The sequence below is a fragment of the Macaca thibetana genome, chromosome 5 (genome assembly GCF_024542745.1).
Source record: "Macaca thibetana thibetana isolate TM-01 chromosome 5, ASM2454274v1, whole genome shotgun sequence".
NCBI lineage: Eukaryota > Metazoa > Chordata > Mammalia > Primates > Cercopithecidae > Macaca > Macaca thibetana.
Genome location: NC_065582.1, coordinates 161,904,727 through 161,976,815, shown reverse-complemented (window position 1 = coordinate 161,976,815; position 72,089 = coordinate 161,904,727). Strand labels below are relative to the sequence as shown.

The window sequence follows — 72,089 nt, the reverse complement described above, 5'->3', positions numbered from 1 at the left end:
CTCTTCTATTGATTCCAGCTCTTTAGATAATAACTTAACTCTTTTAACCAATTGCCAATCAGAAAATCTTGGAATCCACCTGTGACCTGTAACCCTCCCATTCAAGTTGTCCTACCTCTTCAGACCAAACCAACATATACCTCACATGTATTGACTGATGTCTTATGTCTCCCTCACACACATAAAAAGCAGGCTGTAACCCAACCACCTTGGGCACATGTTCTCAGCACCTCTTGGGACTGTGCCTCAGGCCTTGGTCACTCATATTTGGCTCAGAATAAACCTCTTTTAAAATGTTATGGAGTCTGACTCTTTGTCTCCACATGCTGATGGTCCCATGGGTGTACACATATGTCAAAACTTATCAAATTGTACACTTTAAGTATATGGAGTTTACTATGTATCAATTGTACCTCAAAAAAGTGAGTTAAAAAAAGTCTTGAGAAAAAGAAGTCCCCTTTTGTTTGCACTTGGAGCTGTGAGTAAGCATGTCTGAGGCTACTGGCAGCTATCTCGACATTGTGCGGAGAAAACATGCTTGAGAGTGAGGCCAACCCAGAGGAAAACAAGAACTGAAAAAGGCCAGAGGAAGACCTGATTCCAGCCATCCATTGGTACTGGATCCAGCTGTGCCTACAATTGTCACTGGAATTTTTGCTCATTGAGACAATACACCTGTGTGTGTATATGATTAACCCAGTTTGAACTGAGTTTTGTTTGTTACAACTGAGGAGTTCTGTGCAGCATCATCCACAGTCCACCAGGCAGGCTGAAGGTGCTTCTTAATCAGCAAGTGCTTCACGGAGGGATTGGGTTTGGAGTTATGGAAGTGAATAGAGCTGCCTGCCTTAAGGCAAGTAGGCCTTGCTCTGTCCCCCTTGCAGTCCCCGAGCCCGGGAAGCCTGAGAGGGAGCCCTTCAGTGTTTGTGCACTCGGCTGTTTCGCAAGAGTCACGGTCAACTGCGCCTCTGCTTCGGAGGAGTATTTTTAGTGGCAAATAAAGTGGTGTGCAAATAAACAAATGCCTGGAACAAATCCTGCAAAGGAGAGCGCCTGTGTGCGGCCCACTGTCTAACTAGGTCAGCCTCGGGCACAACTCCTTTTGACAGTTTGCTCCCCAGGGTGGAAGGTGACCCGCAGGTGCCGGCTGCTTTTCCCACCAATCAGCCATCTGTGGTTTGAGACTCACAGGCCTAGGAGAGATTCGGGAGGCATCAGCTCTGCACCCCGCACTCCCACATGAATTTGCCCCCGCCCCGAGCCAGAACCCTAGAGGGGTGAAATCCCTGAATTCTGCAGGGGAAACTCACACTTCTTTGCTTTTTCGGCAATTCCAGGAGATGTCGTTTTTCAAGTGGCAAATGTGTGGCTCTAGAGGACAGAGTAACCACCTTGCAGCCAAGCAGCCCTGATGTGAACTCCCAGCTTTGCTGCAGCTCCCGGAAGCCACCAGACCTTTCTGCATCATTCTGGGTGACTCTGTCATGAAGATTTCACAATGTAATTCCCTAGCACATACGAATTTCTCAACTAATGTGACTTTCTTTTCTTCTTCTCACTAGACTTTGAGCTTCTCAAAGGGAAGCCATGTCCTATCCATCTCTACATCCTCCACACCAGTCTGCATTCAGTAAGTGCTCAATAAATGTCTGCTTAATCACATCTTCCCATTCAACTGCATGGCCTTGGGTGATCCAATTCTGTGGCGCTCAGGGTCTCCCTGATTCTGAAGATCTCCATTTCAGCCACCCCATCCTGGTGCTTTTTCTGGACTGGGAAAGAGGTGAGCAGGAAAGAGTAGAACCAGGAGAGGGAGGGAAAGAGGGGTTGAAAGAGGGGTTGGGGGAAGGAAGGGGAGGGAAGGGAAATGCTATAGTTTGAATGTGTCCCCTCCAAAATTCAGATGTTGCCAATGTGATAGTATGAAGAGGTAGGGCCTGTAAAAAGGTGATGAGGCCGTGAGGGCTCCCTCCTTGTTCATGGGATTAAGGCTCTTATGAAATAGGCTTTGTGCAGCATTGCACTACCTTGCTCTCTTGCCTTATGCCCTGTGAGGTTGCAGCAAGAAGCCCCTGATGAGATGACAGCACCTTGCTCTTGGACTTTCCAGCCTCCATAGCTATGAGAAATAAATTTCTGTTCTTTATGAATTACCCACTCTCAGGTATTCTATGATAACTATTCTGTTAAAGCAGCACAAAATAGACTAAAGCAGGAAGGGAAAGGGGGAAGATAAAACAGAAGATAGGAGAGAAGGGGAAAAGAAGGGAGGCGAGACAAAAGGAGAAGGGGGAAGGAGAGGGAGGGGAGGGGAGGAAAAGGCAGAAAAGAGGAAGGGAACTTGAGGGGAGGGGAGAGAATATAAGAGGGGAGGGGAGGAGAAGGAAGGGGGAGGAGAGGGGATAGGAGAGGGAGGGGAGGGGAGGAGAAGGAAGTGGGGAGGAGACAGGAGAGGGAAAGGAAGGAAAAGTAGGACAGGGAAGGGGAGGAGAGAAAAGATACAAGGAGAGGAGAGGGGAGGAGAAGGGAGGAGAGGGGAGGGGAGGAGAAGGGAGGAGAGGGAAGGGGAGGAGAAAGGAAGAAAATGTCCTGGGGAAGGAGCTCATTGATGGGGCTTGGGTCCATGCCCATTCCTGAACCAGTCACCGCGCACCATCACTAAGTCCCGCGTCCACCCCTGCAACCATGAAAGCAACACAGTGTCAAGGGTGGTCCCCCAAAGAAAGGGGAAGTAATGGGTCCCAGGCAAGCAGAAACCACAGATGTCTTCCCTGCTGATCCTGCATGTCTGTCTTTGAATTTTGTAATTAGAAATGAGTTTTTTTCTGATCATGTCCATCATTTAGGTCCTGAGAAGGGCAGAGTCTGTGTTCCAGTGTGGTCCATGCATACAAGGAAGTGAAAAGAAGAGAAAAGGAGGGTAGAGGAGGACAGGGGACAGGAAAAAGAAGGAGAAGGGAGAGGGAAAAGGGGGGAAGGGAGGGAAGGAGAGGGAGGGGGAAGGGAGGGAAGTGGAGAAGAGAGGAAAGATCTGGTGGCAATCATTTGAGCCCCGTGTTTAGCTGTGCCTACTTTAGATTTTTCAGTTATTTGAGCCAAATAATTACCTTTTTCCTTAAATGAGTTTAATTATTTTTTAAGAGTACTTGGAGCTCGAAGGGATCTTTACTAATCTATCTGGGCCCTGTAGAGTAATTCCAGGGCCCATTTGTCAAGGAAAGCAACATGGGGCACAGGCAGAGTCCCCCACTTGAGGCTGTCTGCAGGTATCCTCCTTGCTTGGGCACTGTGTGGCCCTGGAACCAGACCTGTGTCAGGGTGAAGGGCTAGAGAAGGCAGAAGTGGGTGTAGAGGTATCACCAGGACATTTATCCAAAGTGTGTCATCAGGCCGGGTGCGGTGGCTCATGTCTGTAATCCCAGTACTTTGGGAGGCTAAGGCTGGCGAATCGCCTGAGGTCAGGAGATCGAGACCAGCCTGGCCAACATGATGACACCCCGTCTCTACCAAAAATACAAAAATTAGCTGGGCATGGTGGTGCATGCCTGTAGTCCCAGCTACTCAGGAGGCTGAGGCAGGAGAATCGCTTGAACCCAGGAGGCAGAGGCTGCAGTGAGCCGAGATTGCGCCACTGCACTCCAGCCATCTGGGCAACAGAGCGAGACTGACTCCCTCTCAAAAAAACAAAAAACAAAAAGTGTGCCATCACCTGGCCTGCACTGGTATGGTGTCGTTTCTGAAGGATGTTCCCAGAAGTGTTGTCAGGTGAGTGCAATGGACACCGGCTCTGGAGCCAAGCGGGGATTTGGAAGTTATGTGTGATTGTGGAGAACATCTGGCTGCTAGAGGAGTGCGCACGGACCACACCAGAACACAGGCTCTGTGCTTCCCGAGACACCTGTCCAGGCTTGATTAAAGGATGGACCTGATCAGGAAACAAACAAACCAACCTCATTTCTAATTACAAAATCCAAAGACAGGCATGCAGGATCGGCAGGGAAGACACCTGTGGTTTCTGCCTGCCCGGAGTCCATTATTTCCCCTTTCTTTGGGGGACCACCCTTGACACTGTGTTGCTTTCATGGTTGCAGGGGTGGACACGGGATTTAGTGATGATGCGCAGTGACTGGTTCAAGGATGGGCATGGACCCAAGCCCCATCAATGAGCTCCTTTCCCAGGACATTTGCTGGAGCTTTGGGAAAGAGGTATTCTTTTTCCATTGAGGACGCCAAGCTGGCAGGTTGGAGCTCCTCTTAGCCATCTTGCGTGGAGACCCTGCCTAAGATCTACCAAGCACAGACAAAAGCAGAGCCGTGAGTCAGGACACATCCATTTCTCCCTGGATCCAGCCATTCCTGAAACCACGTGCACTCATTTTACAAACCAACATTTCACTCCCCCACACCTCTGTTACTATGGTTAAGCCAGTTTGAATCAAGTCTCTGTCATTTGTGGCCAAACAAATCCTGACTAATGTTATCTGTGAATCAACAAGCCTGTCTAGCTAATGCCAGATGTTGAAGAAGATAAAAAAGATGATGTTGTGGACCCAAATGAAATACCTAAGGCGTGGTAGAAGGCACCCAGCACTGGAGTCCGGCTCTAGTCTCAGCCCTGCTACCCCTAAGGAGGATAAAATAGCTTAACCTCCCCTAAGGCATTACCAATACAGGGATGATGATACCACATAGGTCTGCCTCTTAGGAATATTGACCAGATGATAATGTGCATGTGAAAGCATTTTGAAATTCAAAAGCTCAATGCGAACATAGTAACAAGATATTCTATAAATCTGTGTTACCTGGCTGGGCACAATGGCTCTTGCCTATAATCCCAGCAGGTTATTAGGTTGAGGTGGGAGGATTGCTTGAGGTCAGGAGTTCAATTCCAGCCTGGGCAACATAACCACAATCCCATCTCTACACAAAGTAAAAAATTAACTGGGTTTGGTGGTGCACACCTGTAGTCCCAGCTACTTAGGAAGCCGAGGCAGGAGGATTGCTTGAGCCCAAGACTTTGGGGCTGCACTGACCTATGATTGCACCATTGACTCCAGCCTCGGTGACTGGGCAAGACCCTGTCTCAAAAATAAATAAATACATACATACATACATAAATCTGTGCTGTTCAACACAGTAGCCACTAACTACCTGCTGTTACTGAGCATGTAAAATGTGGCTAGTCTGAGCTGAAATGTGCTGTAAGTGTAAAACACACAGCAGCTTTCACAGACTTGGTATCTTTTTAATAACTTAAGTATCATATTAATACCTTTTATTTTTTTTCATGTTGAAAGGATATTTGTGATCTACTGAGTTAAATAAAGTACATTGTTACAATTAATCTCACCTGTTTCTTTCCCCTCGTTTAATGTAGCACTGGGAAATTGTAAGTTGCATGTGGTGGCTTGCATATGTGGCTCACATTCTATTTCTGTTGGCACCACTAGTCTAAATTGTGAGGGATGGTTCGTTGTTGGCGTGGGAGGTCAGTGAGTTCTGGAGTAGTCAGAAAAATCAGAAAAACCTCAGATGAAGCGACAAGGATGGGGGTAGGATGACATTTGGAACCCATTCTCCTGTGGTTGTTGTCTCTAATTTTCCCTGTGAATAAAATGAACTGTCTTCCCTTTCCCCATCATTCCTCCCACCGTTCACACCCACCACCCACCAGACAATGAAATGGTTTTAGCATCCTGTGCGCTTTTCACAGCTGAAATGCTGGCAATTTTGCCACTGATTCAGATCTGCTTGGACTCGCTGGTTTCCTTTGGTAAAATGCCCCATATCCAGAAGGGAAGTCCACTGGCTTCTCTGACTTGGGCGTGTCTTTAGGATTTCTCAATAGGATGACTTCTGTGACTGGTTGTCCAACACTCATGGCTCCTTTCTGCAGGCGGTGCGCTTTGTTCTTAGCCTGAATTACCCCTAAAAGGAGACCCTGAGAAGGACTGCGTGCAAATGGTTTGGGGGGAGAGGAATTGCAGGGAACACTTTGAGGGAGTAGGGAAGTGAGACAGGGAACAAATGGAAGCCAATAAAGGGTGAATTAATGAGGCCACCATGGGGGACATGGATTCAGTGTCTTGGGAAATACCTTGAGAAACACTGTGGAGCATATCTCCTTATTGTCCCTGGATAAGGAACCTGGGATATTTATTAACTAACTTTTATTCCTTAGTATTGAGGGTCAGTCTTGGGGTGTTAACTTTCTGGTATTTCCAGCTTGGGTGTACACCACCAGGAACAGAGAATGCCCTCAGACAGAAAGATACGGGCAAACTTTGAAGCATACAGGAAATCTCTGCAAGTGATCTTCAGGATAGGCTGCGGGGAAATGGTCAGACAGTGTCTGCTGTACCTTAGAAGAAAGACAGAAGACATAGAGAGAAGCGGGGTCCTTGGCGATAGTCTTGATCTACTGGACCAAGCCTTACCGGAAACCTATGTCTAGATTTGTCATTTACCTGCACCTATAAATTCCATATGCTATTTAAACTGGTTTGAGTTTTCTGTTATTCGCAATGTAATGATTCCTAACTCAGTCTTTTCCTAACCTGGTTCCTACAATTGAGTAGATCCCCTGTGGTTTCAAAATCAGGAAACAGGGCTGATGGGTAAGTCATGTCATCATTTCCTTCCTGAAACCAGAGTGCAAGGGAAAGAAAAGGAGGAGTTGCATGGATGGTAGCCAAGTTCTCATTGTGACCCAGGGACCATTACCGTAGAAGGAACCTGCCCAGGGAACTTGCTCAGCTCTCTCTAAACACAGTCAGCTCCATGTTCCCAACTGAATGTCACATCAATTGCATTGATGTTAATTCTGGTAAACTGAATTCATCCGAGAATCTTGTTGTGGAAGCAAAATGGGCTTAAAAGGCTTCTTTGATGCACAAGGAATTCTCACAAGCAATAAATTAAAAATGATCAAGGAGTTATTTTATATAATCTGTACATAATATAAAGTAATTGTGTCCATAAATAACGAGGAAGTTAAACAGGAAAAGAAAGGCTTTTTTCCTGACGTTCACATCGCTTCACAAGGTTTCGTGGATTCAGAAGGACATCTGGACCCCAGGAAAATTCCAATGTAGCATTTGAGACTCCCTACGGCCCCCCTGTCTAGTAGGCAATCGCGGATTCACCATTGGGTCAGTTGGTCTGTTTTGCTTTTGCAGGTAAATGGGGTGGTGGGAAGAGATACATTTCCATTCCTGATGTGGCCACAAGAGGGAGCTCCCAATGGTCGGCTGTACCTGAAAGTCCTGTCCGTGAAAACTGACAAAGAAAACTTGATTTAAAAGGCGTCTCCTGATAAACCTCAGCATCTCCTTGCTAACATACTAAGAGCAATCACTGAACACGTTTTGTCTGTTCAATGCGTCCTCGCGGGATCTGAGTAGCATTGTCCTATTAAATCTCAGTCGTCTGATTTTCAGCATCAATTTATCTTGGGAGCTGCTCCTGCATTTTATAAGGTGAATTCTGGAGCAACGAGATTAAAGATTCAGAAAGTGAGTAAAGTTAACACTGAGCCCTTGGGCCTGGTAAATTGACAACTGAGCCAGAATAAGTATTTACCATTGTAAAGCTCTCATCCTCGTGGCACAATTGTTTCTGAAGAATGCTACCAGCACTTCCCTGCCCTGTGTTTGTCTGGCTTTTTCCATTCATATTTGAATCAATTCTCTCTCTCTCTCTTTTTTTATTATTATTATCATTTTCCAGGGACTTTGGATCATTATAAGATTGCGGGTAATGACAGACTGTAATTAAGCCTAAAACAGATTTTTCTTTTAGGAGACAGAAGAATCCACTCTAGCTGAGACTCCAGATTGCCTGGGCTGTAATTTACGGTGCTGTCACAAAGGGGTCCTTTTTCCGCATGGTGCTCTGCGGTGATGAGCCAGAAGCTGAAGCTGAGGAGTGTGTGACTCTCCTGCACACTCTCTGGAATGAGCAGAATGGACGCTTAAATGGCTAAGTATAGCTTGAAACTGATTACAGGCCAGATCCCGCTATTGTGCATCATCAGCTGTCATTGTTGAGACTGAAATTGCACTGGGATGTTTCTCTTTGTCACCAGCTCCAAGCTCGTTTCTAGGACAGGAGTGAAACCGTATGGTGAGCCTCAGGCCCAGGCACAGGGAGAATTGTTCTTCTGGTGTGTCGCCCAAGGAAGGGCTTGGCAGGTCTTTGGCAGTGGAAGATGGGCTCGCTTCAGTCTTGATACCTATAACCTTGGTATTGCTAGGGCTTCCAGATGTATGGATAGTAACCTCTAATCTCTAGCAAAGAAGGCTGAGGTTGTGGCTCTTCCTCAGTTGCTGCGTGAACTTCAGCAAGCAGCTTAACTTCTCTGACCTTAGTTTTCTTATCTGTACAACAGAACTAATTATAGTTACTTTCTGATACGGTTTGGCTGTGTCCCCACTCAGATCTCATCTTGAATTGTAGCTCCTACGATTCCCACGCGTTGTGGGAGGGACCTGGTGGGAGGTAATTGAATCATGGGAGCAGGTCTTTCCTGTGCTGTTCTCATGATAGTGAACAGGTCTCACAAGATCTAATGGTTTTATAAAGGGAAGTTTCCCTGTGCAAGTTCTCTTGTCTGCTGCCATATGAGACGTGACTTTCACCTCCCACCATGATTGTGAGGCCTCCTCAGCCACATGGAACTGTGAGTCCATTAAACCTCTTTTTTTGTAAATTGACCAGTCTTGGGTATGTCGTTGTCAGCAGCATAAAATCAGACTAATACACTCTCCTATTCTCAAGGTAGATTTGCAGAGCAATGAAATGAGATATATGAAGACCCTGAGATATATATCTATATATATAGATATATATATATACACTCACACACACACACACACTCAGGCACTGCACACACACATGTACAAACAATATGCATAGAAGACATAGAAAGTACCGATATGTATTATTATGGGGTATGTGTGTATGTGTGTGTGTGTGTGTGTAGTTTCTTGGTAAAAGCATTGGGGTGAGATTATGGAGGGTTTGTATGCTAGAAGATGAAGTCTGGACTTGACTGCATAGTAATTATAATAATAGTAAACTTGCATTCAGTGCTTATCATGAGCCAGGCACTGTTCTAAGCTCTTTGCATGTATGAAAGCAGTGGTTTTCAATAGAAGCATTATCAACATTTGGGCAGGACAATTCTTCATTGTCAATGGGACTGTCCTAAGCCTTGTGTGATTACCAAAGATCTCTCAGGACCCTCATCATCGCTGCTGACAAAAGACAGCCCAACTCCGCTGCGCTTTTAAAAACACCCAGCTGAGAACCAATTGCCTAAGTATAGATATGTACTCTCCAATATGGAAGCTACTGGCCACAGGTGGCTATGAATGGCTTGCAATGAAGTTAGTCTGAATTGGAGTGTGCTGGAAGTGGAAAAAACAAACATTGGATTTTGAAGATTTGGTATTAAAAAATCGTATTAATATTTTAAAAGATTGATTACATGATGAGATGTTAATAGTTTGGATAGATTATAGTAAATGAGATATTTAAATTCATTTCACCTGATTCTTGTTGCTTTTTTTTTTTTCCTTTTGAGACAGAGTCTCACTCTGCCACCCAGGCTGAAGTGCAATGGTGTGATCTCGGCTCACTGTAACCTCCACCTCCCAGGTTCAAGCGATTCTTCTGCCTCAGCCTCCCAAGTAGCTGGGACTACAGGCACCCGCCATCATGCCCAGCTAATTTTTGTATTTTTGTAGGGATGGGGTTTCACCATGTTGGCCAGGCTGGTCGTGAACTCCTGACCTCAGGTGATCCACCTGCCTCGGCCTCCAAAGTGCAGGGATTACAGGCGTGAACCACTGCGCCCTGCCTCTTGTTGCTTTTTTGATGTGGCTACTAGAGAATGTTAAAGGACAGCCGGAGCTTGCATTTGTGGTTTGTGTTCTATTTTTATTAGGCAGTGCTGGAATGGACAGTGGGATGCTGGCGAGGGCTTTTGAGCCAAAATGGTGTCAGAGTGGCTGTGGGGGACACTGCTCAGCCAGCCCACCAATATTCATTTCTGTTTCTTCTATACTAGCAAAATCCTGATTATATTTGTGATGGCCTTGTGTTCAAATACGCTTCTCCTTAGATCCCATGTAACCTAGTTTTTGTCAAAAAGCATAAATGGAAGTCAACTGGGTGGGCCATCTGGGGAAGCTGTTGTTAACATGACAAAAAGAAGACTTGGCTGACATGTGCCTTTTGCCCTTTGCCCTCCCCTCCTTTTGCTGCCTGGAATGCAGACACAATGCCTGAAGGTAGAGCAGCCTCTTTGGGACCAAGAGGTTGACAGTCACATTATAGGAATGGTGAAAGGAGGGAGGAGACTAGTTCCGTAAGCAGCGTCACAGGCCCAGCACTGCCCACCCAGGACTCTTCATTATGTGAGCAGAATAAACACCTTGTTTGGTTAGGCCACAGTAGTCGGGTTTCTGTCACAAGAGTTGAAAATGAGCCTCACTGATCATTATGGTTTCATTTGTTTCATTCTGAAGTCAATGCACTGGATGTTTTTGCTTTTCAGTCTGTCTCAAGCATTTGAGCACCTTTGCTAAGTTTGGGGAAATTCTGACATTAAGAGTTGGGACTGCACTTGGCAGAACTCAGAAACCACCAATGGGCAAGTCCCTCATGGCATGAGGCTCTGCCAGTCAGTGTTTGATTCCGAGAAACTGGAGAAGAGGATCTACTGTTTAGCCCCAATAGCCTTTTAATAAACTCCTTGTCTGCTTAGCCAGCCCAAGCCAGCATCAATCGCCTGCAACCTAGAGCACTGATGGCTGCAGCTGGGAGTTAGTTAAGGTTCTGCTCCTCAATAGTCTCTTATTAAAATCCTATTCCCCAGGAAAAGACACAGGAATCCTTAACTTCTCAGCAGGAAACACTGCTCTGCGATCAGGCACTTCCTTACATTGCAAGGGCATTGTAATCTGTGCCATTGTCAAAATGCAAGACAACGCTTATTATCCCAACTCTCCTCTGTCTCTGGAGGCTGCTCAGTGCCGGGCTTACAAAGTGTATTGACAATCACTTTTTGAATTCAAGCTGCTTGCGAGGAATCTGGGTAGACCACACCTGGGTAGGGAAATGTAATGAGTGAGGAGTTGCTGGAATACCAGTCATCTGCCTATGGATGGAGTGTACTTCCCAGCACACCCCTCTGCTTCAGCCCGAGAATGTTTATGTAGAAGTGAGACTACCCAGATTCAAATCATGGCACCAACACTTACGTTTACAATATAACATACGTTTACAATATAACATAACTGCTGTGTGTGATCTTAGGGAGGTCACTTAACATCTCTGAGCTTTGGTTTCCTCCTCTCCAAGGTTAGTTTCAAGAGTCTGTGAACTGTGCAGACACTTAGGGTCTCCTCCACTTGGAAAGGTTCCCTACTTAGTTTCATGCTTTGCTGTTGCCATCTTAAAATGTGTGATAATTTTTAACAAGGGACCCTGCATTTTCATTTTGTCCTGGGACATGTAAGTTATGTAGCCAGTCTTGCTTCTCTGTAAATTGAGAATACTATTTACCACAAATATTTGCAGTGAGAAGTAAATGAGAAAATGTCTTTTATGTGCTTTGCCAAGTGTCTGGAACAAGTATGTCCTCAGTGAATGATGGCTGTTCCCTGTCAGCACAGCTAATTTTCTCACAGCATCCTCCCTGGCAGGCTAAGTTCCCTGCACCCCTCTTACTAACCTCTGTGTACTCAGGGCCCATGTGAGGACAAGTTGGACACCCGCTGCAGCATCAAAAGTGGGAGACCTTAAGGAGCCAGGAATTCCCAGAAGTGAGATTTTGTTTCAGTTCTTTCCAAATATAAAGGCACTTGAACTTCCCCTGTGACTTTGATGCTGCAGTTGGAATTTCCTAGAGGATTCTAAGATGAGAAATCCATGTGATTAGCCAGAAATGCCACAGGCTCGTAGCAGAAGCTCCCAGACGCTTCCTTCTAAAGCACTGACACTTGTCTGCACTGTGAGGTTTGGGGATTAGACAGACCTTTCCTGAATACTCCTTAAAATCTTCTGGGCCCCATCTCTTATTCCAGCCACTACTGCAGTGACCAGTTCCAGGCTGACTTTGACCAGCTTTGTGCAGGTGCAACTGGACATATTTACTGGGATTCACCACGCACCTCTGTCCTCCTGTCTTGGGTGAACATGCATCCTGATGCTGTCATATGGGGCACCCCTAGAGCCTGCCTAACCCAGAAGAGGGGGAGAGTAAATGCCTGCAAGGCCACCCCTGGCCAATGGGGGATGAACGCTGATGGATAAATGCTTCCCTTTTCATCCCCTTGCCATGCAGCTCTGAAATACATCAAATACAGCCACTGAGAAGGTCCCAGTGGGATGCACAGGCAGCAGCCCCTGTAGCACAGGCCAACTTGTTCCTCTTCCTGGTTCTCACTCCAGCTCCCCTGGATCCTCCTCTCCAATAGTCAACCCCATGCAACAAAGCCTTTGCGTAAGGCCCTGCTTTCCAGGGATCCCAGGCTAAGATGATCCGCTAATCTTCTGAAATGAAATACATTTACAATATAACATAACCTACCTCCACACAATGTAATGCCATAACTGAATTTTGATAGAGAAATAAAAAGGAAATAATCTTAAAAATAATTAAAATGTCCCAGCAGAACGCTACCAGAAAACCAAGGGAGCAAAGACACTGAGCCCCTTGCATGGAATCCCTATGAAAGTGACTTCGTGGCAGGAACCCTGGAAGGAGGGTCAGAGGACCTGGTTGGAGTAACCAGCTCTACCATTACCCTCCTGTATCATTTGAGTCCTTTTTTTCTGGGCATCCATTTTCTCAAGGGTGGTGTGGCATTGAACTGTATGCTAAGGACCTTTCCAGATTGATTTCCATATGATTTTCTGATCTTCTGACCTTTGCAGGACACTTGTTATCTTGTTCTGGCCTCCCTCCAGCTGTTAGCCCAGCCATCAACAGCTGAAATACTAAAGTTTTATTGAGGATCCATACCTGCCAGGCAATGAAAAAAGAGGCAGAATTGTCCATTGTAGAGTTTACATTTTGGGAGCTGGTGGGGGTGGGGAACAGACAGTAAGCAAACAAGCAACTAAACATATAGTATGCCAGAGAGTGGTAAGAGCAATGGAGAAAAATAAACAAGTAAGGGGTCAGGGAATATGGGTGGTAAGAAGCAGGAGAGGCTGCTCAATAAATTCCCTATGATGCTCATCCCATAGAGTTATCAATATGAGGAGTGATGTCTCATTTGGAATGCCTGCTGTTCTGGTTACTATTGCTGCATAAAGAATGACCCCCAAATTGCAGTGGCTTAAAACCATAGTTATTTCATTAGCTCCCATTGTTTCTATTGGCCAGGAATTTGGGAAGAGCTTGGGCAGGTTGGCTTCAAGTCTCTCAGGCACTGTGGTCAGACCGTAGCTGGAGCAGTAGAGGCTGCCCAGGAATCTCCCTCTCTCTTCATTTAGTCTCAGGGCCCCTCCTTGAGGTCTCTGTATGGGCTAGCTTGGGCTTCCTCACATCATGGAGGCCTCAGGACAGTAAGACCACTGACATGGGTAGCACAGAACTCCAGGCAAGTGCTCCAGGAAACCAAACTGAGGCTGCAACATCTTTTGTGGTAGACACACCCCAGAGAGGCCCCCATGATTTCTCCCCCTTAGTATCTGCACTCTATATAACTGCCTCACCTTGAGGTTGGCAGGAACTGTGACTTGATTCTAACCAATCATATATGGCAAGGGAATGGGATGTCACACTTGTAATTATGTTATGTGATATGGCAGTGGTGTCAGGGGATCTCAGGGGTAATTAAGGCCCCTAATCAGTTGAATGTGAGTTAATCAAAAGGGAGATAATCCTGAATGGGCCTGAGCTAATCGTATGGCTTTCAAAAAGAAGACCTAGATCTTCCCTGTAGTGAAAGAATCCAAGCAGCAGAAATTTCTCTCTCTCTCTCTCTCTCTCTCTCTCTCGTCCCCTCTCTCTCTCCATTGCTTGCTATTATGGGCTGGATTGCTCCCCCCACACCACCAAATTCGTATGTTGAAGCCATAACCTCCAGTACCTCAGAATATGACTGTATTTGGAGACAGACTTTAAAAGTTGTCATTATGTTAAAAGGAGACTGTCAGAGTGGACCTTAATCCAATCTGACTGGTGTCCTTATAACAAAGAGGAGGGAGAGACACCAGGGATGTGTGCACACAGAGGAAAGACCTTGTGAGGACACAGCAAGAAAACACCCATCTGTAAGCTAGGGAGACGGGCTTACAAAGGAACCGAATCTGCCAAACAGCCTCTGGAACTGTGAGAAAATAAATGTCTGTTGTTTAAGCCATCCCAAAGCTGTGATATTTTGTTATGGCAGCCCTAGAAAAATAATACACTTGTCTTGAAGAAATCAGCTGCCACAAATTTTACAGTCATAAGGAAACAAATTCTGGCCAAAACCTGAGGGAACATGAAAATGGCTTCTTCCCTAGTTGAGCCTTCAGATAAGAACACAGCCCAGACCACACCTGGATTCTGTCCTTGGGAGATCCTGAGCAGAGAATGCAGCTAAGCTATACCCAAACTTCTGACCCACAGAGAGTGTGATATACTAATGTTGTGGTGAGCCACTAAGTTTGTGGTCATTTGTCATGCCACAAAAAGACCTAATTCATCTGTAATAACCCAGCTTAGGAAGTCACAGCGCCACTTTTGTTGCATCTTATTGGTTACAAATGAACCACAAGCCCACTCAGATTTAAGCACTGGGATGGGAGGTGTTGCTGGGGCCAAATTTGGAAAATACAGCCTGTGACACCTGCATAATTGAATTTTAATTTGTAGCTCATATTTGAAACTGCAGCTGGCTTTCTACATCTACATCAGCTTAGGCAACTTGGCATGTTTCCTCCAACTGGTCTTCACATGGGCTTCAGAACCTCTCTGAAGGATGTCTGCCTCTGCCTGTCCCTTTGAGGAGCCCCCAAAGTGCACAATACCAGCACAGAATATAAAACAGGCTTTTTCTAACATTCCCTCCACGTTTGATGACCGTTCATTTGGGCATTTTTACATGATGCCTTAATAGATAAAAACAATTATTTATTTGGTATAGGTTTTTCTTCACCCCACCTTTGCACCTGCTGGCTGGTTCCAGATTCCAACCTGGGAAAGCATAAGCATGACTAGCCAACTGGAAGTATGTATCTCAGCACCTTGTGAAGTAGGCCCTGAAACAGGGGCATTCAGCCACTTCTCAGGGCTGTACCTGCACTTAGAAGCCCCTAGACTGGACCTATATTATTCCTGGGGGTAATAGAAAAACCAGAGTTCAGAGTCCTGTCCCCAGGCTGGAAAGCCAGAAGCACCCTTGGCTCTCCATAAGTCATGACACTGACTCATGTGCCCTCAGCTAGGAAGGACCTTGGAGGACATTTAGGCCAGACATCTGCTACTCAGTTCCCTTCTACAACATCCCCACCTAGTGGATCTGCCAGAGTGCTTCTCCAGTGGGGATAATCATTCCCAGTTGCCCCAGGGAAGGAAAGGGAAAGTTCTATCCAGAAGAAAGAGGCCATTAACCACCTGGAGTCTCTAGGCTGCCTTCCTTGACCTCTTTAACAAGACAATGGTCTTGATAGCTGGGCACTGTCAATAGACGATTTTCTAAACTCCCTTCCTCTCATTACTTCATTAAAGCCTGGCTACCTAGATCATAGAGTTTTACTATGAGACAGAGAAGAAAGAAGCCATGGTATGATGACAAGGAAATGAGGAGTCTACTCCTTCCAGTCCCAGAGATTGTGAGAGGAAGAGGAGCCAGGCCGAGAAAGCAGAGAAAGAATGGCCAAGGCTCTGGATGTGGGGGGTGTGCTCCAGAGGGAAGGGGAGGGCCAGAAACTCTGTACAGCCAGAGACATGCTTCCCTGTGAGTCCCAGATGGATGTGCAGAATGTCCAGGAGAAGCCCACCAAGCAGCCCCTTTTAACATGACACAATGTAGGGGCAACGGCTATGGCAGACACAGCACTTTTGGCCACATAGGATCTCATTTACACGCCCCGCTGAGGAGACCTGGAGGGGCTGAAAGGGCCGGCAGAGGGTCCTGCCAGGGGACAGAGTCCACTGCCAGTCATTTCCTACGACGAGAGCAAATGGCCAAGATCCAGTGATGGGTCCTGGCCAACAACAATGATATTGACCCGTATTGAACATTTATTAAATGTCAGGCTTGTCTAAGTGCTTTCCATTTATTATCTTATATTTAATCTTTGAATTAGCCTTGGGAGGTAGGCACTATTATGATCCCCACTTTTCAGATGAGAAGTTCCTGGCCAAAATTTCTCAGCAAGATTAGATAGTATCAAACAGACCTCAGTGGTCCTGAGGTCAAAGACCAAACCAGAACAGGGCAGAAGATGGAGTGTGTCCAGAAGATACTATATGCACATGAAAACCCTTCCCCATCCCACCTCATCCCCACTGCCACCAGAACCCTAAAAGTTCTCTTGCAAGAGAAGCTAAAGAGGGTGGAAATCTGAAAAACTGACCATTTAACTCTTAACAGCCTGAATGGTCTAACAGGACTACTGAAATTGTTAGATTTGACTGACATTACTGGGTTGGTCTGTGCATGGTTTACCTACTATCCAGTGCTGGGGGTCCAGAAAAAAATTAGGTCAATTAGACAAAAAATTACAGAAGTTCAATTTTTTGCATGTTCTAGTGGAGTTTGAGTAAATTTATGGTTTGACTTCATTTCCTAGTCTGGTATATCTAAGACACTATTTGCTCTGAATAGGAAAGTCCGACAGTTCTGGGTTTGAACCCAGCTGAGCTACTCACTTTCTATTTGACTCTTGCTTACTTTGAGGGCTTCATTTTCTTCACATGAAAAATAATAATAACAGATTTATATTGTTTAGAAGAGAAGCCAGCAAGTATTTTCTATGAAAAGTTAGAGAATAAATATTTTAGGCCTTGGAGTCTTACAATCTCTATTGTACCTGCTCAACTCTGCCACTGAAGCACAAAAGCAGCCACAGACAATAGATAAGTGGATGTTCAAGACTGAATTCCAATAAAACTTTATTTACAAAGGCATATGGAGAGACAGATTTGGCTCAAGAGACTTTGTTCACTATCCTTTGGGTTGAATATAAACTACACAATGACAAAGAGATCCCAAAATATATTGCCTTAAATAAGACAGAAGTGGTCGGGTGCAGTGACTTACGCCTATAATCCCAGCACTTTGGGAGGCCAAGTCAGACGGATCATGAGGTCAAGAGATGGAGACCATCCTGGTCAACATGGTGAAACCCCATCTCTACTAAAAATAAAAAAATTAGTTGGGCGTGGTGGCACATGCCTGTAGTCCCAGCTACTCAGGAAGCTGAGGCAGGAGAATCCCTTGAACCCAGGAGGCGGAGGTTGCAGTGAGCCAAGATATCGCACCACCGCACTCCAGCCTGGGCGACAGAGCGAGACTCCATCTCAAAAAGAGAGACAGAAATTTATTTCTCTCCCCTGTTGACAGTCTAGAGGTGACCATCCGGATTGGTGGGGCAGCTCTGCTCCATGTGGTCATTCAGGATCCAGGTTCTTTCCATCTTTTGCTCTTCTATGCCTAAGGAACATTCAAGGAATAGCAAGGACAAGGCTGGAGTGGCTAGAGCAAGGACAAGGCTGGAGTGGCTAGAGCCAAGCAAGCAAAGGAAGTCGTTTAGGAGGTGAGGTCAGAGAGGATGTGTGTGTGTGTGTGTGTGTGTGTGTGTCAGAGAAACAAAGACAGAAAGAGGAGTTTAGGTTCTTGTAAGCTATTGTAGAAATTTGGCTCTTGCTCTGTGAATGATGGGAAGCCCTGACTTTTCTTGAACCACCTGATCTGACTTACACTTTAGCAGGATCCCTAGAGCCACTAAGTGGAAAACAGACAAGGAGGAGTCAGGGAGGCAACAGGGGGCCTAATGTGGCGGCCACAACAATAATCAAGATGGGAAAGCATGGTGACTTGGGTCAGAGTGGATGTGGTCAGACTCTGGATATATTTTTAAATGCAAATACAATTGTAATTTTTTTCTGCTGAGGAAGTTCATGACTTTGTTTGGCTTATCAAAAGTTGACCCTCTAAAAACTTACAAATCGCTGTGTAGGCCAGTCACATTTAGATATGACCAAAGGCTTTGAGGAACCACTTAGTGTCTGAATATCATGGTAAATAGCTTCACACGAGCAGGAACTGTGTCTTTTTTGTTAAACACTGAATTCTCACTGCTTGTCTCAGTGCATAACATATAGCTTTGCACCACCACGCCCAGCTAATTTTTGTATTTTTAGTAGAGATGGGGTTTCACCACGTTGACCAGGATAGTCTCTATCTCTTGACCTCGTGATCCGCCTGCCTTGGCCTCCCAAAGTACTGGGATTACAGATGTAAGTGCAGGAAAGTGCAGGTATAGCAATGAATACAGAGTCTGCCATAAACTCAACCTTTGTGTCACCTTCACAAGGTGCACAGCTCTCACTTTACCATTTCTACTGTGTAGAAAACAAGAGCTCCAAGGGGAGATGGAGGTGTTGAAATGGGCTAGCCCATCCCCGTTCAAGAAGCCACAGCCTCACAGGTCTCCTAGCTGTGCTTCTGTAAATCACAAGGTCATGGGCTTTTACCATCTTGATCACTTGAGACTCAGATGGTTCAAGCTGCAGATTCCAAGGTGGTACCATGTTCATCATCTTCCACTGTGAAAATAAAGCACACACAGGAAAGTGCTAGCTCTCCCTCCCTTAGGCAAGACACATCATCTCTGGGCCTCCACTTCCTACCTAGAACACAAGGGGGTTGGAGGGAGAGGCTCCAAAGGATTTCAGGCCCCCTGAACTATTCCCAGACTCAGGCCTGCCCTCTCCCCCGCCGCTCCCACCATGTTCTAAGCTCCAGAGAGAGTGGCTGGCTGGTGGCACACAAGAGGGCTCCACATCAGTGACTACTGGCTACTCATGGGTGACTGGGTGGTCAGCAGAAAAGGCTGGGCTTAGAGCTGGGCGCAGTGGCTCACACCCATAAACCCAGCACTTTGGGGGGCTGAGGCGGGTGGATTCCCTGAGGTCAGGAGTTTGAGACCAGTCTGGCCAACATAGTGAAACCCTATCTCTACTGGAAAAAAAAAAAAAAAAAAGCTGGGTGTGGTGGCGGGCACCTGTAGTCCCAGCTACTAGGGAGGCTGAGGCAGGAGAATCACTTGAACTCAGGAGGCAGAGATTGCAGTGAACCAAGATCGTGCCATTGCACTCCAGCCTGGGCAACAAGAGCGAAACTCTGTCGCGAAAAAATAAAAAAAATAAAAAAGAAAGAAAAAAGAAAGAAATGAAAAGAAAAAGAAAAGGCTGGGCTTAGAGAGCCCTTCGTGAAGAATGGTCTATCCAGCTTCTCATACGACCCACGCAGCCAAATAGACCCCCTCACCCTACTGCCACATCTACATGCTCGCCTTAGAATGGGATTACAGAACAAAACATGGGCTCTGGAGTCAAACATATATCTAGATCAGCACTTGGCACTTACAACGCTGAGGCTTTTTGCATATTTATGGATTAAAAATGGAGAGTAGACCAATGGATAAGGGTACACCCTCTGGTGCCAGAGTGTCCTGGGTTTAAACCCAAGCTCCTCTTCTTGCTGGCTGTGTGACTCCAGACAAGTTCCTTAACTTCTCTGTGCCTCTGTTGATTCAGTTGTAAAATGGGGATAATGATTGGACCTGCCTCACAGAATTTGTGGGGACCAACTGAGATTATAGCTATAAAGCCTTTAGAATAGCACCTGGCACTGGGCTAGGGCTACGGAATTAGATATGATCATTGTTTTCTCCGTTTCAGGTCTTATTGGCTGTGCAAACTTGAGGGAGTTGCCTAACCACTCTGGGCCCTGTTTTCCTGGCTTTGCCACTCTTCAGCTGTGTGACCCGGGGAAGCTCTCAACCTCTTTGTGCCTCCGTTTCCACATCTGTAAAATGGGGATATGACAGTGGCTGTTTTGTGAAGAGTCGTGAGAATAAATCAGTTAATGTATGTAACACTCTGCCTGGTGCCTGGCACTCTGCAAATGTCAACCAATCATTTAATCAGCATCCTTTTAGAAAATATTAATTGAGGCACACTTTGGGGCTAGGTGTGCTGGGAAAAGAGTGGTGACCCCCACAGACACAGCCTCTGGAATGAGAGCTTCCTCCTGCCTTGCCTCTCACCCTAATCCATGACTTTGATGGTCATAGAAAATTTCATGTTAATTTCACATCTTTAATTTTCTAATAGCTCAGCTAGCATTTGTTTGAAATCACTTATTTTTCCTTTACAAATGTCCATTTTTTCCATTCTCTGGGCCAGCATGACTATAAATCATTGTCTACGATTCCATGCTTAGAAAGAGCCAGGCTAGAACCTACCATTGGAGGGTTTTACTAGGTTATTTATTGTGACAGAAAATGCAAATGCATTGGCAGTAAACATAAGGAAGAAAAAGCTACTTCAGCAGTATGTGCAGAACGTAAATGCAGATGGAAATGGGGGGTGGAGTGTCATTTTTAGTAAGTAGAGCAGATACTCCACTTTGCTGAAAATATGAAATACCAGAAAATTCTCCTGACTTTCTATGTTAATGAAAGAAATGTAAAGTTGACCTGCTTCCTTTTTCAGGACCCCGGAATGACATTATATTTCACTATAGTTTGTGCTATTCAATGTGAAAAACTGATAAAATAGCAAATAAAAAACCTAAAAGGAAGTGTGCAGAGAGCAGAGCTTTGCTGAATGACATCAAGTCCTTTCTCATCACCTGCACTGCAGAAAGATCCTCCCTTGTGTTGCCAAATTTCCTTTCTCTGGTCTGTTTCATACCAGAAACATCTTTTCTAAGTGGTTAAAAATATATTCTCCTGGTCTGTGTGCATAACTTGCAAACAGAGTTGGGCACCAGGGAGCCCGAGCTCCCCAGATCCACTCAAGGATAAGAAGCATTGCCTTGTCCTGAGTAGTTGACATTAGAGAAAAGGCTTGATTCCTACTCCTCATGCTTCCTTCCCCATGGAGGGAGCCCAGGAGCACAGTACTCCTGGCACAAGTCTGCGGGCATCACTCTCCAGCACCAACGAGATGCAATAGGTGCGACGAGGTGAATTAGGACCAGCAACTGAACGCGCTAAAACCAATCTCACCCTCTCCCTCTGGTCTGCCTGTCAAACACAAATGTTCATCCGCTCCTCCACACTACAAAGATGTGACCAGGTATGTCAAAATGTGTGTTTCAGAGGTCAGTGTAAGGAAACCCATCTACATGCAGATAACAAGCTGTGGTCTCCAATGTAACCCTTATCAGTCATAAAGGGCACTATTCTGGCATGTTCCCTACTTCCTAAGGGCTGCAGTACTCAGACAGAGAATTGGGGCTTGTGACAAGGCCATCCCAAACCCCAGGAGGTGACAGAGATGTCTCTGAGATATCATGGATAGTCTTCAGAGCATCGTCATCTTCCTCGGGGTCAGCCACAACCCACCAAACGCAGCCTAGGAGACTTTATTGTCACTAAGAAGTCTTCTTGGCCATGGTTAAGGAAGTTAAGTGACTGCATTCCTCTTCAACATTCAATTCCCAGTCAAGACTCTGCTGAAATGCCTTCAAGAAATCTCCCTTGACTTTTTAGCTAAATGGATCATTTCCTCTTTTTAATTTCAATACAACTGTTTACTCACCTGGGTGCACAAATTATTTGTGAAAATGACTTCTCTCCCTTAAACAGTATGTGTGTTGTGGAAATGACATCTCTCTCTTAAACTGTGTGTGTGTGTGTGTGTGTGTGTGTGTGTGTGTGTGTGTGTGGTGACATATAGTGTGGTATGTGGATGTGTTGGTTCCTTCTCAAATTAATAGACCCATTTGGCAGCAACCTCATTCCTATAAGCTAATAATGGTGGTGTGTTAGTTACTCATTACTGCAAAACAAATTACTCCAAAACACAGCATCTTAAAATAAGCGCTTAGCATCTCACATAGTTTCTATGGATCAGGAATCCAGGTTTCTCAGGAAGTTGGAGTCAAGACATTGACCAGGTCTGCAATCATATGAAGGCTTGACTGGGGCCGACAGATCCACCTCCAAGTCGGTTCACTCCCATGGTGCAGACTGTTGGCAGAAGAACTCAATGCCTCCCACGTGGGCCTCTCAACAGGCTGCTTGAGTATGTTCACAGCATAGTGGCTGGCTTCCCTCCGAGTGAGCAGTCCAAGACCTATTCTGGGACGTCATACGCCAACACTTTTGCCACATTCTACTCCTTAGAAGCAAGTCCCTAAGCAAAGTTCACACTCCAGGGGAGGGAAACCAGGCTCCACCTCTTGAAGGGAGGGGCACCAAATAATTTGCAAGTATATTTCAAAACCACTGCAGGTCACATGGCGCAGAAAGAGAGAAGCAGAGCAGAAGAATATTAAAACCTATTGAATTCATAATAGCAAGAATAAAATACATGAATGTTGGAACATTTGGAACTCCTTTCTCTCTATTGTCTGCCCAGGAAAACTGATGTGGATAAATGTGGAAGAGAACAGGCCAGTGGATGAAATGGTGACGTAAAGGTGAGCTTTGTGGAAGAGTGGAGAAAGAGATCGGCACTGAAGTGGGCAGTGAAAGAGCGAGAGGCTTGTGGGAGACTTGATTTCAGAGGCAGCGTTTGGATGGTTATGAACAGCCTTTCCTCTTCTTTCAGGGGCACCGTAAAGATCAGAATTAATGGTATGACTATTTGGTTTGGAGGCTGTTTCATTAAGTGTTACACTGTGGAGAGACTGGATCACATGGGTCATATTATTTATTCAGGTTACATTCATTCACACGCCCTGTGAATTCCCACCCTATGCAAACTGGCAAGAAAGCGCTATTTTAAAAGATTCTTGAACGCTTTTGTATCTTTCTTAAGACCTTTGTATACAGCACTGTTCACATAGTAGGTAGTCAAAATTAATGGGAAAGACTCAAGCAAAAAGTGTATTTGGATTTCCATATGATTTATAAGCCAAGATGCTATAATCCAAAGAGGCAGGAAAATGATGTAAACCAGAAATAAAAATATTTGTAAGTGACAATGTGTCCAGAATTCTTTGACAGTTTAAGAGAAACAAAAGCAGGAGATGAGGAGAGAGTTACACTAGGGTGAGCAGAGAGTTAAGCCGGGGCCTGGGACAAGCATCAAGAGTGTCACTTCCTCTGAGGTCCCAACCCTACTTCCATAGGCTCTGCAGCCCACACCACCCTTGAAAGCAAACAGGGAGATGGAAGAACTGATGGGCTGGCAGCACCACCTCAAATCTCTTAGCTCCAAAACTGGAGGTACTCATCAGGGCCCTGCATCATTTCTGCGGGTGATGGATGGTGTGAGGTAAGGCACACAGATCTAGACTTGTTTCTCCTTCGGTAACAATTGTTTCTTGGAAGAGGAAGAAAACTTAGCTGGATTTTCTCTCTTTGTGTGGATTTCCAGGGTAGACACTCGGAGGTGTGTGCAGGAGCATGCTCTTTGGGGCCCACAGAGATATTCCAGCAGGTGCTGGAGATTCTGGGGTAGCCTTTCCATGACTGCCAGCCTCTTTTCCCTGTGTTGCTTTGGTTTGCTGTCTGGCTAAAGGCAGGAGTCGGAGAAACTCACATTTCGCAAGAGGCTGCCTGGAACAGAGGCCAAGAGGGTAAGGTTTGTCCAAGGCCTTCCCTCTCAGCTTTGCTACCAATTTGTCAGGAAAAAAAAATCGTTTGTGCCAATTAGACCCCGGTTTGGAAAGTGTTGTCCTGTGTGGGAGGCGGGTACAGAAGCCAATTGCAAGGACAGGAGATCAATGAAAGTGACACATTACTATGCCTCCAATTCTTCTCAGCCCTCAATTTACTCTCTGAGACACAGAGAAAATAAGTGTACTTGCCTTGCTAATGGGTACATGGTTGGCTCTCGGCAATTTATAGAGAGCACTTTAGTTCCAAGATGAAATGCACTGGGATATTAGGATTAGTCTCTGCTTTAATTAGTTTCTGACTTGCAGGTTTGAAAAAATTTAGTTCTTTTCTGTACTTCTCCACAAACACAAAACAATGATTTAATGGTAAAACAGCAATGAAAAGAAACCAGGCCATTCTCTCCAAAATGGTTAAAAGGGTGCTTCTCCTGATCTGACATAACTGTTCCTCATATGAATTTATTATCTGTATTCACACTCATATTCCACCTGAATGCCTTGGGTCCAGGTGGGTGGTTGCTTATGGTTCGTGTGTATTCTAAGCAGGTAGGCCTTCATACTGTTTGTTGACGCCTGTGGTGGACACACCTTAAAGTGACTTCTCACACCCCTGAGTCATATTCTTGTATAATCTCTTCTCTTTGAGGACACAAATTGTGACCTGCTTCAAACCAGTAGAATAGAGACAAGGTGATGAGATCTTTGGTGATTGCATTTAACTGCTTCATTTATTGCACAATTAGTCACACACTATTTTGTGATACACAACATTTTTTTTTTTTAAGAGATAGGAGTCTCATTCTGTCACCCAGGTTGGAGTGCAGTGACATGATCAGAGCTCACTGCAGCCTCAAACTCCTGGGCTTAAGGGATCCTCCTGCCTCAGCCTCCCAAGTAGCTGGGACTAGAGGTGCATGCCACCACACCCAGTTCTTTTTTATTTTTTGTAGAGATGGAATATCACTTCGTGGCCCAAGCTGGTCTCCAACTCCTGGGCTCAAGCAATCCTACCATCTTGGCTTCTCAAATTGCTGGGATCACAAGTGTGAGCCACCGTGCCTGGACTGTGATGCAAAATTTTATCTAAACCTTTATTGTTGACTATAGCATCATGCACTTATTATTTTCCCTCTTAACTAGATTTTAAGTCTCTTGAGGGCAAGAACTCTGTTCTTGAAGATTTTCAAAAGCCCCATAGCAATTGGAAGTACAGTAAGTACACAGTCATATGTAATTTGGGTTTCTGAGCCTTCATTTGTCCAACTAAACCAGATGGGTCTTAGATGAAGATATACATGGCAAACACTGCATGCCTACTGTGGGCCAGGTTAGATCCCAGACATGCAGAGAACAAGACAAAAACTCTGTCCTCAGGGGTTCATGGTGGTTCAACCTAACCAGTGAAGTCTTGCAATCTCACTTCCTCCTTACCTTGTAGAATCGGAAGATATCCAAAGATTCCTAGAGTTCTTTGTCAAGCTGTCAGAATTATAATTCCACAGATCAGGCATAGTGTAACCATGAAGCTCTTCAGTGAATTTTTAGTGACTTTTGGGTGATTTTTTAGTTTCCAAGTAGAAGAAGCAAAAGACCCTTGTGGTGGTTACCTTCCATCCAAACAGAGAGTGACCTGCAAAGATACTGCTGTCCCTCGGTGGCCCATGGGTGTCCCCGCAAATTTGTGACTCAAGTGGCCATATTCATATTAAGCAGACCAGAGACCAAGACCATATTAGGCATGAACTACTTTTTATTAATAGGCTTACCGAATATATTGAATTAAGAAGCATATAGTTTGTACACCCTATTTACCAAAAAGAGCTAAATATGTATACAGCCTAAAATACATCCACTGTAGTCTGCATACTGTAAAACTTGCTTCTTTACACATAGCAACTATTCTTATTTTACCTAGGTTATGCATTTAAAATACATACAAATGGTACCAAATAGCATATTGGCCTATTTTATCACAATTCTTATACGTTCCTGATAATCAAAGGGATTGATAGGGAATGCATAGTTTCCTACTAGAAAAAAAAGTAGATTTTGATACAAGCAATGGAATATAGTAAGGATAATAATGACTTGGTTTAGATCTCAGTAGCTTTACAATATACTTCTTATTTGAATGAGCATTATAGTTGGTTCTCTTCATTACTAATTGAGATGTTGTTAATTTTCCTGGTCATTCTATGCTCTGCTTGCCTGGCTGAGGCAAAGGAAGTCCTTATCCTTTTTTCTTTTCTTCCAGTTTGTTTTTACTTTCCCAAGTTTCCTCCGGAGCCATCTGCCCCACTTTGCCATTCCCCTTGCACTGCCACCCAAATCTGGACCACTTTCTCATTGCGTCATTGCATACAACTAGATTATTGTATTCCACTCCAGGAAGCTGTTGAACAGAATCTTTGGCCACCGCCTAATTAAAGAACTTCCTTCCGCAGCTGCAAAGGAGAGGCTGATACCTCTGCGGAAGAATCGGGAAGCCAGCTTAAGAGATTTTCTTTAGGTGGCATGCAAATAGACTGCCCTCCTGCAGATCTTCATCTCCCCTTCATTATACCCCAGGCCAGAGAAATTTCCATCATGAGCACTCCTGGCCGCCAAACCTCCGGCATCCCACGCTGATTTCTTTCCTAAAAATACACAGACTCTCACTCCATGGGGAAGAAAAATGCAACTCTGCCATTTCCAGTGTGCTCCCTGAAGGCTGCTGATGGCCGAGAGCAATTCATCACCACTCGTGCGTTCAGGCTTTGAATTTTTCCTTCACAGATCGCTTCTTGTTTATCTGGTGGACAATGTGACAAGAACCAGATGTGTCTCAACCTCAACATCCCTCCCATAGCTATGCAGGGGGAGAAACAACCAGACCAGCTAGATATCCTCCTTAGAACGGCAGAAAACTATCCAAAATTTCTGAACCACTTTCAAGAGTGGGGCCTTGCATGTAAAAAGAGTAGGGCATGTAATTGCATGTTTGTTCATTGTTAAATGGATTAGTTGATTGAATCGTGTCTATTCAGTATGATTTTTCTTCTGGCTATGCATATTTTGTTGCACTTTTTACTTTATCTCAAGGTGCTGCCAAATTCAAAATCATGCTAGAAATGAAGGTCTTTCTTTGGGAGGGTATAGCAGGGTGTCTTAGAAAGAAAATACAATGTCTGCAGATCAGAGGGAGAGTTCTTGCTTTGCCAGTCCCCATTGGATAACCATGGCAGGCAATTTATATAGTTTTCATGTCTATTTCCTTCTCTCTGGAATTAGAATAATACCTACCCTGCAATAAACTTCAGAACTATTTATGAACAAATGAGGTGAATACTAATATGCATTGGAAAAATATAAAGCCTTGCTAAATGTAAGGTGGCCTTATCATCCACTGTCCAATAACACAGTGCTCTTCATATCTAAGATTTATTTTTAGAGTCTTGATAACAGACTCATTCCCGATCCTATGGAGTATGGGGACAAGTCCCCCTTTAAGGAAAGGCCTTAAAGCCACATGGCTGCACAGAGGGATCAGTCCAGGAGCCTAGCCACAGAGCTCATCAAGAAGAAACAAGCTGAGCAGACGACCACCCAATGGGTGATGGGAGGGAAAGTAGAAGAAAGATCTGCCCCCCGCTTCAAGCTGATCTCCACTGGGGACAGTCCACATATGTCTCTGCTTTGCATTTTTGCTGTTGCTTGGTTGGTTTTGTGTTTTACATTATTACTGGAAGAATGCTTCTTGCAGGAATTGTTTAAAACTTCAGGGATTCTTGGGATGAAGCAGTAAGATTAATGAAGCAAAGCGTTCGCCACCCTGTGCCAAGAACATCTATGCTCCTTTAGTAAGTTGGCCAGAATAAATATCTCCTTCCACAGCATAGGCGCTCTGTAGATTGCAGGCTTTAGTCTTGTATAAAATAAAATTATAAAAAAGGAAAACCCGATTGCAGTTGAGTGGGTCACCCACTTCTCACACCCCATCCATCACCTGTTTAGATCATTCTTTCACCCCCTAATTCCCCATCCGGACTCAACAGCTCTCCCCATCCTAAGCCCGGCGTCCTGTGTTTCCTGGTTTCCCAGAATCTGGCAATGTGATCAGAATAGTGAGTGCAGGGGGCTCAGTCGCTAATTCACCCTCAGAGGTACAGCTGGGAACATGATACCTCTCTGCAGTGGCAACACTGTGAAAAGATGCCACCTTGCCATCCCTACACGTGGCTGGAATTGGGAACATTACCTTGATCTGGCATAGTTGCTGGGACTGTCTAAATATCTCCTACAGTTTGCCAAATACCCATTTTTCTGCTCAGTTTGTCTGAGGGGTTCCATGCAACAGAAAGAATAGCTTGCCATCTTTAGGGCTGCAGGAACGGCAGAGCTCTTCCCCTTTCAGCCTCTAATGGGGGAACCTGGGCATTTGTAGCCTGTTCAAATAAACCAAGAAGGCAAAAAAAAAAAAAAGGCAGAAGTAATTTGCACTTAAAAATGAAAACAAACCACTTTTCTCCTGTTCGCTTGGTATTTGTAGAAGTTTCAAGTGACAACACTACTATGTGTGGGTGAGTTCGTTCACTAAAATCCGTGGTTTCTGAGGCTGGAAGCCTCAGCCTACAGTCCCAGAATGTTACCCAAGAGTGCTGATGTAACATCAATGCTTCATTCTCTGAGTGCTATTTATTGTCTCAGTCTTCATTGCTTAAAGTCAGGAAACAACAAACACATTCATATTTGTGGCAAAACATCTACCTACTCATGACATGGCAAATAATCATTTTACAATAACAATACAGTACAATATGATCGTGCTACTTTCATGGCTAGGAATGAAGTTGTTGGATTTCTCTCTCAGAGCTACCCCTAAAGGCATTCACTTTATATTCTCTGAAGAGAACCAGCTAACCAGGTGGAACATCCACTAAGAATCTTCCACATAACCGAACCCCAGGAGCTTCCCTATTGCCCATACCAGAGAGGCCCATTTGGAAATACACCATCTGGTTTCTTGAGCACAGACCTGGAGTGTGGGATTCAGCTTGTCTGGCTCCAAAGCTGGCCCCTACTGATCAGCCTGAGATCCCCTGCCTGCACAGGCTGATTCCACGGCCAACACGTGGGCCCTGTGAGCATGTGCGTCCCGGGGCGGGGCGGGGGGCGGGGTTCCTTTGGGAAAGTACTGGGAGAGGGAGTCTTCCTATCTGAGTATCTTGGGTTGTGATTTGGTGTGAGCTTCACTGGCAGCTGCAATAGCAGCAACTCAACAAAACGGGACTGTTACACAAGCGGGCAGAAGGCAGGTGGGCCGGCAGGGAAGTTGGTATTCGATTACTTGAAATATTCAGTTGTCCAGAGGGCAAGGACACGCACCAATCAAAGGACCACCTCTAGGTTTCAAAGCACGTCAAGATCTGTGTAAAGTCCTCTTTGCCTTCGTAAAATCTCACTTCAAAAATTCTACCAAATGCTCATCAGACGGAAATAACTGTTTCATCCCTCTAAAGGACGAAATGAAAAGCACCATTCAGTGTTTGGCCTGTCTGCTGGTTACCCACAAACTCAACGGGTGGGTTCCGAGAAGCAGATGAGCCATGAAGAGCATCAAACAAGCATTACTGCTCTGGTCACCACAGGGTCAGCTTTGAACCATAAGAAAGAGGGAGAAACTCCTTTGAGTCGCTGCTGGGCCTGCCGCCTGTGCTGGGTCTAGACATGTGTCACCGGAATATTGTCTTTGTGGCAGAGGAAGCAATGTCAAACATTAAATTGCTAACGTATCCATGACAAGCATTCATATGAGCCAACAAAATCACCAAGGTTCTGCTATTAAGGAGGATTCAGGAAGACTGGGCATTACTTTTAGGAAACTGGGATGACTCAAAATAGCACTGCTGAGTGTTACAAGATTTTTAAACTAATAATCAGCAAATCTTTTCAGCTGACTTTTGGCTTTAAGAGTTCTTACCAAAAAGATTGCTCAAGTGGAATGAGAGGGGCTCAAAGTTTGTTTTTTTATTTCATTATAAGAGCTGTCCCATCTTATCCAATTTTCTTCTTCCTCATTAAAAAGGGGGAAAAAAGGCATATTACATTTCTAGATGGTAAGAGTAAATGCTGTACTCTTTTCTCAGAAATTACAGGCTTTAAGATGCTCTTTAAAATGGCAGAAGGGGCATGTCATGCAGTTAGCCAATAAATGCAATCCCTGATTAAAATGTGAGTTCTAAAAGTTTGAAAACGTCTAACTATGTCAGTGCTTTTTAATTTCAGGGCTCTGGCCTGGCTTTGATTTGTGTGTTGATTTTTCTTGGTCCTCTCTTGTGAGAGCTAATGCTACATGTCTTTTAATTTCACCCACCACACCTTCACAAACTTAAGTCAACAATGATATGTTCAAAAATCTTTGTTTTCCCTTTGAAACTGGATGCAAAAAAGAAATCTCTCCTGTCGGTGGAGACAGCTGTGAAGGAACGAGGCGCCTGCACATAAATCTCCTTAAACTTTTTGAATAGCTGCTTCTCTTTATCCCACTGGTATATCTGAGAGAATGTATAGTCACTCCCCAGGGCCAGGTAGTGATTATCTTTAAAAGAAAAGGGCTGCAGGGTCATGGCCCCCCGGGATGGAAGAGCTTGGATCTCCACGAACTGCTTACTGTTCCACCTCATGACCCGGGAGTCCCCGATGAAGCGGGTGAGGGAAAGGTACAGGGTATTGTGCATTCGGAAGCTCTTCACAGCCAGTACGTCCTCCATGTTGGGGATGTCACCATGAGGGACAAACTTCTTAGAGCTTTTATTCCACTGGAGGATGATGGGGACCTGGGAGCGGCTGGACAGGATGAGATGCGATTTTCCATCGATATCAACAAACTCTGCATCCGTGTCTCTGAACCACTCATGCAGTGACTGGTAAGAATAAAATCCTTTGCTGTTCCATTTGTAAACTGTGGACAGACCAGCCTTCGAGCTGTCTGCGATGACAAAGAACGTCTCGTCGTCGATCTGAAACAGCTCGATGTCGTTGGGCTTGGAAATGCGAGAGACCTCTATGTCTTGGAATTTGACAAATTTGGTCCAGCTCTCGTCGTATTTGTAAATGTGAGAGCCGCCGAAGAGCTGGGCTACCACCACAAAGACCTGATCATCGATGAGAATGGCCTTACAGCCCACGATGGACTGACCTGTGCTCCAAAATAAAGGAGAGGAGATTAGTGCAACTACAGCTAAAAACGCATCTCCACTTGTACTCTTGTACACTGCTGATGGGAGTGTGAAATGGCACCGTCACTATGGAAAACAGTAAACATGGACTTAACCTACGAGCCAGCAATTCCACTTCTTGGTATAAACCCAAAATAATTGAAAGCAGTGACTCAAAGAGATATCTGTACACCTAATGCTATAGACCAAATGTTTGTGCTCTCTCCAAATGCATATGATGAAACCTCACCTCCAATGTGATGGTATTTGGTGGTGGGGCCTTTGGGAGGTGATTAGTTCATGGGAACAGAGTCCTCAGGAATGGGGTTAGTGCCCTTCCAACTCCCTCTGCCCTTCCACCACATAAAGACACAGCAAAGAGGTGGTCAGCTATGCAGTGGGTTCTTGCCACATACCAAATCTGCCAGTGTCTTGATCTTGGACTTCCCAGCCCCAGAACTACGAGAAATAAATTTCTGTTGCTTATAAGCCACTCAGTCTATGGTATTCTGTTGCAGCAGCCCAAACAGACTAAGACACCTATAACATCATCCTTCACAATAGCCAAAAGGTGGAAGTAACTCAGGTTGCTTCAACGGATGAATAGACCAAGTGTGGCATATACATAAAATGGAATATTATTCAGCCTTAAAAAGGAAGAAAATTCTGACATATGCTACAACATGGATGGACTTTGAGGGCATGAAGCTAAGTGAAATAGCCAGTCACAAAAAGATAAATACTATATGATTCCAGTTATATGAGGTACCTAGAGCAGTCGGACGTATAGGGACAGAAAGGAAAGGAGTGGTTTTCAGGGGCTGTGGGATGGGGGAAATGAGGAGTTGTCATTTAATGGCAGAGTTTCAGTTTTTCAAGATGAAAAGCGTTTGGAGGTTAGTTATACAACAATGTGAATGTATCTAACACTACTGACCAGTATATTAAAACATGGTTAAGATAGTACATTTTGTGCTTTGTGTATTTTGCCACAATTAAAACAATTTTTTAAAATTATCTAAAAATGTGCTTCCATAGAAATGGTCAAGTGAGGTCATCAGGGCCTCTGGAGTCCTCAGAGGCAGGCATACAATTCAGGAAACTCACTAATGCACCAAAGGAATTATCGTCATGCTTTTTAATAAAGCTACATTAAATAGCTTGATTTAGCCATTTCACAATCTATACATATTTCAAAACTACATTGTATACACAAACAAATAGACACAATTTTAATTTGTCAGTTAAAAAATGTGTATCCATGGAAGAAAAATAAAAAGTATTTCCTGACTCCATATGGCAGAAGTAGGCAGTTAAACAGGCTTCTCCTGGCGGTAGGGTTGGGTAAGGGATGGTAAAAAGGCAGGACTGAGGTCTCAGAGGCAGGAGAAAAAGATTTCTGAGTGTTCTTGAAGACATTTGGGCTCTTTTGATTTCCAGAGCCAAAGGAAGCCAAGTGGAGGCAGAAAGAGTAGGGTTAAACCTCATGACACAGACCAGAGGCCTAGGGTTCAAAGCCTAGCCCTGCACCTTGTAAGCTTTCTGACCCTGTGCCAGTTAACCCAACTCTGTGCTCAAGTTCCTCATCATAAAATGAGATTGAAGATGCTGCCAGCACTGATCTTACAAGTGACTGTAAGGATGAAATGAGATCATTCATGGCAAGTGTTTCTAGCATGGAGCACTGGCACCTAGGGGGTGATTGATCATTAGTGGGTATCATTATTGGACAATTGAAGCAATTGTCACAGTAATCACAAGACCTTGCCCCTTAGTGCTTGCCCATAGGGGGCATGCATAAATATCTAAAGAAGGAGCGATAGTCTGAATGATCTCGTTCAGGCGTCATAAAACTAAGACTTTGCAGAGACAGGGGACCATTTTCCATGGTGACTCTCCTCTCTGGCTCACCTCCCACCATCCCTTCTCATCCTGCACCCAGATGCCCCCCAGACCTCCCCATTCCAGAAGACCAACCACTAAGCAAAGGACCACCCACAAGACCACTGATCCTCCATCTAGATCATTTGATTAAAGGTTTTTTCTTTCCTTTAATTTTCTATGTAATTTGGACCAAAGTGAAATTGGCCAGAATCCCAAATTCTAAGGATGATTCCATTTCTATCCTAAGGACTGGCTTTGGGGGCTGACACTGGGTGGTTTTCAGAGTGGCATTTACTTTTCTCTTTCACCATTCTGGCCTTCCTGCAAGGACCTAATACCTTTTCCTTCTTTAAAACTAATTATTGCATTGTTTTTTCCTGAGGATATGTGTGCTAAATGTTTACCAGAGCAAATTTTGAAAATACTAAGAGGTAAAACGTAAAAAGTGTGTAGGTGGGCCGGGCACGGTGGCTTATGCCTGTAATCCCAGCACTTTGGGAGGTCGAGGTGGGCGGATCACGAGGTCAGGAGATCAAGACCATCCTGGCTAACACGGTGAAACCCCGTCTCTACTAAAAATACAAAAAAATTAGCCGGGCGTGGTGGTGGGCGCCTGTAGTCCCAGCTACTAGGGAGGCTGAGGCAGGAGAATGGCATGAACCCGGGAGGTGGAGGTTGCAGTGAGCCGAGATCGAGCCACTGCACTCCAGCCTGGGCGACAGAGCGAGACTCCATCTCAAAAAAAAAATAAAAATAAAAAAATGTGTAGCTATGACCAGGCACTATTCTAAGTACTCTACATGCATTTACTTATTTAATCCTTATAACAACTGTATGAGGCATATACTATTCTTAGCAGCATCATCATCCCCATTTTACAAAGGGTAAAACTGAGGCACAGAGAAGTTAAGTAATTTAGTAAAAGTCACACAGCTAGTATGTGGTAGAGACTGAGATTTAAATTCAGATAGTTTGGCCTCAGTCTACACTCTGCTACCAAAGAACCAAAAAGCACAAAGAAGAAAATACAAGCCAGTTGTACTATAGATGTGAAATAACACCTAATATCTTGATTATATTATTTATTGTTTAATCTATGCACATATTCAAATATTCTTTTTTCAAAAACTGGGGTTTATGTTATCCATAGATATTTTATAATCTACCTTTTTTCCACTTGGCGCCCATGCTGTGAACATTTCCTCATGCTGATGATTCTTCAACAACTTGATACTGTTTGACACTACACAGAATCTCATTGCATAGATGCACCATCTTGTATTTAATTAATGCTCTACTGTTGGACATTGCAGTTATTTCTAGGTTTTCCTTATTGTAAAATAATGTTTCCTTTGAAATATTGTTAAATAACATGTTTTGATACCATCCTGGCAGTGTTCTCAAGTGTAAGAATTGCTGGGGCAAATGTTGTGCACATTTTTAAGCTTTTGGGTTTTAACTGCCAAACTGCTCTTCAAAAGCAGCATTGACTTCCACCCTGCCAACACTAATTGAGAGTGCAGGCTCCTCGTCTCTTCTTGAGCACCTGGCTACGGAGGCCACCCCCCCCCAGAAGCATCCTAGAGGTCTGCCTGTCACAGCCAAAGGACCACGTGAAACAGAAGGAATTCCTTTCCTGGAGATGCTCTGGAACACACTCTGTCCAGGTTAGCCGTGGAGTTGTCAGTAGCAGACAGATCATTGTGTGCGTGTGTGTGGCGGGTGGGGGTGGTGAATGTAGGAAGAGGGATTACAGGTCGGAACATACTTAGCCTGCAGAAATCAAAAGGCAAACAAAATAAACCAAAATTGAGAAAGCCGAGATGAGGTGTAGAGAGAACGAGGGGAAGCGAACCTCACGGTGAACATGACCACGGGTTTCTCTCTCTCCCCTGGGGCACATGGACAGCTGGAGCCATCCCTTTGGCAACATGGTCACCAGGCCGGCAAAGGAGGAAGTGCATGCATTGAGAAAATCCTGCCCCACCCTTGTCAACTTGGGGACGACCCCACGACCAAACACGATGTTAAATGAGGTACGCACAGCACAGGGAGGGAGAATGATCCATTTACCTCCTTCTTCTTCTAGGCAAGTAGCACCCAGGGCAGCGTCCTTGCCTATCCACGTGTGCTGTAGGGCTTTCCCTCATGCCAGGCTCAATGCCAGCTACCAAGAGACAGCTCCACTCCTCCCTCCATGGAGCGATCCCCCTTCCTTCTATAGCACCACCTTCTACCTCCCTCAGGGAAGTCTGCTGCTCTCTGCATTCCCAACGCTCATGCAAGTTGTGGAGCAGTTTTAATGGGAATCATAAAGGTAGAGTCTGTGGGGGGAAAAGGAGGGTTGTTCCTATTTTACCCCCATTAAATCCTTACAGTATTGGCCAGGCACGTTGTCTCATACCTGTAATCCTAACACTTTGGGAGGCGGAGGCGGGTAAATCACCTGAGGTCAGGAGTTCGAGAACAGCCTAGCCAATATGGTGAAACCCCGTCTCTACTAAAAATACAAAAATTATCCAGGCATGGTGGTGTGTGCCTGTGATCCCAGATACTCGCGAGGCTGAGGCCGGAAAATCGCTTGAATCTGGGAGGTGGAGGTTGTAGTGAGCCGAGATCACACCACTGCACTCCAGCCTGTGTGACAAGAATGAGACTCTATCTAAAAAAAAAAAAAAAAAAAAAATTCCTTATAGTGTTTCCCTGAGTCCAATACTATGCTGATCTCATTTTACAGATAAAGTGGAAATTCCTAAAATCTCCACTTTACAGATGAAAGGGGCTCGTGCACATTAAACCACTTGGCCACGGCCACCAACCAGTAAGGGCTGGAGCCAGGATGATCAAAAGCCAGTCTGATGTTGGAACTCATTTCTCGGGCTTGGTGGTGAAAAGAGGAGCCAGGTGGGCTTCATGTCATGGTCGCCGAGCTGTGGGATGATTCAGACTTGGAGACTGAGGGGCTGAGGAATCCTTGGAAACTAACAAGGTCCAGCAGGGCTTTGACCCCAGCCACACCCACTCGGATCGCACTGACTTCCTCCCTATCAGCTCTGTGGCCTCCGTTGGGTCCAGGCCATGCTTGCTTGCCTGGGTTCCAGATTCTTTTCATAGCCTCTTAGCTGGCCACGGTGCTTCCACCTTTGTGCCCTCACTCCAAAAGTCTATATCGGACCTGGTAGCTGGACACAATCCAGCCTCTTAGCTAGGTACCTGCATCCTCCTGCCTCTGCACAAAACCCTCCGTGGCTTTGCAGGACATTCAGAAGAAAAGCCAAGTCCTTCCTAGGATCTGTGAGACTCCATGATGAGCCTTTCTGACTTCGGACTCATCAACTGCAACTCCGCGCTGGCTCATTTTGCTCATGCCAAACCATCCCCCCGGATGTTCTTCAAACAGGAAAGATGCTCTCCTGCCTCTACCTATGCACTTGCTGCTCCCTTTGCCTGGAATGCTCTTCCCCTCCATGGGAACCAATCCCACCGATCCCACAGGTCTTATTCAAGTAGCACCTTCTTGACGAGGCCTCTCCTGGACACTCTACCCAAGCCTTCAAATCCTCCCACACACAGTACTCCACATCTTCCTTCTTCACTTTATTTCCCCTCCTTAGCACATTTCTGTCTGATGTGTTTTTTGTTAATACTACAATTATTTTTACGATAATTATTACATTATACGTAAATGTAATTCTTTCTTACTGTCTCTTTCTCCCATTAGAATGGAAACTCCTGAGGGCAAAGGTTTTTACGTTTTGTTTTGTTTTTTTGAGATGGAGTCTTGCTCTGTCACCCAGGCTGGAGTGCAGCAGCATGATCTTGGCTCACTGCAACCTCTGCCTCCCGGGTTCAAGCAATTCTTCTGCCTGAGCCTCCCAAGTAGCTGGGATTACAGGCGCCCACCACCACGCCTGGCTAATTTTTGTATTTTTAGTAGAGACAAGGTTTCACCATATTGGCCAGGCTGGTCTCAAACTCCTGACCTCATGAGCCACCTGCCTTGACCTCCCAAAGTGCTGGGATTACAGGCATGAGCCATTATGCCCGGCCAGAATTTTATCTGGTTTATTCACTGCTGTGTCCCCAGCACCAAGAACATGCCTGGCTTAGAGTAAATGTTCAAGAAATCTTTGGAACAAATGAATAAATTTAAGAATGCCACCAGCTGCCGTATATCAGAAGGGCAGGAGTTTGAGATCAGCCTAGCCAACATAGTGAAACCCCGTCTCCACTAAAAATAAAAAACATTAGCCGGGTGTGGTGGTGGGTGCCTACAGTCCCAGCTACTCAGAGGGCTGAGGCAGGAGAATCACTTGAACCCAGGAGGCGGAGGTTGCGGTGAGCTGAGACTGTGCCACTGCACTCCAGCACGACGACAGAGTGAGACTCCATCTAAAATAGTAATAATAATAATAATAATAGTAATAAAAAGAAAAAAGAAAGACAGGGCTGTCCTACCAAGGTCAACCTGAGAGAGAAATCCAGTGGGGTACAACCATGAGAAACCCCAGGCTCGGCCCTGAATAAACAGTGGGTGACTGGACACGCCTGAGCCTGGACCTCATCATTTGTAAGGCTGTGAAAAGGATGGCGGCTTTGAGAAGTGCCTGCTCCGTGCACTGAGTCCTCACAGCATCCACATGAGGCACATCCACTCCCCATTTCCCAGATGAGAAAACCACGCCTCAAAGGCACAGGTACTTCCTAGTCCACGACAGAGTTGGGAGTACAATCCGTGTGCATCAGTTTTCAAAAGCTGAGCTCTTTCTAGTATGTATGCCTCCTCTCTCTAAAGAAGAGAGCTTTTGTCCTCCAACCTATGGACAGATGTAACTCCAAGGACTGTTATGAGCTTCCAATGGGATAAACTAGGCCCTGGTGCCTCACAGGCTCACAGCCAACATCGGCTCTGGAACTTGTTCAAGAGCAAAGCTCAGCCAGGCAAGGTGGCTCAAGCCTACAATCCCAGCACTTTGGGAGGCCAAGGCAGGAGGATCCCTTGAGCTCAAGAGTTTGAGACCAGCCTGGGCATCATAGTGAGACCCTGTCTCTACAAAAAATAAAAAATTAGCTGGGTGCAGTGGTGTGTGCTTGTAGTCCCAGCTACTCAGGAGGCTGGGGCAGGAGGATCCCTTGAGCCCAGGAGTTCCAGGTTGCAATGAGGCAAGATTGCATCACTGTACTCCAGCCTGGGTGACAGAGTAAGAGCCTGTCTCAAAACAAAAACAAAAACAAAAAACCCACAAAAAAACAAAGAACAAAAAACAGCAAAGCTTCATTCTGCTCCCATCTCCTACCCTAGAGATGGAGAGAAAAGGCAGAGAGGCCAGGTCATCCTCCCCTCCCCTATCTTCCATGTCAGGACGAAGAGGGAAGAACAAAACCACGTGGGTATGGACTCGCTTCCTCATATCCCTTGTTCTTGGCTTCCACAGCAGGTTCACCTGTGCCACTCTGTGCTGAGTCTGCACTTCCAAGAGCGCTACTCTCTGGAAGGTGAGCTCAGCACTGGGAGGCCAGATGGCCCGACGGTGGCCAGCTCATCTGAAATGGCATCCTCGGAGCATCCGATGTACATCTCACACTGAGATACACTGTGAGATAAGGCTCATTAGCAGCTCTCCCCGCCTCCCCACCTCCCCGTACCTGCTGCGAAGCCACTTGGTGCTTGGGAGACTCTTAGGAGCCTCCCAATCTAGAAATTCTACCTGAATATGCTTCTTGCTGCAACAGTAAAACGCTGCTCTAAGGCCACATCAGGAGCCTCTAAGGGAAACCCTCTCCTGGGGTGATAATTAGACCTTTGTGGCACTGTTTACACAGTATTATTATCAGATTGCACGTTGATAAATGAGAAGTGTTTCAAAGGTTATTTCAAAAGCAAGTAGACAGTCCACACTTAGTAAGGCTAAGGCACTGGGATCCCATGACAGCACTGAAAGAAGCGTTAACTAATTCATATCCCAAATGCCTAATTTAGGGATCTATTTATTCTTATTTTGTATGTACTTACTAAAAGAAAGCAGTGATCACTAGGACTTAGCAAAGGGCGCTAGAAACAAGCTATAGGGTATGTGTGTGTGTTTGTTAGCATATTAGTTAACAATCAGCTTAACGAAAGTCAAAGCATAATTTAGTTGCTACAAAGCTGGTACAGACCTGGGTTCTGATACTGCTCAGAACAAAGGATTCTCAGTGTGACTTCTCACCGCTACTAAAAAATGCCTCCCACCACGTGCAACCTGCAAATGGTCATCAGTAGTAAGCAGGATCACTACCTGAGGTTTCCACTCTCCCAGTAACGGACCACACCAAGACAAAAACTGGAGCGACCCGGAGGGTAGGCTGGGACGTGTTCCCCAGCTCTAACCAGGTTAGACGGCCAAGCTCTCCCTCAATACAGAGGGCGTTCCTTCTTCCATGGGCTTGAGGAATGCTGAAATTAGTTCAACACATCTGATGAAAGCCACAACACACCTGTAATGTTGTCATAGCTCCGGAAATTCATTTCGATGTGGTCCCACTCCAGCACCATGCAGTTCTCCATGCTGGGCTGCGCGATGGCCACGTACACATCGTTCTTGGAGTTGAACGTATCCACTGAAACCGACTGGTAGGGTAAAGTCTGATGAACAACAAAATCTGGGAACGGGTGTTTAAAAAGAAAAGCGTTCATAAAACCTCCTGCAGGAATTATCAACCACCATCACCTTTCCATCACCACATCAGCTCTGAAAAGGACTGGGGAGGAGGAGGAGGACAGGAGAGAAGCAACACAAACATCACAGCGTATTTTACTCTGAGACATTCCAGAAAGAGTCCTGGCTTGTGCAGGACCATCAGACAGAATGCACAGCTTCTACTACAGCTTCCTGTGGAGAAACGGCTCCCCGAGTTTGGCTAAAGGATCTGAGTTTTAAGCATATTTGGTGAGACTTGGCTTTCAAAGTGGTAAGACAGACAGGACGTTGCACAGCAACATTCTCAAAACTGCCGTGCAAATCACGCTGTGACAAGGTGGGGGCTGTGGTCCAGTGAGTTTGGAAAATGCTGTACTTCCAGCTCTCTCAGAACAGCCCTTGTAGGGAAGAAGTCTGCTTTGTTTTGTTTGATGTGGTGCTTCTCAAACTTACCTGACCCTTTATCTCCAGTTATAACCCCTAGCTTGGGATTGCCTGTCAGCAGACAACCCCACTGCACGTTCAGAATGAATGGTACACTCCCCAAATGGCACACTGAACACTGGAAACCAAACCAAACCCTCTGCTACGGTCTCAGGGGTATTATGGTTCCTACCCACTTAGCCTAGCACAAAGTGAGTGCTCAATACATGTTACCTTTTAGAGGTGCCCCTCCCTTCATTCTGGGGGCAGAGTAGGTGCTTACTGAATACTTGTTGGCTAAACCAGTGTGAGGGGACTGGCTTTGCTTCTCAGCCCACTCTAAAGACTACAGGGAAGGAGATGGAGGCTGAGTGGTACACGAAGATTTGGGTAGAAGGAGGAGAAAAGAAGAGGCTGCCTCTGCAGCCCAACAGGTGGGAGGTGACTGAGGGAGAGTGTGGACAAGTGGCTCCAGTGGACGGGGTACCTTCCCATCCCCAAGTTGAGAGCAGAACATCCTGGTGAAGGGCTGGGGCTCGAAGGTAAGACAAACTGGGCTTCCGATTCTTGCCCTGCCACTTTCAGCTGCATGACCTTTGGCAAGACAATTGACCCTCAGGTTCTTTCTTCATCTGTAAAATGAGGGTGGTGTCTATTTCATAAGGTTACTGTAAGACTAAACCCAAGAGTACATGTAAGTATATACTGCAGTGCTATGGTGATCACTTAGTAGTTGATATACGCAACAATGATAGTATTCAGTTGCCTGCTTGAAGACTTAGGGAGGAGTCACGGCTCCCCCTCATCCCGCCCCCCACCAAAATAATAATTGCTTGGTCAAAGATAAAAAAACAAACAAACAACAACAAAAAAGAAAAAAACAGAAAAAAGTGAACCTCTGTTCACTCCTGTTGGCGCTGCCAGAACGAGCGTAGAAGCCAGAAAGCGCGTGTTGACTGCACAAGGCTTTGCTGGTTTCTGTGTTCACACGTAGACAAAGAAAGGGGAAATGGCATCAGTCATCATGTGCTCCCTTTTCTGGGGATATAAAAGGACTTGGATAATACAGCTGCTTTCTTTTAATTACAACCAAGATGGCTATAAACTCCTCTCCTACATCTCCGGTTGCATTCGACTAATCCGAGTCTGCCAAAAGTTCTAGGCACTCCCGCGATGCCTGCCACTCACTCATCTCCTCCCTCCCATTAGCCTTCCTACTGCACTCTGAACTCACAGAAACATGAGTATTTGCTTTAAAAGGCAGGCTGTTTAAAGTGTAGACTAGAAAGTTTCTGGTTTTATTGAAGAATCCCAGGATGAAAAGGAGCTGTCACAGTGCAGAGCATTTTACAAATCTAGCCTTTCGTGGCCCTGTTTTAATCTATTTTCCCCACATAGTGGTTTCACAATATTTTCTATATACTATCTGGCATAACACAGATTGTTCAATCATTTGAATTACAAATCTAACTCTTGATAGAAGACACCCCTCCCCCCCAAAAAAAGGGAGGAGAAGGAGGAAGAAGAGGAAGAGAAGGAAAAAAGAAGAATGGGGCCAGGCAAGATACACAAGATGGCTTGTGCCTGTAATCCCGGCAGCTTGGGAGGCCAAGGCAGGTGGACTGCTTGAGGCCAGGAGTTTGAGACCAGCCTAGCTAACATAGCAAGACCTTCTCTTTACTGAAAATTTAAAAAATTAGGCCGGCACGGTGGCTCAAGCCTGTAATCCCAGCACTTTGGGCGGCCGAGATGGGCAGATCACGGGGTCAGGAGATCGAGATCATCCTGGCTAACACGGTGAAACCCCATCTCTACTAAAAAATACAAAAAAACCAGCCGGGCGTGGTGGCGGGCGCCTGTAGTCCCAGCTACTCAGGAAGCTGAGGCAGGAGAATGGTGTAAACCCGGGAGGCGGAGCTTTCAGTGAGCTGAGATCCGGCCACTGCACTCCAGCCTGGGTGACAGAGCGAGACTCCGTCTCAAAAAAAAAAAAAAAAAAAAAAAATTAGCCAGGGGTCATGGTGCATGCCTGTAGTCCCAGCCGCTCTGGAAGCTGAGGTGCAAGGATCAATTGAGCACAGGAGTCTGAGGTTGCAGTAAGCTATGATTGTGCCACTGCACTTTAGCCTGGATGACAGAGCAAGACCTTGCCTCAAAAAAAAAAAAGAGAGAGAATGAAAAGCAAATGGTTGATGCATATATGTTTGTGGATATCAGAGAGAGGACCAGAGGAATTTAAATATCTTCTCCCACCCCCAATTAAATTTACTTCTCACAAACAGCAAAAGCACATTCTTGTGCAAAGATCTTAGAAATACACATATTGATGTGACATCAATTTACTAGTGTTAAAATATTAATGGCACTCTGCAAAAAGAGCTGCCACTTCCATTCACACTGGATTAAGTTCATGATGTCAGTGGGACTCTTACAATTTAGGCCTTTCTCCCAGTGGAATCAACAGATTTTTACATGGCTATTTATAGCACTTGCAGAAAATAAATTATACATGACGCCGATCCTGCTGGGAGAGAAACTGCACATTAATGCATTATTTCTCTTTGCATTTTCATCAGCCCCGAAAAGGGGAAGCTAACAGGACAATTAGGATGCAAAATTCACTTCCTCTAAGGAATTTAGTGAATTACCCATCTAACACAGGGAATCATTGGTAGGTAACAGGGACTTTTGAGGTGGTTAAAAATAGACTTGAAGGGAAGGGTTCAAGAGCTGATTAAAGATCTGAAACAGCCCAATGTTGGCTTTGTGGTATGAATTACATGCGTTGGCCAAGGAACAGAATGGGGACAGTACCTTCCTCTCTCTGGGAAAAAACAGTGAGACAGGAGAAAACTCACCCCTTTTCTGAAAATCTGAGTTGAAAAGGAAAACAACCGTACTTAGAAAATATGCTTCTTTCCAAACCTTTGGCAAAAATACAATCACTGCACCATGAACTCTCGAATTTGGCTTTCCATTTTCCATCCATCCTCGTTTGTTCCCCCCACCCCACGCCCCTACTGCCCATCTAGCTTTTAATGAAGCAACAGAGGCTGAGGTTTGATCTGAACGGAAGATAATGAACCCCGAACACTCACAATTTGTTGACCTAGTTCTTACACATCAGGGCCTATATTTGGGGGTGGGTCACAACTTGATTGCACCATTTTTTTCCCGATGGAAGAAACTGTCAGCAAGAGCCTCATCTCTGTTTGTGAGTCTTAAAGGGATAAAACCATAGCAAAGCCAGAATTATCATCTCCCTCTCACCAGAAAGCCTAGCGCTGACTTTTTAAAGTTTAGGAGGAAGCTTGTTCATGAAGACAAACACTGCATAAGACAGAGAAGCCTCTAAAATGTGTTAAGGCCTCTTGCTGCTCCATGTTGGGAAGAGGACAGGTTACCTCAGTTCCAAGCTACAACCATTCCAATAACAATTCTCAGAGCCTGGGTCACTTTTACAACCATCCCCAGGGCCCTAAGTTCAGAAAATATATTTTCTTATAGAAATTATTTCCTATTCCCACGGCCCTCCAGCCCATTACTTCCATCAGAGGTTAGCAGAGTCTCTCCACGCTATGGCCAGGTGTGAAGAGAACAATGGAAAATCTGCAAATTTCACCTTAGCATTTCGAGAACTCTCCAGAGAAAATGGAGAAAAGGTAGAGAGAAGTTCTCGGTGAGCTTTGGTTTAGCTTTGGTTTAATTCAATTTAATTTAATTTAGCATTTAATGCCAAATAGTCTTGAATGCCACCTTTTGGTGCAAATGTTATCGACTACGACCAGTGATTTATTGCTCTGGCCCTAAAATACAATAAATTAACCTCCTAATGGCCTCAGCTGACTATGGAGCACCTGCCAATTACACAGCTGAAGAAGCCCCTATTCGATGATGAAAGAAAAAGTCATTTTTGTGAGATTTCAGGTTGTCTATCAGACAAGAACAGAACTTGCAGGGGTCCCTTATTTACAAACAAAGATACCTGGAAATGATTTTTACTTTGTGGGTTTTTGTTTATTTGTTGGACGGTGGTAGCAGGGACTGGCCTAAATGTGATATTTTGTTCTTGGAGTTTTGGTGTCTTTTGAGTTTCTGTAACTATTTTCTGTTTCTCATTCCTGCTGCTTCTCCTGACATGACTTGAGGCTTTGTAGATAGCAGCTCTCAGCCTGAATGTTTATTTTTATAAATCGGGTAAGCAGGTTTTCATACAGTGGCCTGATCCTCTCTCTGACTTTAGAAGCTGTAGAAACCCCACGTAAGCCTTTCCAATGGAGATACTCACCAGTACCTTTGGCCTCATGTTGTGACAGTGGAAGCAGTTAGTATATATGTAAGTATAGTTTAATTTTATCTTATAACCTGAAAAATGTATAAACTGAAAGCTTGTGGCAGGCCCTGGAAAACAAAATCAAACTTTCTTTACATTTTTCCGTCAACATGAGTTGTTTCCTTTTGATAACTAGTCATTAACTCTTATTTTCTATTTTGCCATTGGTTATAATTTACCTAGTTATCTCTTCTTACATGGGACTCTGAAAGTCATTTGTGGGTTTAAAGCTCTGGTGTTTGGGCCAGGCACAGTGGCTCACACCTGTAATCCCAGCACTTTGGGAGGCCGAGGCGGGCGGATGATGAGGTCAGGAGATCGAGACCATCCTGGCCAACATGGTGAAACCCCGTCTCTACTAAAAATACAAAAATTAGCTGGGTGTGGTGGTGCACACCTGTAATCTCAGCTGCTTAGGAGGCTGAGGCAGGAGAATCGCTTGAACTCAGGAGGTGGAGGTTGCAGTGAGTCGAGATCACACTGCTGCACTCCAGCCTGGGTGACAGAGTGAGACTCCACCTCAAAAAAAAAAAAAAAAAGTCTGGTGTTTGTTAGTTAAATGTCCAGTGAACTTCATCTTCCTAAAGCAAGAGAACAGTCTCAACCGAGTAATTTAGGCCTCCCTGCACTGACCTTCTATGAAACCTAGATTGATGTGAAAACATTCTCTTGCCAAACCCACAAGTTTATACTTTGACTTAAGAAAATGAAACCCTTAGAGAAATTTGAATTTTGCAAAGAAGCAAAATTAAAGCCAGGGCAGTTAACAAAAATTCTCCCAAACTTTCGAGATGTTTTCCTTATCACATCAATTCATTTCTTTAGAATGTTTAAAATTTCTCTAGAACTATTTTGATAAACAGTTCTATATTCACCTTTCCCCACTCTCTGTTGACAGTCTAAAAGAAAGACAAAGAGATTATTCTAGATATCCATGTCTGATGAGATAGGCTCTGAATACCTGTAGTTGTGCATTCATAGTCAAAGCTGGTCACATCATTCAGCTTCTTTTCCTGATACTCTGGTGGACCACTACACAGCACGTCGGAAACAGTGGAATTTGTCATCTTCAACCACAGGTATAGCCACTTGGCTTTGCAGTCACATTCAAATTTATTACCCCTTAAATCTCTAAAAATCAAAATAAAGCACAAACACATAGACGTGTCTGACATGTTTTGGTAGTAACACGAAACTCCAGAATTATTAACATCCTGATATATTTAAAATCCCTTAAAATGGAGTTCAAAAAATTTTGTATATAATGCCTCCTGTTTCTTGTATCTATCACTGACTTTATTTAATACTCCTCAGCACCCGGGAATTTAACTGCATAACTATATAACGTCCAGGGAGCTCTCAGCGAGGACATATCATCTCTCTAGATGCTCTTGTCTCCACGCCATGCTGGAAATGGGAGACGTGTGATAGAAGAGCAGCCCCCAACAGAGGTTCTCATCAACATAAAGAGGATATTGTAGGAAGATAGTTTTCACAAACACAATTGAAACTTCAAGCTCTTGTTAAAACTACGTCCAGTAGGTTGGGCACGGTGGCTCATGCTTGTAATCATAGCACTTTGGGAAGCCAAGGTGGGCAGATCACCTGAGGTTAGGAGTTCGAGACTAGCCTGGCCAACATGGTGAAACCCTGTCTCTACTAAAAACAAAAATTAGCTGGGGGCAGTGGCATGCGCCTGTAGTCCCAGCTACTCAGGAGGCTGAGGCAGGAGAATCGCTTGAACCCGAGAGGCAGAGGTTGCAGTGAGCCGAGATCATGCCGCTTCACTCCAGCCTGGGCAACAGAGCGAGACTCCATCTAAAAAACAAAAACAAAACTATATCCAGTAAGAAGCAATGCTAGAAGATAAAGCAGGTGAACGCGCCATCTCAAGGAGGGGACCTCCCACCCAGCAAGTGCATTTTACCATTGGCCTCATGGTGCTAAGTATAAAATGGCAAAATCCAACACAACACAAACTGTATGCTATTTCCCAGGATGCACTACTTTGTTATAGATTTTTAGGCACAGCATAAAAGAAATGCATAAAAGAAAGGTAAGAGGGGATTGAAAGACATGATTAACTGGGGCACAATGACAAGAACACATAAACTAAATTTCATTACTTACAGTTCAATCAGAGAGTCTAAATCACTGAAGACATCCCTTGGTAGTGCTTTTATGTGGTTATTGGCCAAAGAACTAGAACAAGAAAGTCACATTGCAATGCAGTTATTATCTCATACCCTGTCACTCTCAATTCCCTTCAGATAAAGCTATTGACTTACAGCACAGCTTTGGTCATCAATACTGAGAGAGAGCTTAGTTATGCAAAGATAACATAAGATATGCTGGATTATAATATAAATTTTCTTTTTTTTTTTTTTTACAAAAAGCACTTTTTAAGCTCTTTATGTATATTTGCTCAACCTCAGATGGCTTCCCATGCTTCTTAGAATCAAAGCCAAAGTTCCTTCGGTGGCATGCAAGACCCTTTATTGCCTGGCTACCTCCACTCTTGCTTACCTAGGAGACCCCATGTCATCGGTCTCCAACTACTCAATGGATCTCTGATCCAGCCACACTGGCCTCCTTGCTATGCCTCCAACAGGTGAGGCATGCTCCTACCTTCCAGGCCTCTGAACTTGGTCATCTGCCTGGAATGTTCTTTCCCCAGCTATCCATTTGGCATTCCATTGCCTCCTTTGGGTCTGTCCTCAAGTATCACCACCTTCTCAGGCCTCTGCACACCTCCCTTCCCTGCACCGCCATCATTTGGCACACTGCATATTTTAATTATCTATTTGTTTACTGGCTGTGTATTCTCCCTCTACATAAGCCATATGAGGAAAGAGATTATTATCTGTCTGTCCACTGCTGTATCCCCAGTTCCTAGAACAGTGCCTGGCACACAGCAGGTACTCAGTATATCTTTGCTGAATTAATGTATTAAGCACCAAAGTGAGAGTGATAAAAGAAGATTTACAGTCTTGTCCCAAGAAGTTCCCTAATGGTCCATCTGAGTGAATTCTATTACTTGTGACTCTAAGAAAGGACTCAGTAAATACTCCTTTACATAAAGACACTCAGCTCTAACCTTTGTTCTTAAAGGGAATGACTGACTATGATCAATTTCATTTTCACATTAATAAAGGTTGACCCAAAACCATTTTGCATTTGCTCGTGGGGTTAAAGATCATTCTAAGACGTCTTAGTCCGCACCCCACCTCCAGGAAATAGACTAGAATGCACAGCATCAACTCTTTCTCTGATGATTCAGGATTTTGCAGTGCCCTGTCATCATCCTGTGAAGATGAATGTCCACGGTGCAGGGCTGATGTAGAAAAACGCGGAGTGTTGAAATGATGTACACTGAGTTTGTGATTTCCCCAGGCACTGCACTCTAATGTGAGTCAGCCAAGAAACTGATGCCTACTTTTGTTTTCTTTTACACATATGAATGCAAACAGCCAAACATATAAATGACAAACATGTAAGCAATTCAGCCCCAACCTATTTAAGATATCTACGAAATGTATCTTCTGTATCATCATAATGACCCATCCCAGAAAGATGAATTAAAGAAATGAGTCTTCCTACCTAGAGTCGGTTAGCTGGGCACAGTAGAAAGCTTGGAGCCCAAACATTCTTGCTTCAAGGCACCAATTGAATATAGGGAGACCCATAGCTTCTGAATTATGCCCCTTTCCATCTGGGTAGCCACAAATGGATTTAAATAAAGTTTCATGTACTCTTTTGCCTTTCTTTTCTAAATGATGTATTTGTACATTTTTAACTGTGTTGGAAAATAGGCTGAATATGTAAACAGACTGAAGCTACTCTGAAAGAGTTTTTGGAAATTTTTAAAAGGGGGGGTGTTCATTTTGATTTTTTTTTTCTTGGTCGATGGTCACTTTTTCTGGAAAGTAAAGTACAACAATGTTTTAGCTAATTAACATTATTAGCTAAAAACTTCAACTAATTGAAAGTTATTGTATTGATATGATAAGTATACACAGAATGGTCAAAGCCAAAAAAAAAAAAAAAAAAAAAAAGCAGAGTGTTTAGCAACGTTCCAAATGTTCAATTTAGATTTCAGAAAGCACAATTATTTAGATGGGCTATTCACCCCACTCACACTAAGTGCTTAACACCTGCCTTTCCACTTCATTTTGCCTACAAATCATGGCACTTACTTTATTTCTAAAACTACTTAACGGCTCCCTGTCCCTTGGGCTTCATGGGACTGCTGGAAACAAATGTTCTAGATTTTAGTTACAGATTGGCACAGCTCCTTCAATGCTTTGAAACCTGATCTATGTCTCTTTTCCTATGCATGTGAGTCTGTAAGCATTGGAAAAGTTCATAAAAGATAAAAATCAGCTGCTTAACTTCAACAAGCAAATTCCAAATAGGAACTTCCGTAAGCACAGGGGTGAACTTTAGAGACTTGGTATCTTCTCTTTGCTTAGAGGTTTTTAAAAGCGGAGGGAGGTGAATTGATTCATTCTTTAAACAATATATTAAATTATTGAATTACTAAATACATCTCCAGCCTAGAGGAGTCAACGTTAAAAGTCGCCTGGTCGGGCACGATGGCTCACACCTGTAATCCTAGCACTTTGGGAGGCCGAGGCAGGCAGATCATGAGGTCAGGAGATCGAGACTATCCCAGCTAACATGGTGAAACTCCGTCTCTACTAAAAATATAAAAAATTAGCCGGGCGTGGTGACACGTGCCTCTAGTCCCAGCTACTCGGGAGGCTGAGGCAGGAGAATCGCTTGAACTCAGGAGGCAGAGGTTGCAGTGAGCTGAGATCACGCCACTGCACTCCAGCCCGGGTGACAGAGTGAGACTCCATCTCAAAAAAAAAAAAAAAAGAAAGAAATTCACCTGACTTGTCCAGAAGCAGAGCACATATGGGAAATCCAATTCCATTAAGAAGCCATCCATCGGCCGGGCACGGTGGCTCAAGCCTGTAATCCCAGCACTTTGGGAGGCCGAGATGGGTGGATCACGAGGTCAGGAGGATCGAGACCATCCTGGCTAACACGGTGAAACCCCGTCTCTACTAAAAAAATACAAAAAAACTAGCCGGGCGAGATGGTGGGCACCTGTAGTCCCAGCTACTCGGGAGGCTGAGGCAGGAGAATGGCATGAACACGGGAGGCGGAGCTTGCAGTGAGCTGAGATCCGGTCACTGCACTCCAGCCTGGGCGACAGAGCAAGACTCCGTCTCAAAAAAAAAAAAAAAAAAAAAAGAAGCCATCCATCAATTAGCAAATCAGAAAGTACATCCTGCTGGGTTAGCCCTGCACTAGACACTGGGGGAAGAACAGAGCTAAGGGCAGATCACTAAAAGTCCTGCCCTCCAGGAGCTTCCCATGTGCTGGGAGATAAAACAAACACCCAGGCAACAGCACCAACCAGTATGGTCATTGTAGACAGTAAAGTACTGGCTGCATGAAGCCAATGACAGGAGTGAAGAGGAAGATGGAGAATGGCTTAACTGGGGAGATAGAACTTAATTTGGACTTCGAATGAAAAGGCAGATGCCAAGAGACCAAGGGCAGAAGAAACAGCATCCCAGGCAAGGGAGAGGATATGAGGAAAAGCAGCGGGATGAGGTGGGGGAGCACCGAGAGCTTGATGTTCTGAAGACACTCAGAGAAATAAGGTTAGAGAGCTGAAGAGGGGCTTGACTTGTAGGCTTGACAGCAGGGTGGTCCTACTCACTGGGATGAGCTGGTTCTTCTCTAATGCATTCTGTGCTCTCTGGACCCAAGTGCAGGACTCCCTCGCTCCCTCTGTGTTTGTGTTCTCTGTACATACCACAGAAAAGGAGGTGCCTCTTGCACACATGTATGCATGATAACACATGAAACAAACGCATAAGCATGCACAGACGAACACAGTTATGTACACTCATGTATATAAGTCCATGCATCCAAGGATACTTTGCACACCTACACAAAGATATGCAAATACCCGTGCATGATACCTGCTTGTTCACACCCTCCTGCTTATGGCCATCTGAGCAAATGAAAGTTGCCATCTGGACTAACTCAGCCCGTCACATGGGCTTTGGGTTTATAATCTGCCCAGAGCTTTTGCTCAAATGCAAAGCCCTAATTCCTGACTTCTGGGAACCAGGCTCATCTGGCCACAGCTGTTCCTCTTCAGACACCCACAGCTGTCTCCTTAGCAGACTCTGTCTGGCCACCCAAACTGCCAAAGATACTTGAGGGGTCATGGAGGAAATTGGGACTTCTTAATGCGTGGAGGAAAGGAATGATGATGATGATGATGATGATGATGATGATGCCAACTATGCCTTGAGCATTTACCATGGGTAATGGGCTAGATGCTTTGCAAGCAAGCATTAACCCTTTATGTACAGCGATCCTATGAAATCAGTATAGTTATCCCTATTTTATGGAGGAGGAAATTGATCTCAGAAAGTTAAGCAATATTAATAAATCATGGCCTTGAGATTTAAACTCAAGCCTATATGACTCCAAGCCCACAACTGTAGCCTCTACAGGAATCTGGGGATTTCACACTTAGGTTGAATCTGAAAAACAATAAAGGCTTTTATAGGAAGAAATGAAGACCTAGGACATTCTCCAGTACCAACTATGCTGACACAGAAGTTTGGGCTTCCCACGTCTGCGCCCTCATCTCCTTACCCCATAGGCTTTAACTTAAGCAGAGCCTCTACTTGTGGGCGTTCCAGAATCAAGTGCTTGCTAAGCCTATTGACAAACCCCTTGGCCAATATCGGGGCTTGATGTGAATGGTTTCCTCATTAGATGACTATGTCCACACTGTACCAGTCAGGGTTACACATGCTGAAGGTACTACCATCCCTGCCCAACACTTCCAGTCAAAACCCTCCAGTTTTCCCAACTGTCTTTATGGCAGGCAGGCTGACTACAGAGATGAGACATGTTATCTTACTCAAACTCAAAATACCTATCATGCAAATGGGACCTGGTTCCTGGCTAATGAATTGCTCCTACCAAGACGACGAGTATTTTTACATTTTCATAAACACAGCCACTATTTTTTCTAGTTTTACAAATTTTATACATTTGCTAAGTGTGTGTACTTGCTTCATTTTCGTATGCCAATTTCAAATCAATTTCTTTAATTTTATCTCTAGAAAGCTCTTAAAGAACCAGAGAGCTTAGTTGAAACCACAGATTAATCCAACATAAAAGAAAAAGTGATTTGCACTCAAATGAGAGGAACCATGAAAATGTCTCTATTCCACTTTATCCTAATTCTGATTCAACATTCCACCTAGTCATCTAAGACTTGGTTCCAAAATCTGTAAAATGGGGACTCACAGATTATTATGAAAGATGAAGAAGAGAAGGCTCACTAAGCACCCAGCCCTGTGCCTGGTGCCAAGCAAGTATAAGACTCACAATAATTTCCTTCCGGCTGGGTGCAGTGGCTCACGCCTGTAATCCCAGCACTCTGGGAGGCCTTGGCAGGTGGATCACTTGAGATCAGGAGTTTGAGACCAGCCTGGCCAACATAGCGAGGCCCGGTCTCTACTAAAAATACAAAAATTAGTCAGGTGTGGTGGTGTGTACCTGTAATCCCAGCTACTCGGGAGGCTGGGGCATGAGAATGGCTTGAACCCAGGAGGCAGAGGCTGCAGTGAGCCGAGATCACGCCACTGCACTCCAGCCTGGGCGACAGAGTGAGACTCTGCCTAAAAAAAAAAGAAATTTCTTCCCATCTCCTCCATCAAGCAACACAAGTCCCTCACACCCCAGGTTGCTCCTTAATTCCCACACAGTCATGTGGTCTATAACTGCAATTCAGGTTGATAGAGATGATAATAAGACAAGTATGTGAGTACTCACAATGAGCCAGTATCTGATTGACAACATAGAAACTTCTTAAGTAATCTAGAAATTCGTTTCCTTCGGGGACTCTTACAGCCAAGAAACAGAGAGGCTCCAGGAAACGAATCTTACTCCACATATTAGAGGACTTACAGTACTTTCCATAGGACTTACAGGTGAGTCAGGTCACGGAGGCCCCGAAAGGCATTTCTTGAAATGGTTTCTATTTTGTTCCCTTCAATGAACCTAAGAGGAAAAGTTGTATAATTAAAATGAATTTTCTCTCCTTAGTATCTCTAAAAAAAACTATGTTGGTAAGATTTCAGAATAAAATCTGAAAGCATTTGTGAATTGTAAGAATTGATCTCTGAAGACTAGGTCAGCTGCACCAAATTACATGTGGTAGCAGTATGTATGCAAAAACACACGCATGTGAGTGTGTGGTCTGCACTCCTTCCAGAAGCGGCATGGAAGTCTTCGAAGAATTCTGAGCTGGCAACATGGGTAAAAACATCTTGGGGAGAAATAAAGAAGAAAGCACTATACAAAGGCAAGAAATTCTCATATCTCTATAAGACTGGAGCACTTCCAGACATTTTCCCTACTCAATCCCACATTTCATGGTGCCTGGCCATTCATACTTCTGTTAATGTCACTGTCCCTTGAGGGAGTTCCCTTGTTTTACATCTCCATACTAAAGTTTTTTGCTGGGGGAGAATTCCGTCAAGCTTGGTTTTCAGCAACCTTGAGTCTATCGTGTCCTACACCATCTAATCACCAAGCAAATGGGTGACAAGGCAGGAAAAGCTCAAGCTCTCTAAGCCACTAGGAAGTAGGAAGTACAATGAAGTTGAGTAGGGACCAAACTTCTTTCTCTGTACCAAAACCCCACAGGGTTTTCTCATGGGATCTTGTAATATTACCACTGGCCATGCTTTAAGATCTTTGTGGGAAAGAATTGATGTGAATTCACTATGACTATTCTCTAGGCCCAGGGAGAACTAAATTTTAGTTTATAGCATCATATTAAGTCAAATGTAAGAGGGTCTTTGATGAGATGCTCCATGGGTGGTGCTTTGTAACACAACATCATCAGTGAATTAGTTCTTGATTCTTGCACTGAAAACTCACTGATGGTTTTTAAAAGTGAGATGTTTTTTCAGTAACACACTTCAGCATAAACTGATGAGCTCAGCCAACTTCCTCTCCACATGACCATAAGATGAACTACCGTAAGAGAAAACTCATAGCTTTACAACTGCTACCTCCATTGGATATGTATGTGCTTTGACAGACCCTAGTCAGATTTAGCATTGCAGTCTGCTACACTTTCCATACTATGCATATGATGATATCAGAGTATTATGCGAATACACATATTATGTATACTCTGGAGAAAGGATTCCTCCAGGGACATCTTTCCTCAAGACACAAAGTCAGCAGAGAGATTTCTTATATCTGGGATGTGTCTAGAATTCCAATACCTACCTGTTGAACTCAGACAAGATAATGAGACAAGGCTTTAAAAATCCCTCTGAATGCTAAGTGAGGAAATCCCATCTGATAGCAGGATTAACATTATTACAAAGTTACCAAAGACAAGGATGAAAGAACTTAAAGGGGAAAAAAGACATGAAAGGAAGAAAAGGCAGAAATCAGAACAAGAGGAAAGCTCATTGTGAGGGGAAAAACCTGCACATCAAAAAAGGGGAAAAGGACTTTTTTTAAGGAAAAAAAAAAATGAAATTAGACCCTCGGTAGCAATTCATAGGAGATACTGCAAAAGAGATGTAGGACAGTGAATGAACAACATGAAGTTGTACCCCCCAAATAGGGAGGCTTTCTTAAAAGTAAGTAACCCTCAGAACCCTGCAGCTCTATTTCTGGCTGATCAGCAAATCCATGCTGATTTGCTCATTACTTATGAGAAGTAAAAATACCCAGTGCAACTTCCAATTGTGCTTACTACATGACAAATTAAATGTCAGCAGAGAATGAATATCTCTCCTTCTTTGTTTTGTCGCTCCCTCTTTGTCTCCAGCCTCCTCCTTCCCCAGCATGTTTGCAAGCAAGTAAACTACAGAAGGTCAGTGCTGAAAAGAGAATGGGGTGTTCTCCATTTTCTCCACCCCTAAACCCTCGCAGAGATGCTGTTCCAGCACAGAAACCAATCCAGAAATTCTACCAAGATACCAAATGTTCAGCACATAGACAAAGCACAAAACTTACAGGTATTCAAGATGAAAAAGTCCAGCGAAAGCGTCATCCCGGATGATCGTGAATGAGTTAGAATTCAGCAATCTGAAAGTAAGAGACAGATTCCAATGCAGAGATGTAAAACTCGAGTCACATGGTGAAGCCATTTCTATTTCCTTTGCTACATTTTGATCTGTGGGCAAACATGAGCTCTTCTTAGTCTAAGGAGAACCCATTTGGTTGTAAGAAACCTGATTTTCACAGCCTGCTCTTAGAGACGATGGCAAGTAGATTCCTTTTGACCAGATTTTCTTGTCATCTCCAGAACTCTACTCCTTTCGAACCTGTGTCTCAGTAAATATGACCCGATAGCTATTACTTTAAAACATCATAATGCTCAGCACGACTAAACAGCCAGTGAACGCTTTATGGTACACAAGCAATCATAAAATTAGAGATCTAAAAAGATCTAATCCAAATCTATTTTTAGGAAAATATAAGCCCAGAGAAGCTAAGTGACTTGACCAAAGTCACACAGCTGCGACCAAGAAAAAACAAAAACCAGAAAAACCTTTTCTACTGTATTATACACTCCCATAAAAATAGTTTTTTTTTTTAAAAAAAAAGGTCGCTTAAGAAACTTTCAGAAGACTGTCACTACATAGTTTTCTATTTGAGTCATCACCCAAGTCTACTGGCAAAAGAATACCTAAAATTGTATTTCTATTATATGAAAAGTATATTTTAATAGCACTGCCATTTCTAAGAGGCCTCAGATTTTAAAATGTTAAGTATGATGTTAGAAGCAGGCATATAACATTTCAAGAACAAAAGTATCAAGAGTATGTTTATTTAGGATGAATTGTGATCTCCTATATTCCATTTATCCAAATTTTTCTAGAGCACATTGCTTGTTTTAATTTCAATCTGATCTCAGATTTAAGAAACCAACATAGATCAGGAGAATGAGGTGTGTACTCATACTTTGCCTGTCACTGGTTTGCTTTTGAAAACTGCTTTTTGGACACTTCTTTTCATCAGCAAACATTACCCAGCCTGGGTTACAGGGTACGACATGAGCATCACCACAGTGACTTGAACATCGCTCACAGACAGGAGCTGGGATGAGGCATAGTTACGAGTGTGGGCTTTTGGCCCTGGACTAGAATCCTGGCTGTGATTTGGGGCAAGTTAGTTAACTTCCCTGAGCCTCAGTTTCCTTATCTATCAAATGGGATCATAAGCATGCCTTCATCCTACGGATGATGTGATGATGAAATAAAATTATGCAAGTAAATTCATAGGATGCTGCCTGACTGGTTTAAGTTCTCAGCAAACTAAAAACACTCCTATTTCCAGAGTAACAGTAAGATTTTAAAATAAAGTTTTCTTTTAAACTGAGGTGTTTGGGAAACAGTGCATTTAGGTGACGCAGGTCATGAGTCAATGCAATTACCTCCCCATTTACTAGATGTGGGTGTTGGGATCTACAATAAAGTCTTTGAAGAAAACAAGTATCCAACTAAGGAAAGAAAGCTGAGCAGAGAGCCTCAGTGCTTTGCTGGGGACATCACAGGGTAAATTAACACCATGAGGCAGCCATGGTCTCTTCCCGGAGCTGGGGTACTTTAGGAAGGGCTGATACCAAAGGGGCAGAGACAGCAGTTCAAGGATGGCACCGCAGGGCCCCCACTATGCAGAGGGAACTTCCCATACTCACAGCAGCTGCAGGGAAGGCAGATGAGAAAACATTCGGTCCTTGATTTCTGAAAACGTCCCATTTACCAGGCTCCTATGGGCAAAAGATGAACAAAAGTAGGCCTCAGTTTCTTTCAGGAAGTGCCAGGCAGGGTGGGGGATCGACCTCTGCCTCCGCCCGTACTTCAAACCCTGACTCTCAGGAGTGAGGCAGAGCACAGTTGCCCAGGATCTTCCCCGGGGTAGGAACGAGGAGACAAGCCACTTCCCAATGAATCAGATCAATATGAAAACTGGTCTGAATAACAGAAACCTTTCCCATCAGCTCCTTCCACAGACATTATCTAGGGCAGTTTAAATCAATCCCTTCACTTCCTTTTCTTAACTACAGGAGGCCCTTGCCTGAAAATGGATAATCGCTTCACCTCTGCCCATGATTCTGTTTGTGTAGACACAGCGTTACTGTTGGCCTACGAAACGCTGGGGTAGGATTAAGCATTCCTCTTGGGAACCCATCTCTGAAAGACAGTCGGAGCACTTCTGATTAAATGCACCATGAAAGCCCTGGGGAAAAACTCACAGACACCTGAGCTCCCCTGTGTGGGGAGAGACAGTGCCATCTGCCAAATAAAACGGTCAACCAGGGGGCAAGATGCTTGGCTTTATTTCTGCCCCCAGGCCCCCTATCCTTTCTGGCCACAGCAGGATCTGAATATATTATTTCAGAATTCCTTTCAGTTCGCATGCAGGTCAATTAAGCAGCTGCTGGTCTGAAGGATTTAATAAGGGGAACTCTAATTTCTGGAATCCTCCATGTCACCCGACTTGGCAATATTAAGAATCAAAAATGTCCTCTGTTCCCACCAGCCAAACTCTTCTGACTTTCTATAAGTGCAAACGGGAACCCCCTCACTCCTGGGTCCAGGCCCCTACAATTTGCCTTGGGTGGGAGGCTGGGGAGCGTTGGACACAAGAAAGTATCTTGGGCACAAGCAACGTCACCTCGGGGATTCCCTGCCTCCACCACCGAATGGGCACCCAGACATCTTGGCCTGGAACAAGAGAGTGGTCCTAGCAGTAAAGATAAAGCCCAACAGCCCCTTCCACCGCCCTTATGAGAGCTGGTCATTTGGCTTGAGTGGCCAGGTGAGGGCAGGGTGAAAGCACCTCGGCAGGTGGCTACGTCATGTGAAGCCCTTTCCTGTCAGTTCTTCCTGCTGAAAAATGCAGCCGACACAACTGTGTGATGGCGAAAGGGGGCAAGAAGCCCTCCTGACCTCAGGGCAAGAAGAAAAGCTGATTTCAAAGCACTTGGTCACTGGGCTAGGCGCCCGATATGCCCCAAACCTCTGCCAAGCCTTCTGTGACCTCTCTTCCAGGCCACGTGGGGCGGACCCTCGGGCTCCCAGAGCCTGCATGCTTTGACCTAGGCCTTTTGTAACCTGCAACGTGGAGAAGTCGGGAGGAGGCCACGGGATGAACATTCGCCCCAGACCTGATGTGGGGCAGTAAGGCCTCACCCTTCCCAGTTTGCACTCAATCGGGTCGTGTTCAGCTGCTCCTATGCACGCCCCTGCACACACAACTTCAACCCGCAAACACACACACACATACACACACACCCTCTCAAACTTTAATGCACCCCTGAGTCTCCCGGGGACGTCAAACGCACACTCCAGGACTCCACTCCAAAGACTGCTTCAGAGCAGCGAGATTCTGCATTGGCACAGGCTTCCCCAGGTGAGTCTGATGCAGGTGGCCCGTGGGTCACACTCTGAGAAATACTGCCACTGGGACTTGTCTGGGTTTCCAGATTCTGGGGCTCAAGTTCTCACCATCCTCCCCGGGGCCAACACTCCACCCACGTCCCCCACCCAAAGGCAAACAAGGGGCCTGGGGAGTGGGTCAGGGTTGCGCTGCCCCGGCGCCAGAGGCAACTCCCTCGCGGCAGCGGACGCAGGGTGGGGCGGGGCGGGATGGGGGCTGGAGGGGTCCCACTCACAGGGAGCTGATGTCGCCCGGCACGATCCTGGGCACCCAGGAAGAGCCCACGCAGATGATGGACTCCTTGGTACAGCTGCAAGTGGCGGGGCAGCGCGCCAGCCGCCTCACCTGCGCGCTCCGCGGAATCAGGCACGCGGCGCCCAGCAGCAGCAGCAGCAGCCCGAGCGCCCCGCCGCCGCCTCTCCGCAGCGCCATGCCCAGTCCCGGCTCCCCGCCCGGGCCCCGACCCCCACCGTCGCGCCGCGCGCTCGGACCCGGCGCCGCTGCAGACCAGGGCGCCTCTCGCTGCTCTGCCGCCGCCGCTGCTGGTGAGGACGAGGGCGCCGCGGGTGTGGGAGGCCGAGCCGCAGCCGAGCAGCATGCTGGCCGCCACCCCCACTCGGCGCCCCCCCACCGGAGCCCGGGCTGCTGGGCGGCCGCCGCCGCTGCGCCCGCCGCACTCGCGCCTGCCTGACATCAGCACTCGCGCCCGCAGCCCCGCTCTGGCCAATGAATAATGCATGGCGGGGCCCGCCCCGCGGGGGAGGGGGTCAGCGCCGCCCCCATGGCGCCCCACCCGGCCACCACCTCGCCACCCCCTCCCGCCCCGGGCCGGGCGCGGGGACAGAGGGAAAAGTTGGGTGACCTTGGGGGAGGGGCCAAACCCGGCGGAGACCCCCGTCGGGGCCTGGCTGAGCGGTGGAGGATCCGATGCCTGCAATCCCTCCAGGGGTATAATCTGGGGAGGGCACTGGGTTCCCTTCAGGCAAATAATGAATAAAGTCGGAGCGGGGAGTGTGGAGAACCGGCTTGGTTACTGGGGAGGGAGGCAGCCGTAGGTGCTTTGAAGAGGAGAGACTTTTGAGCAGCCTTTAATAATTTTGAAGTGCATGCTGCCAGTGGGGTCAGCGGGGATGTCTTTGCTTGCCTTCTGCGGTGGGGCAGTGAGGTCTGGCTCCCTTTTCCACAGCACCAGGGGTTACTGAAGCCAGCCAGCCTTCCCCATAGGAGGAACGTGGGGAAGCAAAGCCGCTGCAGCCTGCACGCCCGGCGCTCTGGGCCCTGCCTGCTGCCTGCTAAAGAGCTGGAAAGCCCCGGAAAGTTTCCCCTTGCTCAGCTGCCCACGGGCCACCCCACCCGCCCCAGTCAGAGGAGGGTTAGTAGGGATTGAGGGTGTGATACATCCTAGCCACTGTGATTTTAATCTCCTAACCCTTTGAGGCAGGTCCTGCTTGTATCCTTAATTTACTGATGAGGCTGCTGACGTCCAGAAAGCATCCTGACTGGCTGGTGGTCCAGCAGCTCCTGGCTGGGCAGGATGGGGCTCCGAGCCTTGAAGGGCCACATTAACCGGGCCCTCCTGAGCCCCTCTTCATCTCCTTAAGTTTGAAGCAATGAGCTGAAATCTTAACACAGGTAGTGTGCGGCTGAGGAAATCAAAGAAAATGGCTAAAGCAGAAGCAAAGGAATGTCTAATAGCCTGAACTGCTCTGAGAAGGGAATCACAGCACCACTGTCCAGCTGCAAACCAAAGAAAAGCATTGCGGATGCTAAAACCTACTCTGAAAAGACAGTATCCAATGAAAAAATAGGAATCATACTATTGCTTCTTCAGCAATTACTGTTGGTGATCCGCTGACAAGATCCATGAGGACAGTATCAGGCTGGCTGCTGTGGGAGGGAACAAAGGAACAGCTCCTGTCCTCAGGGAGCTTAAAGTCTAACTGGACAGACAAACCTAAAAGAGTAACTACACCGGCTACATGGGGGTCACAGACTGACCAAAAGAGGTTCAGGAATTGAAAGCGAGCTTTGTGTAGGCAACTTCATGGAGGGAGTTAGACATTCCCTGCTAGTGGCCATGTATCCAGCACCAGGCATCAGTGCAAACCAGTCTGCATTTATCATCATTTAATTCTTGCATCTGTCCTGAGAAATGGGTCCTCCCATTTTATGGATGGGAACCTTGAGCTCAGAGAAGTTTTTATCTTGCCCAAGGTCACACAAGACATGGCCGGGGGGATCATACTCCACAACTGGCTGCTCTGTCTAACCCTGGCTGCTGTGTCTAACCCTCGCTGCTGTGTGGGCATGCATTTCACAAATACTTTACTCAGCAAGCCCCAGTGTTAGGTGCTGAGGACACAGACCACAGCCTGGGGAGGGCGACAGACATGCAGACCCACTATCATGGATGTGTGTGCTACGCACCTGAAAGACGTTTGCCTTAAGAGGGACGGGCTACTGCTCTATAGAGCAGAGGACCGGAGGCTTCTCAAACACAGCACTCCCTGCTGACTCAGGAAAAGAAAATCTATTTCTCACCTGTGAGTGAGAGCCGGGGGTGACAGGGCGGCGTAGCTAAATGCTGGCCCCAGGACTAGACCGGTTGGTTTGCATCCCAGCCTGCCACTTACTGCTGTGTAAATGTGTAATCCCAGCCTGCCACTTACTGCTGTGCACGTTGTGATCTTTCTAAACCTCAATTTCCTCACCTGTAAACAAGAGGTTGTTGTAACCACGTTTGGGGGTTAAATGAGATCGAGAAAGTAAAGCACTTAGTACCACAAAGGAGGCACTGGGCATTTGAGCAGAGTTTTATGTGACTAGATTGTAGGGAAGTGACGGGGAGAGGACTATGGAGGGAGATGGGTTTTCCTGACTTCTGTGCTTCCATTGTAATCAAAGTCAGAGTCACCGTCTTGTATTGTGGTTCTCAATTGCGGATAATTCAGGGGACACTTGGCCATGTCTGGAGATATTTGGGGTGGGTGCCCCTGGCGTCTAATGTGTAGAGGCTGAGGACGCTACTAAATATCTTGCAGTACTCAGCAAGAACGATCCAGGCCAAAATGTTGCTAGAGCCAAGGTTGAGAGAGCCCGGCTTAGTGTTCTGGAAAGACCCTTGGCATGAGGAATTCCAGAGAAGCAGATTTTAAGCCAGGTTCATCAGTCACAAGCAAACCTTCTTGGTTATGTTAGTCCCATCTCTAGCTCCTATTTTTTTCATCTATAAAATGGGGATAAAGAGCCCTTCTGTACCTTTTCCTAAATAAATGTGACATAGCATCATTGTTACTAACCTTAACTTCCCCAAGCTAGAGCTAGCTCCAGCCCACCCTCTCCAACCCCAAAATCTAAAAAGTTCCTGATAGGAGTGATGCAGAGGGTAGGCTGGAGTAGCATAGCTGGCAGAGTTAGTATTTGTTTCGGCTCTGCTAGAGACACTAAGTAAGTGAGTGCTTGTAAATTATAAGGCGCAGTTTATAAATTAAAATATAAAAATGGAAATGCAGATTACTTTGGTGGTGTTCCAAGTTCCTCAGCAGTTTAAATAAAAAAAACTTAATAGACAATCAGAGAGACACAATCTGTTTCAGGAAATAGCAAGAGTTTTTGAAAATGTAAAAATCCTTCTTCAGATGTACACTTACTCAAGCTATGTCTTTATGACATGAATAACACATGTTCCTACAGTGGCTGAAACGGTGCTGGCTGGAGTGGCCTTCTCTAAAGTCTCAAACAGGTTCTACTTTATATGATTGCATGTGTTGGCAGCTCAAAATGGCATTCATTCATGCATTCATGTACCCTCACGTTCAGTTACTTGTCAGTTCATTCTGTCAGTATTAACTGAGAACCTACTATGTGCTGTGCATCCATAATAAAACAATGGGCAAGACAGATATGATCCCCACCTTCATTGCAGACAGATATTAAATTAAAAGAATGCATAAATGAGTAAGCAATTGCAAATTTTGATAGAGCCTATGAAGGAAGAGAAGAGGGGAGACCTAATTTAGGTGTGTATTAGTCCATTTTCATGCTGCTGATAAAGACATACTGGCGACTGGGTAATTTATAAAGAAAAATAATTTTGATGGACTCACAGTTCCACATGGCCTCACACGGAGGCCTCACAATCATGGCGGAAGGTGAAAGGCATGTCTTACATGGTGGCAGACAAGAGAAAATGAGAGCCAAGTAAAAGGGATTTCTCCTTATAAAATCATCAGATCTTGTGAGACTTATTCACTACCACAAGAACACTGTGGGGGAAACCGCCACACTGTTGATCCAATTATCTCCCACCAGGTCCCTCCCACAACATGTGGGAATTATGGGAGCTACAATTAAAGATGAGATTTGGGTGGGGACACAGCCAAACCACATTAGGATGATGAAAGCCCATCTGAGAACTTAGCTGAGTGCTTTGAGATGAGGAAGGGCAGGCAAGTGCAGGAGGGCAGTAAGCAGAGACTAAGGGAGGGGTGGAGCAGGCAGAAAGCATGGGATGTGTGAAGTCACTAGGACCAGAACATGCTGAGTGCATGTAAGGATCTGAATGCAGGCCAGTGTGGCCAGAGCATGGAGAGTGAGGGAGAGGAAGAGATGAAATGAGGTCTGAAAGGTAGAAAGAAACTAAATCATGCAGGACCTTGTAGGCCAAGGCAAAGAGCCTGCATGTTGTTCTAAATGTCAGAGGCCACTGAAGGACATCAGTCAGAGAAGCGGCATGCTATCCTTTATACTTCAGAGCAGTTATTTCTGACTGCTGAGTAGAGAATGGGAACTAGTTCCATTGAACTAGTCCTGGTAAGAGATGATGGCAACTGGGACTTGACTGCTGGCAGAGAAGAGTGGATGTGGACTCAAGATGTATCTTAAAGGAAGGATCAGCAAGACTAGCTGCTGGTTTAATTTAGGAGGGAGGTGGAAAGAAATGGCAAGAATGCCTCCCAGGTTTTGCCTGAAGCCAGTGGGTGGACGGAGGTGCCATTTCTTAAGATAAGAAAGTCTAGAAGAGGAGAGGGTTTGGCTGGAAGAGAAATATTAAGAGATTGGTCTTGGGGATGTTGAGTTTTAGACGTCCATGAGGCATCCATGTGCAGATGTTGAGTTGGCAGCTAGAAGGCCAGTGAGGATAGGAAGGGAGAGATGGGTGGAGGTGGATGGGAAATCTTCAGACCAAAGGCTAATCCCTGATTCCCTCTTGGTAAGCCCTCAATGTAACATTGGTTGATTGAATGAATGAATGACATTTCAGAAATACAGACATTAGAGGGACAATGTCTCAGGAGCAATCAGTAAGAAGCAACAGAAATCTTACAGAAGAATGTGGCTGAGAATATCACAGTTTGGGGATTCCATTTTAAGACCAAAAATAGGCTTTAAACTCTACACCAAACTGTGAATCTTGTAAGAATCTCAGATACCACATCAGGCTGCTTATCCTCCCTCTCTTCTCCTACTCCCCATTTTCCAAGCTAACTTTATCCCCACCCCCTACCTGGTCTTCTTACCAGAGATAGAAACTTTGGAAAGCCTCCACTAACGTCTAATACTTCTAACTCTGATGCTTGCTGTAACAACTAAAACAAAATTATTCATCCAAATCTCAAGGGCACTTGGCTTGAATGGCTACAAATGAGATTCCTTGGGGTGAAAAAGAAAAAAGTTCTTGTCCGTTTTTTAAAAATCAGGGTATGTCAATCCCTTCTCGACCATATCACCCTAACGGGCTATTCTTGTGGTTGGCTGCTGACCAAGTGTAGATCCTGTTTCTGGCTTCCCACCATTTGTTTTCTTCATAAACTCAGTGGGTGTCACAAGTCTAGAACTCATTTGGAATCTATCCCTGATTGGCCTCTTAGATTGCATCATGTTCTTGAAGAGCTGCCTGTGGATATCTTAGTTAGATTCCTAAATCAGCCCAAAGGCCCTCAGGACCCTGGCATTGGTTTCTGGTGACCTTTGTTACCTACTCCCCATTACCAGTGTAATGTGCCTGTGGGATTTTTGTTACCCTGCACCAGCTTCCCCTTCTCATGACAACAGGGCATGACTTTCCTTTGGAGAGAATCACTCCTCCTCAGGGTTCAGTCTATGTGGCTCACTTGATGAATACCTTCATCTCCAAGAAGTATACATGTCATCTAGACTAGAGCATTCCAGAATATTCCATTCTCCCAGCCACACTGAGTGGTTTAGAGATAAACACACCACCCAACTGGAACAACCAGGGCTAACAAAACTCCTTAACAGGGCTTTTTCTCTCTCCAACTTCGTAATGTTCTTTCCATCCTCTTTGTTAAGGGGGTTTTGAAATTCTGCTCCTCTCCCCTTTATGTCATCTCTTTTTTTCTTGATCAATACCGTCAGAGTTTTGTCGATTTTATTAGTTTTCTCCAGGAATCAAGTTACGCCTTTGTTGCTTTTCTGTATTCTATCTTGGTTTTCTATTTCATTACTACATGCTTTTATCTTTCTCATTCTTTTCTTTTACTTATTCTGAAGTTCTGCACTGTGCAAAAAAAGTTAATCAGAATCTTTTATTATGCTTTTTTATTTTATACTTTATTTATGTTTACAAGACAGAATGCCTTTATCTGTGTTCCTAGTTCTAGGAGAATGCGCCCAGTCTGTGAGGTCACAGAGAGTGAGTCTGTGAGTAAAGTCAACCCCCTAAGACAAGCACAGTTTTCTATATAACAAACTTTCAGTCTCAACTTTACAAGTAACATAATAACTTTATGAGAAATCTCTTTACTCTTCTTAGCAAACAGACTTAGCAGAAATTCTACTTTAGGCGAACGAGTTGTGGAATAAGCAGAGATTTAACTTAAATTTATAATAAGGGGTCTGTAAATATCCTCTAAGCTCTTCTGTTATCCACAAACCATGGTTAATCCAACGCTTTGCATTCTGAAAGGTCTTATATCCTCTCAAGATTTTTGCTATTCAAGACTGTGGCCTCTGGTCTCAACTTAATTTTAATCAAGGCTAAATTAAATATATTTGGGATTTATAATTTTTTTGTTCCTTAGCATCTGAGTTACTCTGTGGTCTCATGCCCTCTGTTCAACCTACCCTAGCTCACATCAAAATGTCTTCTGGGAAAAGTGTCCAAAATGCATCCACATTTAATCCCATGACTGCCTGCTTATTGGGTTAGACTTCCCAGGGATGTTTGTGTTTGAATATAGCTCTCAGACTTAAACTAATCACCATGGAGGGAATTTCTGAATTCCTAAAATCAGAACGTGGACAAAGGATTCCACTGCTACCTACGGGCCTGGCTGTGGGTCCCTCCTCTTCGATTCACCTACATCTTATAGGAAGGATTGCTCAGAAGACAAGCAGGCATAGCTCATCTTCAGAACTCACCCCCATGCCTCCCTTTCCAAAGCTCACCAACTGAGAAGGTGGTGCAGTGAAGGAGCATGGCCTGTGTTGTCACAGGGCATGATTTGAATCTCAGTTTCACCAGTTCTAAGGCCTTGATTTCTTCTGCAAATGGGAGAGGACAATGGACATCAGCTTGGATTGCTTGAAGGATGAAGTCAGTTGAAAAATGTGAACATTCTTATAAGCAGCACAAATTAGTTAACTAAATGGTTAGCTAGTTGGTCTCTCCCTGTTTATTGAGAGCCACAAATCACTATAGATATAGATATGGATGTGGATAAGATATGGATATGGACATGGATGGATGGACAGATAGGTAGATGATAGATAGATAGATAGATAGATAGATAGATAGATAGATAGATAGACAGTAGACAGACAGATAGATATAGCTAAATATATATAGAGAGAAGATAAAGATATTCTCAAGAAGCTTAAAATGTACCAAGAAAATAAAACTCTTCTATGTCAAAACAGCCTCCTAGAGCCTCAGAAGTGTTTTAGTTTTTCTCCAACACTTTCCACAATCCCAAGAGACAGTATCTGTGAATTTCTCTGAAAGCTGGGGAGCTTAGTTTAATTGTTCAGCAAGTATTTCCTGAGCAGCTCCCATGGCCAGGCACTGTGCTAGATTGTAGGAGTCCACTGGTGAACAAGGCGACTCTTGCTGCCTTCAGCCTGCCCTGCACATGCAACAATTCCAGGTGTACCTCTTACATTCTGGGATTAGCAGCCCCCAGGCCATTAGGCAGTGTCTTGGGAGCCCAGCCCAAGGACAAGATGTGGGAGACTCCAGCATACTCAATCACCACTGCCCTTCCACCAGGACAAGGCCAGACCCGCCACTGTGCTGAGATAAATCTCTATCCCTTAAACAAACCTCATGACTCTTTGTTCTCGATTGTTACAAGGACATTGGAGCCTAGAATTTATGTGGCTCCTGAAGACTGCTAATTTGGTGGGAGAGTGGGTGATCTATCACTTGAGGAAGGGCAAAGGGGTGTGTCTGTTGGCCCAAATGCTGACACGCAGGAGAAGTCATTTCAAGGAGAGGACAGTTGTAAATCCCAAGTCTGTCACCAGTAGGCTGTCTTAGCTCATGTCAGACAAGGGCTCTCCCTCTGCTATACATAAACTTCTGGGAGAGTTCCTATCTCCAGCATCCCTATGTTGCGATATTCACCTTCCCTGGAAGGAGAAGTCGAGTAGCCCTTAAGGTTACAATATTATCTGATATTCATCTAGCGGTTTTCTAGGTTACAAGGTTTTTTCATCTCTATTATCTCTATTGCAGCTCACATAACCCTGGAACAGAAGTTTTCACAGGAAGAAACTGAGGCTTGGACAGGTTATGTGATCAGGTAGCCAATGTCATCATGTCATCGACTATAGTGGTTGGAGTTGTCCTATTCTATCAACAAAGCTGCTGGAGAATACTGAGGAGGGAAAAAGAGTATCAATGCTTTCCACAAAGTTCTAGAAGGTAGAAGCCTTATCATTCCTTCCACCATCTAACCCCAAATTATTTGAAGGCATCTCTTTGATGTTGGAATATCATTCAAAAGCAATCTTAAATATGACCATTCTTCAGGCCCTCAGAGGGAGAGTCTTCATGACTTGCAGACACACATGAATTCCAGGATGAACCTGTCCAAATATCCCTTGAGGCACCAGCTGAGTGCAAAAGGGGGCATGGAGAATGGAAGCCCTCTGCAAATTCCTCCTTGATCCAAATGAGACCTGGCAAGAGACAAGCTTTCCCAAGAGCCAAGAGAGAATCACTGGATGTTGGCAATGGCAGACAGTAGAAAAGACACAGTCACCGCTGGATATCAGGGATAATCCTGGAGCCTCCAGACCAGCAAAAGGCCAGCTGGAAAAACTGCCCAGCCTCTTGCACATTCCTCCCCACTCTAGTATGAGCCATGGCAGCTTCCTGGGGAGTACAATCCAAGACAGCCCTATTTATTTTTATCTTTTATCCTCTGAGAAAAATAATAGGATTCATCAATAATGTCTTATGTTTAGACTCATTTGGGAAATCAAGAAGTTTGCCACGGGAACAGTATTCTCTTTGATCGATTTTGCTACAGTATCATATTTTGGACAATGTAATTACAGCTGGATTCCCCCAGCAAAACCAAAGGACTCTGGGTGTCCTTCTGGTATATGGGCAGCCCAGGCCACTGGACAAGGCTTTCGATGGCCATATGCCTGGTGCTGTCAGATCAGCTCAATATTCTATGTTTCTTCACCTGCTGTAAATGAGCACTGCTCCTGGAAAATGAGGTCAGTCTTCCTCCTGGCTCTTTCCAAGCTCCCTGGAGACACTGGTCTGCAGTGGTGTGCTTTTTGGGATTTTGGGAAATGAGAGGCTGAGCTGGTATTGACAGTGCAAAAGCCTTATTAGGAAGTACACCAAGGAAAGAAAAAGAGGAGAAGCACTGCAGACTGGATAAAGTCCCTACCAGCCCAGCAGGGAGCTCCGAAGCAGAAATTGCTTGCGAGAGGAATCCCACATCCAGGGGAAGAGGCTGGGCCCTTGTACCATGGTCTTGCTTAGTTACAGGACCAGGGTTCCCTTGCTCCCTGCAAACTGAGGAAAATCCGGAGGAGTGAACAGCTGGAGACGGTGAGCTAAGCACACTCTCAGTCGCTGTGCAGCCAGTCTTTTCATGAAGAGATCTGAGCTGCGATTCTCCAGGTCTGCTACAAATGGTGAGAACGATATTTGGGCTTGACCAGAGGACATGAGCTCAGAGGATCTCAGTCAAAGCTGTTACAGATCTCCAGGCCTTTCTAGACCCAAAAGAATATTTACAGTGATTTCTCCCTAGAAATTCACTGCTTAACAGGAGTTCATAACTGCCTCTTATTGAATTTTATTCTTTCCTACTTCACTAGCTAATTCAATAAACATCTACTGAGCATTTTCAATCTATATCTATTGAACCCCTTGAAAATGGTAAACCCTGAGTGAAGGGTTGAAGCTACAAAGATTCCTGAGGCTTATGACCTCCTCTCTGAGGGCTTACTTCTGCAACAGATAAATATGGTGTGCAAATAGCTGAAGAAATCCAAGAAAGCTTGGGACAATTGCTATTGAAAAGAAAGACATTTGGGCTTGATCAGTTGACAAAAACTGAAAGAAACTCACTAGAAGTTGTCACAGAAAATCTTCAGGTCTTTCTGGCTAGACCCAAGAGACTATTAGCGGTAATTTTTCCCTTTTTTTCTTCCTTCCTTCCTTCCTTCCTTCCTTCCTTCCTTCCTTTCTTTTTCTTTTTCCTTTCTTCCTTCCTTGTCCTCTTTCTTTCTTCCTTCCTTCCTTCCTTCCTCTCTGTCTCTCTCTTTCTTCCTTTGTGTGTGTGTGTGTGTGTGTGTGTGTGAGATAGGGTCTTACTCTGTTGCCCAGGCTGGAGCACAGCAGCACAAGCATAGCTCACTGCAGCCTCGACCTCCTGGCCTCAAGCAAACTTCCTCCCTCAGCCTCCCAAAATGCTGGGATTACAGCAGTGAGCCATTGTGTCGGCCCATTTTGCTTATAAATTCACCGCCTCACAGGAGGTGATAACACAGAGGACTATACATGTACAGAAGAGGCAGTGATTGCTTTGCAAGGTCAGACTGGCTTTCCGGGACTGTTACTGTTAGAGCTGGGCAATGAAGAATGGGTAGGACCTAAGTAGACAGATACCAGGAGAGGGACATTTTGCATGGAATGGAATGAGCAAAGCCACTGATTAATGACAGCAAGAGTAATAGCTAACACTTTTCTAGTGCCTATTATGTGCCACACACTTTATGTAAGTTTATCCTACCTAAGACTTGAAACAGTTCTGCCCAGGAGCTAATTGTATTAGTCCATTTTCACGCTGCTGATAAAGACATACCTGAGACCTGGCAATTTACAAAAGAAAGAGGTTTAATGGATTCACAGTTCAACATGGCTGGGGAGGCCTCACAATCATGGCAGAAGGTGAAAGGCACGTCTCACGTGGCGGTAGGCAAGAGAAGAAAATGAGGGCCAAGTGAAAGGGGTTTCCCTCTATGAAACCATCAGATCTCATGAGACTTATTCACGACCTCAATAACAGTATGGGAGAAACCACCCCCATGATTCAATTATCTCCCATTGGCTCCCTCTTACAACATGAGGGAATTATGAGAGTTATAGTTTGAGATAAGATTTGGGTGGGGACAGTCAAACCATATCAGTATTAGTATTCCCAATATATAGGTAAAGGTTCTGAGGCTCAGAGGGATGAAGTGATTTGCCTAAGGTTGCACAGGCAGTGGAAAATTCAGTTTTCAAAGTCAGATGATCTGACTTGAAAACCTATTCCCACCCCTACACAATTTGCTAACATGTGAGACTGACAATACCATTGGCCAGGGAGGGCACACAGCAGGATGAGGATAAGAGAAGGAGACATTCTGGAGTGGAGAAGAAGAGTGGTCAGTCACCCCTGGGTGGTCTGTGGAACATTTAGGTGGACATGCCCAGAAGCCTGTCAGAAATTTGAATTTAAAATGCAGACAAGAGGTTGGAGTTAGAAAGGAGTTCTGGAGAGAGAGGGAGAGATCATTGCTAGTTTTAGAGGCGGAGACCTATTTATTCACTCAAAGAGAGCAGTGGGTCTGTTTGGAAAAATACCATGAGCATGAGATGTCAATGCTGTCTTGTAGCAGAAGAGCAGAATCTGTTTTGCTAGGGGTGCAAATGGGCTGGAGAAATAGGAAGAGAGAAGGCAGAGGTAAGATGGAGAGAGAGAAGGAAGGCTCTGCTAGCTATAAGTTCTTTCTCATGACTCCCCAGCCTTTGGAAAAACTACCAAAAGCACACATGATCTGAACGAATAATTGTGTGTGTGTGTGTGTGTGTGTGTGTGTGTGTGTAAGTCAACAAAGCAGACTTCATTTCAGGCCCCACACTGGATGAAACAGAGACTGTGTACCTGGAACAGGGGCCCAGGCAGAGGTACCCTGAGAACTCAAGCATGGAAAATTTGCAGAAATCATGGGCAGGACTCTGGCCTTTCACAGGCTGGTGATTTGAATCAAATCTGTTGAGTTTTCATGGAGCAAGTGCGCCCTGGCTGAGAAAGAACAGGCTGAGGATGGAACTTCCCTTACTTTGCACCACTTAAGAAGCTGCAGAGGAGACCAAATCCAGTGAAAGAGAAAGCAAAGAGTAGAATAGAGAGAGGATGGAGGTGCCCTTGAATAGAAGGAAGAGCCTGGGGCCTGGCTCTGCCCTGGACCAAGTGCTGGGCTTTGGATACATCAACTGAACATCTCTGGGTCTCACGTCTCCATGTGGGAGCTCCAGACCTCATGATCCCAGAGCTTTGCATATTATAATGCTTGTGGGCTTCGGGGGAGAAGGGGCCAGAAGGTGGAAGCTGAAAGAAGATGGGCACTGTCCTGATGCAAAGAGGGGAGTTACGCGGAAACAGCCTCCAGTGCTGTCATGTGCTGGGACTGAGAAGGTTGAGGACTTAGAGGGGCCCGCTGGGTTTGGTGAGGGCAGGTGCCTTTGGGAGAGTAAGTAGTAGAACCAGATCACTGTTCTCTGTGTAGGAAATTAGGTGTCCATGGTTCCTTTTATAATAAGGTGCTGAGCATAGGTGTGTTGAGTTGTCTCCAAGTGTTCCTGTACCAAAGTTGAGTGGACCAGCCCTGCGGCACATGCCTGGCAAGGCTGCCCACTTCAAGAGAGCAGCACATTCTGTCCTGGCAGCTGACCCATTTCCCAGTGCCAGGTGACAGGAATCCTACTGCTCAAACTCATGGCTCCAAGGATAATTAGGTTCTGATCATGCAGTTCTGGGAAATGACACTCCTCTCTCCTCAACGGATGAAGAACTCTCAGGAGGCAGGAGGGGTGCGATTTCGTGTGGCGAGCCTCCTATCTGTCACTCTGACTTTGACTATTCCAGCTGGCTCTCTACAGTCCCCTGGCTGCACTGCCGTCAGCAGAAGAGGACATTGAGCAACTTCAGACACAACATCATTAGGCCAGGGGGAGCAGACAGGGGGATGCCAGGAAGACCCCCACTCAGGTGCTGCAGGGACTGAGACCCCACAAGATTCTTCCATTGTCAATTTCGCCCTTGGGTGGAATAAGAGCCCATTATTCATCTTCACTCAGCAGCAGCTCACCCTGGCTTTATTCATATCTTTTCTTAAAGATCCCATTTTTAGGAAAGCCTTCCCTGCCCACCTCATCTAAAATGGGACCTCCATCACCTTCCATCTGTGCACGCAGCTTTTTCTTTGTAAGCAGTCCCCACTACTCAACGTAGTATACATTGCTTGCTCACACATTTAATGTTTGTTTGCCTCATTAGAATGTGACCTCTACAGAGGCAGAGACCTTGCCTGTCTTGTTGTCTGCTCAATCCCAAAGGCCTAGAAAAGCTCCTACTGCAGAATGAGTGGATGAGTGGATGGCATTGAAACTGCATGTTCCTGAAGAAGCCCAAGGGCAGAGTCCATGATGCCTGGTTTACTGTTATGGTTTCCTGGCTCAGCCCAGTCCCTGGTGCAGAAGAGTCTCTCAAATATTCATTAGATGAATAAATGAAAGAATAAAGAAAGGACCCGCGTTCATCCCCGCATCCCCACAGTGTAGAAGCTTCCTAGACAGCACTGGGTTTTGGAGCACCTGGGATAAGCATTAATGAAAAGGACAAGCTGTACAAAGAGAAACCAGGAAGGACCAAAAGGTCTCTAGGCCCCTGGAGTCATTCAGAAATCTGGCCTAGGTCAAGGTTGCTCCTGTCATAGTTTGAAGCTTGGCTTCTTAAATTCTGCTTCCTTAGCTGAG

At 45.2% G+C, this 72,089-nt stretch overlaps 1 protein-coding gene across 1 annotated transcript; it reads right to left on the bottom strand.

The window, feature by feature from the left end:
* Nucleotides 1-28,456: 28,456 nt before the first annotated feature.
* LGI2 (leucine rich repeat LGI family member 2) lies at nucleotides 28,457-58,538 on the bottom strand. Its single transcript, XM_050790693.1, has 8 exons — nucleotides 58,089-58,538; nucleotides 56,109-56,180; nucleotides 54,422-54,493; nucleotides 52,367-52,438; nucleotides 46,460-46,531; nucleotides 45,291-45,460; nucleotides 39,371-39,535; nucleotides 28,457-30,990 (listed from the first exon to the last, which is right to left on the bottom strand). The coding sequence occupies exons 1-8, from the start codon at nucleotides 58,283-58,285 to the stop codon at nucleotides 30,173-30,175; spliced, it is 1,638 nt and encodes a 545-aa protein (XP_050646650.1). The 5' UTR covers nucleotides 58,286-58,538; the 3' UTR covers nucleotides 28,457-30,172.
* Between the last annotated feature and the right edge of the window lie 13,551 nt (nucleotides 58,539-72,089).

What these genes read in the sequence shown, in the direction of transcription:
- LGI2 (XM_050790693.1), bottom strand. Translation starts at nt 58,285, where the DNA reads ATGGCGCTGCGGAGAGGCGGCGGCGGGGCGCTCGGGCTGCTGCTGCTG. An exon ending in CTGCCTTCCCTGCAGCTGCT is followed by an intron (nt 54,494 to 56,108) that starts GTGAGTATGGGA and finishes TCTTACTTTCAG; the next exon opens with ATTGCTGAATTCTAACTCAT. An exon ending in CTCCGTGACCTGACTCACCT is followed by an intron (nt 46,532 to 52,366) that starts GTAAGTCCTATG and finishes TTCTTGTTCTAG; the next exon opens with TTCTTTGGCCAATAACCACA.